A 70255-nucleotide genomic window follows, 5' to 3' on the forward strand; every position below is an offset into this window, starting at 1 on the left:
CTTCCAGCAAGACAAGCCACGGTATTCCCATTACAGCTGAAACCAGATCCAAGTGCTTCTGAAAGTTTCAGTCCTCTCATCTGGGATTGGAAGAGTATCTCAGTTGTGCCAAAAACTCCAGCTGAGAAAACCAAGTCTAGATTTAGTAGAATATATCAAATCAAAATTATCAGAAGGTATCTGCTTCTTCTGTTTTATTACCTGATAGGATTACAAAATCAGAAGTTATATAGTCAATCTCATCAAAGTAAACACGCCATCTTCTATTTATTTTGCCAATATTTCTTTCACATGGGGAATTTACATACATATTCCTCACTATATACTTCACTTGACATTCTGTTTTAACAATGCATCCTCCCTGTTTCAGAAGAAGTACAAATTTTAGATCAGAATTTAAGATGAAGTGAAACTTATGAAAACCGTATTTCATACAAAATGCAGAAATCTGAAAGCTATTTCATCAGGCTTTTAAATAATTGCTACACGATTATACACAATTGACAAACAGATGTTTCAACTCTGAACAATTACAGTTAGTCATGTTCAGTATTTACATGGGCCTTATGAGTCTCAAAAGAAATTTGATATCCGAAAATCTAATCTCTGGAACATTCTCAAGAGAAAAAAAATTTAGTGACTTGTGAAGAAAACAAAGTTTGGTTTAAACCATTAATATATTAGATAACATAACAATAAGATATACCTGGATTGCTGAAAGTATATAGTTTTTGTCTGTAGAAGTTTTGGCATTATAAGGACATCCAGAGAGACAGTTCCCACATGCTAAGCAGCTACTCAACTGTGGAGGCTTTATACCCTTGGTTATTGGTTCTTCAATATCAAAATTCACACTCAGCTTCACTGACGTTTCAAGAGTTTCTCCAAGCTCCCCATATGCAACATCTCCTAAGATTTTCGCAGAAGGAAACTTGACAGGCACACTTTGTATTTTCAGCATGGCAGCTGCAGAAGCTTCACAATTGTCCCAATTCCTTTCCCATTCCTTTGGCCATCGTGGATGCCGTCTAGCCCGGACTGGTGTTGGTATCATAACTCCTGCATTAACTAATGAGCCTCCACCAAGCCCACAAGAAACAGCTGCTAGAGAATCATTTTGCTCGTATACCTACATGCATTATAATCAATGATGCACATCAGCTTTCGACATATAGCTTGGTTTAAATCTACACTTGTGTAGGTCAGGTTTCAACTCCAGTTGACTGATTCCAGGTGACCTAACCAAAGGTCATACAATTTGACCACAAAAAATTATCTCAAATTGTACGGTCAAAAGATTATTCCTTATCCTGAACTTGAGTTGTTCATGGGATGGCGGGGCCTGAAAACTCCCTAATCCAAACACACAATTGCATATAGATTTGGTGAAAATGTCATATGTTTTTTGTACAACTACTGGTATATATACACAGTAAGAAAGTTCTGTTGATATCAACATAAGAATCACATAATGTAAAAGGAATGTCCCTTAATTAGTTTAAAGTAATACAAGCAAGAAAGTAAAATATGGTGGCGGATACTGCTCAACAGTTTCGACTGCAGTCTTTGTATAGAAGGAGACAACAACCTGATAAGTAAGAGAGAAATGAGAAAACCTGGAATAAAGCATCTTTTGGTCCAAAGCTAAAGCCTAAGTTCTGGTTCTCCATTCTAAAAGCCGACAACATTTTGGAGACATCAGTTGGAAAATCCTGAGACTCCCATTTCCGGCCCTTCTCAATCAGACATACTCTTACGCCTGCCAAAGACAAGCGGCAAGCAGCAACAGAACCACCATATCCAGACCCCACAACAACAGCATCATAATCATTTTCTAGTCCATCACCGAAACATCCTTCTACAGCTGCTTGTTTCTCCATTTTCTTTGAAACCCCAGATAAACCATGCTCAGCTAATTTCTCATTTATAGTCCAAACCGTACAAGGACGAAATGAAGGGCATATGAATATAAAATTGAAGAATTTCAGTTTGAGATTCAAGATATCTTAATAGCTGGGCATACTGCCAAATCAAAACATACAGGATATTTTCTTTTGTATCCTTGTGTCAGTTGTGTGATGTTCTATTATAGGGCTGAATATAAAATGGCTGCATTGTTTAGCTTGAATCCACCAATGATTCTACTTAAGAGTTAAGACAAATTTTACAACCATAACATTGAACTATGCTCCTAGAATTTATAACCAGAGTCGCTTCAAAATCATCATCGAAGATCTAAGAACAGAAAATGTAAAGTATAGATTAACAGCAAGATAGGCAAGGTTAATATTGTTCTTGTAGTTGTTGTCTATCATGTGGAAAAGCATCTATGGCCAATCCCAGTTTATCTTATTATGTGCATTGACTATTCCAGATACTAAGATAGCTAAAACAAGAGCATTTGGCTGGTTCTGTATCAACAAAGGGAATTGTCTGTATTCTCATCTCTGAAAGTGAAACCATACTCCATTCAGAGTCCAGAATGAACTTTATTCGATTTTGATTAACTAAAAGAATAACAAATGTGCATACAGAAGAAAAAGTACATAATCATAACTGGGGTGTATGACTAACTTGTTTACATCCAGCGATGTCTGAAGGGTCTGCAATTGGCTTCTCATGATATTGTTCTTATCGGCAGGAGCCCTGATTAAGAACCTCAATCTCTCCGTACCCAATTGACTATATAGCTCTGTGATATATACTAACAATTGGGTATTGACAGAGAGAGGCGTCGAGGGCTGTCATGAAATGTGGGTCTGAGGGTTTAGGAGGGAGAGGAAGAGCAGCCATTTTTGTAACCAAGGCTGTCAACCGAAACGCTGATAAGAGGCTTTTTGGTGGGTGGGCGTCTATAAAAACAACCATTTCTAACTATTCTAAGCTTGTTATTAATAATATTATCATGACAGATTATAAATACACATTTAAAATCTCTTAAATACAAACACATATTTAATACACAACCTATTTCAATTCTCATTCCAATATTTTTACTAAATACACCACATAAAAACCTAAAATACCCTTGAATTAAAAAAATCACAAAATATGTCATTATTAAATATACAAGCTACTTTTTACAGTAATTAGTATATTGATATATATATATATATATATTAGCATCGTATATATGTTCATATTGATTCTTATTTGTTCTTACGAATCATTATAGATTGCAATTGTTTTTTTTTCAAATTCTTTAACCATAAAAATGATAAACAATATGAAGAATATATATATATATATATATATATAAGAGAAAGGGATGAATTGATTGTTTGAAGAAGATGGACATTTCTTTGTTAAGAATATATGAAGATGAAATTTTTAATGAATGATGAAAAATCATAATTATTTTTCATAAATTACCTTGTTTGGGACTCTAAAAATAGAAATGATCTTTTTCGGTGAAAATTAAGAAATGAATTGATTGTTTGAATCTCCCACTTAATTTTCCATCAAAATATATATTAATTTAAATTTTCCTGTAAATTTTCTTATTTTAATTGTTTCTAAAAATAAATTCTTAGTTTTGATAATTTAATTTGTTTTAAATTTTCTGAACTATTACATGTACCTATTTTGGTCATTCAACATACATGCAAAATGTTATTTGAATTATTGAATGATAAGGGTGTGTATCAAGAGTTTATAGGTGTGTATTTAAAACTTCTCTACTATTATATCCGAAACAAGTTTTTCAACGGAGAGCACTTTGAAAATACATTAATAGTCCTAAATATTAGGTTAAATAAAAATAAATTTTCATATATGAAAAATATAGTCGTGAAAGTCAAATTAATAAATAATTAAAAATTTAAAAAGAAATTGATCAGGAAATTATCTTGCATATCTAACTTCTTTCTACAATAACTATATTTTACAGTTAATTTTTCAAAAAACAGGTTTTCCACACATGTTTGTGTATGGGCGATGCTAGTATTGTATAACTCAAACACATTTATGTATGTTAAATAAGACCTCAACGTTATCGGTTAAACTACTAAACTAACTTGATTACAGTTAATTGGTAATGTTATAAACGTATTACATTTTGAGGATTGCATAAGAGTCTTGATTAACAATCTTATGGAGGAGTTTGAGGTTGTTCCATGAACTCAATTCTAAGTTTAGACTTTGCATCCGTCTTGGACAAGGTATTTGAAAGTAAATAGTACATGTGATTTCTTTTTTGGGAGATTTCACCTTTTTAGATTTATCTATACTATTAATAACTCAAATAAGTTTTGTTAATAAAAACGCATGTGAAAATACATTAACACATTTTTCACCACATATTATTTGAAAATGAAATTATATAATTAAGGATAAAAAAGTGTTGATTTTTCATTTTTATCGGATTTATGATTTTTTGGGTTTTGGATGTTGAACCCTGACAACTCTAGTTTTTTTAATCATTTGCATTGGCTGGGTTCCCTCTAATTGATTGTTTTTGCACCCTATTTATTCCATCTATTACATATGATAATACTGTAGCATTGTAAAATTGTTTTTCAGGTCTACTTTGGGCAGTATCTTAGTTTGCAAAGACTGGCGGTAAAACCATTTTTATGGTCAAAGATAGTGGCTTGATGGTTGTAATCTTGTAGATAAGCTACAGCAACAACTTACCTTGTTGTCAAGTTTCTTAGGTAACAAGAATGGTGGCTTATTGGTATATGGGAGCTGCAATTATGCAGCTATTTTATGTATGAGGTCGAAGAAAGAAGACAAGAAGACGAGAGGTCATCGTACTCGAATAGAAAAAGAAATTTCTTCTCTTTTTATTTTAATTACATCCTTTGTTCTTATTTGTCTTTTCTAATAGTTGAGAAAGTCAAATCAAAATAGAAAAGTTGTGGAGGTATAACAACAATTTAAGAGGTGTAAATAGAAACCCCCTTCTTCTTCTTCTAAAACAAAAAAAAAAACTTTTCTGCTAAATTTTTATTCTTCCAATGTAACAGAGATCCTAAGTTCCTTACTGTGAGTCTGTGATAGAGAAAAGGAGAAAGATCTAACCGGTATCAGAGGAAGCCACATTTTGAATGTGGACATAGCATTGAGCTTGAAGAACATTGACGAGTTGGTGCATGATAGAGAAGCTATATGAGTTGCAGAGACATGACCTCCCATGATTGCTATGTGTATTGCTGAGCCTCCAACACAGTGTGCAACTACATGCACCTTTGTGCTTGGTCCATGGATTTCACGGATCTTATTAATTGCTGCACATGAAAATCAGAGAGAAGAAAAATAAATTTATGTGAAATTGGATCAGAAAAATTGAAATACAATGTCAGTGATAGAGCGTTTTGTTAGAACGTCTATAAAATATCCTGTAAAACATCATCGTTAGTATAGAATAAGCAGGGATCGTTCAGTCCGGGGAATCAAAAGGGTCTCAACACTTATCATGTTATTGGGGGATTTGATTTGGATTCTAAAACTACAACTTAAAATAAATCCTAAATTAATTATATACAATTGATCAACCACTCATCACATAAGCAAAACACGAATTCTACTCAAGAAACATGTATGACACGCATAGAACAACATATAGGCAGCGACTTATTTCGATTATATCTAAGTCCATTTCAATTCCAATTCTAATTAGAGTCCGAAGCGGTTCATCTAATCGTTAAGACTTCTTAATTATTTAGAATCAACGAAGCGTTCAATCCTAAACATATGCTAAAAAGAGTCTAACTTCACGAAGCGTATTAGTTAAACACAAAGAAGCACATAAACACATTAAGTCGAATTGGAGACATATAAACACGCATGGCGTCACTCATCATGTTTAAACATGCAAATTCCTAGAACTATCACAGCCCTATATAAGTATCCATAATTGAAACACGAAGCGCATATTCAATCAATGAACACTTTGGTGAATGAAATCGCAACCCTAGGAGAACCATGGCCTTGACTTCCTCAAGCATTGATTTAGATGCACAAATTCAATGAATTAATTGAAATAAAACCTAAATTAATTTCGAAACCCTACTGCCCTAAGTCATTATACACAGCAAACATACAAATCTCATGAGTTCATACAATCAAAACATAAAACCAAAGAAGTCTGAATTTATGTTCTTCATATATAAAATCGAAAATCACATCCAAGAATTCATACAATGAAATCGAAAATTGCAGAAAACATAAATAAAAATTACAAGCCATGGATGAATCACACATTAGAAACCTTGAAGGATGGAGCAAGATGAATTCGGATTTGGAGAGGCAAGAGGGGGAGCACTGCTTGGTGGTGATGGATGGAGGTTTTTTTTTGCTTGAATTTTCTGGATGGATTTAGGCAGCAATTCGGCTAGCTTTGTGAGAGAATGGAGATGCCAAATATGAAGGGAGGCCGAGCTATATATAGAGGAAGGAGGAGAGGAGGCTGCTAGGGTTTTGGTGGGCTGATCCATGTATGCACGGCTGTGATGTTGCTGCCATCATGGGATCGAATGGCTCTCCTTTTTCCTTGGATTAATTCAGCTCTTATCCCCTTGTTTCTCTAGGGTTACACATGGCTGGACTCCTTTTTCTTTGCTGAATTGATAAGGCACGGCATCTCCTAGTTATTCTCTTAAAGCTTCACACGAATTAGACTTCTTCTCCTTAATGAATATGGACGGCATGAAAGCTTCCTTGTTGCACACAACCTCCTTGTTTTCCTCAAGCCGTGAGTTTTATCTTCAGCTGATTGTATATGCACGGCATGGCCTCTCCTTTCTCTTGTGTAACTCGGATTTGAACTCCTTCTTTATCTCTTTGAATTATCTCTTCAATCTGAAAATAAGAAAAGAAAATCAATAGTAAGAGATAATGTATTTCGAAGATCATGTCATAATCTAGACATTAGTTGTCTTAAAAAGACATATGTAATAGATGAGCTCAACTAGATTAGGAAAGTTTCTAATTTGCAAAAAGGAAACTTACTAGAATAAGTAAGTTACTAGAACATGAAAGTTCATTTAGGAAAGTTTCGTAATAAGAGTTTGACTTCAAGTAGGACTTTCCAAAATGGTACGTTTCCTAGTCTAATAAGGATTCCTAATGCAAACATGACTCTCAAGATATCGCCAATGCGACCAAAACGTAGAAAGATGAAGACTCCTAATTCAACTAGGTTTCCTAGTCCTATAAGGATTCCTACTCAAACTAGGACTCTAGACCAATTCTTCGTTTTTAACTCGTTTAAGCACAAAAACACATCAATAACCATCCAAGACTCCTATTGTGACTCAATGACTCTATATTACAACAAAATAAGGGTTAAGCAAAGTACAAATGGAGGTAAAAACATATTAAGAACGTAGCACAAAGTGCTCGTATCAGTCAGACAATCTATGACAAAACTTACCGGCAGGAATATCAAATTTTCCAACATCTTCAATCGTAAAATCGTTAGAAGGATTCAGAGTGTGCAATCTCGAATTTAATAACCATGTTTCATGCCCTTCCTCAATTAAAGATCTGACCAAGTCATTTGGCTCAGTTGGCAGCCAGAAACTCTCAATAGCATATGCATTAAGGAGAACCGGATTCAGTTTTGAATCTCCTTCAAGTTTGGACTTCTATTGTCTGCAACTGATAGTGAATCCATCTTCTGTATGATATGGGGGAAGGACATCGAATAAGGCACAAATAGCAGGAAAAATGAAAAGCCAAAGAAATAGCTGTGTTCTAAAATCAGGTTCTTCATCAATCATTAAGTCAAATATCAATTCAAGTACTATACTGATAATGCTGTAGCTAACTAGCTATGATATAATGTAATCCAACATATAACCTAACTCAGCTACACGTAAGGTGAAAATTCAAAATTCTGAATCAATCATATTTTATGCATGCAGGATCTCTTATTGTGTTTAGAAGCTAGCTAGCCAAATGATCATGGACTTCAAGATTGTTCAATGCTGAGATATTGAATAATTAGCATCACCTGCTTTTATTTCATGGAGAGTTCTGCTAGGATAAGATTTATCTTCTGACAGAATTAAATCCCCCTGAATCCCTCGAGGTATTGGCAAGAAATAAGTTCTTAAGAATGACCCTGATAGGAGCCACATAAACCTTCCGCTATTATTCCCTTGAAGGGTTATGATGCTCTTAAGAAGCTCTGCTATTGAAATATGAAGCTCGCCTTTAAGAACCACCTTCTGATCCTTTGAGTCTTCCTTAGAAACTTTTTCGAATGTAACATGCAGTGTTGTCATCTCCCTCCAAGCATATAATGGAAAGAAATAAGGATTCAGTATCTTTCTTCCCTTGAGAATATATCGGCATCAAGTTTGTGGATATTTAGTTCTGAGTATTCTGGAAAACCAACCAATAAACATCTATATAATTATCAATTTATCACATACCTTGAACCAGTAGAAGCTGCAAGAAGAAGATCATACTTTCATATACTGTGTGTAAGGAGTTCTGTCTTCTACATCGCACAAATTTACGTTCCTATCTATGATATGTAAATCGTCCTTCTCAAACGCTCTAATTTCCACATGCCCTCCAACTTTACCTTTAAGTAGGGGATGTGATTTTCCTGTTTCCAACTTTGCATCAGAGCAAGTCTGGTCCTGAGAATTCATCCTCATTTTTAAATAAGCAGTGCATGGCATACCGCCAACATAACCTCTCATGGTTTCTTTAACCATGACCATTGAACTCTGACTGTTAATATCATTTTTTCCAATGAAGGATTTTTGACCTTGGGTAGCAGTTTTGACAACACATTCAACACCATTGCTGTTCTTGTACTTGAGAGCTTCTTGCACAAGGTTCTTACTTATGTGCTCAGCTGCAGCTGTGATGGTAAGAGACGGATTAATCCCAACAGAACATGGAATCAAAGAAGCATCACACACGTAGAGGCCAGGATGCACACTTATGGACGAGTCTGGTTCAAAAACCTGTCCATTGGGGTTGAAACAACACCTGAAGGATCTGATGACACATTACACCCACCTAACAGATGAACTGCTGTGCTTCGATACTTTGACATGAAGAGAAGTCCTCCTAGTTTCTTCCTGAGCTTCTGAAAGGCTGTAATCTTTCGGGAGAGAAGCAGATCCTGAGGCGGAGTACAGCAGATTTTGTTGGTGCCTTTCTCCAACATGATCTTACCATCACTTTCATCATGTCCTACGGCAATAAGAATTATTGCTTGGCTTGCTTTGGAACTTACAATGTGTGCTATCTTGTCTATAATTCCATGGAGGAACCAGTAACCAGCAGGCCATCCGTATGTTGTGATTCCTTTAAACAACAGGTACGGATAAGCTATTGGAAGTACAGCACTCTGTGATAATAGAAACTACATTACAATCTGGACAAAAATCTGATTTACATTGTACCAAAAGTACTTTTGCTTTTGCATGTACAGATTGGTTTACATAAGTAGTTACACAGGTGTATGCTATGCCCCTGTATTTAAAAACCCAAATTAGTTGCTTGACCATAGCAGCCACCTCAAGTTCTAGCCGATTTTGTATATTACTATAGTGAGAATTGACCTGACTTAAATATTATCTGAATCTACACAGCTAGTTCTAGACTTCTGTATGGTGCATCATTTGAAATTAATGAAGGAAACTGAACTCAATCAAGGCAAGATTAGTCTGTGAAGATGATGAAATTGATGGCCCTGGCCTTTCTTCGAAAGGAGTTGTGAACACCTGCTTTCTGTCTAATCCATAACCATTGACTGGTGCTGGTGTTCCAGCAAGATAAGCTACAGTGTTGTCATTACAGCTGAATCCAGATCCGAGTGCTTCTGAAATTTTCAGTCCCCTCATTCGTGACTGGAAGAGTATCTCAGTTGTGCCAAAAACTCCCGCTGAGGAAACAAAACTCTAGAACTTGTTAACAACTTGGTGATCATCAGAATATATTAAAATATACCAACTTTGATTTTTTGTTACCTGATAGGACCACAAAATCACAGTTTAAATAGTCAATCTCATTCAAGTAAACGAGCCATCTCCTGCCATTTTTTCCTTTATGTTGGAAACATGCATGTTAATTTCCAACTACATACTGCGCTTGACATTCTGTTTTGACAATACATCCAGCCTGTTTCACAAGAAGCACTAGTTTTAACAAAAGCAGTTTAAATGAAGAATTAAATAAGAACAACTCAGACATGTATAAATGGATGCTATTCGATATTATGTCCTAGAATGCTACAAATTTTTGAAACAGAAATCCCAACTCTGATTCATATTATTTAGGTTTTATCATCTAAAGTTTTAAAAATGGTATGTAGCATCTGAGTCACTAATTGTAATACCCCGAATTTTCGGGTTTAAGTCGTATGATTCTTGTAATTACTAAACTTGGTAAATTTAGTAAAAATCGCATTTTTATGCCTACTCGTCGATGTCTTGCAAAACGACACTGACTTCGGAAATTTAAGATGGAAAACGTTACGTTTTCAGTGACTTGAGAGTCGACTTTTATGCCGTCGCTTGTCTCTGAAAATTTTCTTCACAGAAGTTGTAGAGCTCGTCGATACGAGTTTGTGGACATGCGGCACACCTTAATCGGATGTCGTATGTGAAAGTTATTATCGACGGAAGTTCGTTTCTGATTTTGGAAGACTTATAAGGATTTTTTTTTTGGAAACTTTCTAAAAAAATCAGAAAAATCCCCCGGTTTCTCTCTCCTCTCCCTCGACTCTCTCTCCCATCGCCGATCCCTTCACCGACGATCTCCTTCCTCCGGCCACCGCGCACGACACCTCCGGTGTCATTGGGACCGCACGGACGAGCCACGTCGATCTGTGGCAAGGGCGGACCACCCCGCGCCGTGACGCGTCGCCACCGAGGGAGGGCTGCTGCTGCATCGACGAAATTAGCGTCGCCGGCGACGCTAGAGCTCAGGGTCACGACGGCAAGTCCTCTTTCTTCCTCCTAGGCACGATTCCATTGGCGGTAGGGCTCGAATCGAGCCGCAACCACTCCGATCTCCAAATCCCAATCCGGGATCTTACGGCGGCTATTTCGACGGTTTTCGGCCAATTTGGGATGAACTGAAGGTATGGTTGTGTCTCTCTCCTTGTGATCTACATTTTTCATGTTGGAAGTTTGTTGATTTGAGGAGTTTTGGGCGGAGGTGGTGGTGGAGCGCGTGCCACTGTCTGTGGCGGCACGTGGGAGCGAGTGAGGGTGGCAAGGGATCGGTTAACAATCTAGCAAGTGAAATTGCAGAGTTTTGGGGGATGCGTGTGAGGTCACACGCGCTTGTTTGGACCGCTCTTGAAGGCTGCATAAATGCAGACAAGGCCCGAGAAATGGCACGACAGCGGTTCCACACCCCGGATACACGGGCACTGGTGCAACAGAAACGCTCGCGGCCCCACGACGTTCCGGGCCATAACCCAAAACGGTGCAGATCACCCAACCTCTGTTCAAAGCTCTATTGAATGCACCCTCCCCCCCCCCCCCCCCCGGGCACCACAATATGTAGACCAGGACACGAGGAACCCAAGGATGGACCAAGACGGCCCGGAGGTCCCGGTGGGCCCGCCCACACAAGATCTCCAGACTCAGCTACTACTGCGCATGAGTGATACTTTGGAACGGCTGACCACCAGGGTCGATGGAATTGAGGCAAAGGGCACGCCTCACTGGTTGCACGGGGGATATGGCGGCCGAGCCGGCCCGTTCACCCAGTTGGTGCAAGTGGAACGACACCCGTCGGGAGATAAACCGCTCAAGGTCACCAAATACAACAGGCGTTCTGACATGTACACCCATTTGGAAAATTTCAAGTCGACCTTATCCAGCATGCAGTACACGAACGCTTAGTCGTGTTATGCCTTCCAGGAAACACTTACTGATGAGGCCTTGGGTTGGTTCCTCAGTCTCCCCTCGAACTTGATGGATAGTTGCAGTGAACTTACGGGAAAATTCCTCAACAGTTTCATCTTGCAAGACAACACCCACCATGATACTAGCTCCCTATTTCGAATAAAGCAGCGGAACGATGAGAAACTCCAGAACTTTGTATCTCGGTGACATGATCTGAATTACGTTCTTGTCGTGGCAGCATTCCGGCAAGCACTTAGGCCGGGAGATTTTCTCCACAAGATCAATGAGAATCCTCCCAAAACTTATGAAGAGATGATAGAAACGGCGACACGGAGGGCGGAGGCCGAGTACCAACCTTATGGAATCTCAATGGAGCATGCTCTTCGACGGTGGTCGCCGGTCCGCATGGGACAGGTTAGACCAACCCCAGGGAACTAACAGGCAAGATACCCGAGACGGCGAGGGAAGACGAGGTCGAACCAACCCGTATTCCACCTAGGGTCGTGATCCCCCAGTAGGGTACATGCAGCAAGAGACTCCCCAGAACGAGGTCTTTACGAGCCTCACCGTGTCTTACGCCGACAGATACGAGCGTCACAAAAATCTCCTGCCAAGGCCTCCCAAGCAACGGTATGACAAACGGCCGATGAGGAATACGGACAAATACTGCGCTTACCACGATGACTCATGACATGACACGGATATCTGCTATATGTTGAAGTACGTCATCGAGGAACTGGTCAGGGCCGGCATGTTGGACCGATACAATAACAATATCATTTTCATTGGTAGCCTCTGTGGACTCATAATGGCAGCAAAAAGACTCGAGACATGCCTGGATTGCTGAGACTAGAGAATTTTTGTCAGTCGAACTTTTGGCGTTATAAGGACATCCAGAAAGACAGTTCCCACAGGCTAAGCAGCTACCCATCTGTGGACGCTTTGTTCCATTCATTATTGGTTCTTCAATGTCAAAATTTACACTAAGCTTTATTGAAGTGTCAAAAGTTTTACCATCAGCAGCTTCTTCCAAAAATTTTGCAGAAGGAAACTTGACTGGAATACTTTGTATTCTCAGCATGTCTGCTGCAGAAGCTTCACAACTACCCCAATTCCTTTCCCATTCCTTTGGCCATTTTGGATTTCGTCTAACACGAACTGGTGTTGGCATCATAACTCCTGCATTCACTAGTGAACCTCCACCAAGACCACAAGCCACTGCTGCTAGAGAATCAATTTGCTCGTACATCTAAAGTTTCATGAAAACAGATGCATATTATCAATTCATTTTAACATTTGAATCACAAAGTGTAAGTAATACTATCTAGCATATTTACAATTGTCAGCATTCAGCAACTAAGATAAGCATTAAAAATGGACACAGTGAAATACAATATCGAGTTAGATATATGCCAAGAACTATGGCTTAAAGAAATACAGGAAGAGAGATTAACCTGAAACAAAGCATGTTTTGGTCCATAGCTAACACTTAGGTTCTGGTTCTCAATCCTCACAGTCGATAAGATTTTGAAGCTGTCAGTTGGGAAGTCCTTAGCTTCCCATTTCCGGCCTTTCTCAAGGAGACACATCCTTCCTCCTGCCATAGCCAGCCGGCAAGCAGCCACAGAACCGCCATAACCAGAACCCATAACAACTGCATCATAACTTTCATGTCCAAAAATTTCTTCTACCTCCATACTTAAAAACCACAGATCAAGAATTCTTGTCTGATTTTGTAGTTGTATTTACTTAAAAGCTTACAATGGAGGGAATTATATATAGTGAGGACATAGTAAATAAATAAAGAACGGAGAAATAAGCATTGACAGACTTTCACTTGTAGTTTCAACTTTCAAGACAACTTAGGACAGTATACTTCATGAAAAAAAATATGCATAATTTCCCTTCTGAATATGTCAATGTGTTCTTTATAGGCCCCAAAGAAGCTTCTTCGCAGATTAATTTGAAAAAAATGCATGAGCTAAGTAAGACGGTAATCACCAAAATGAAAAAATGTATATATTATTATCATATATACGAACACGAATATATGATAATAATATCAGCAGAAGAAAATGTGTCATCCAGAAGCTTATGCAACTATGCAAGCTAACAGTGCCTAGTCGAAGGTTGAATTGACACAACGCGTATGCTTTCTCTGATTTGTATTTTTGCATAATCAACTAGTTGACCAACAATCCCAACCACTAGATAAATTACAATTAACTAATAATAACTCTGCTGGAGTCATAAACACTAGCAAACGATTGCTGCAGACTTGATACTTGGTCAGCGTCCAGCAACGAGGACCATATGACACGTTTTCCTTCAGCCAACTTTAATAATAATTTGGTTTATTGGAGCTAATTAATAACCAAGTTAAACGAATATATGTGTGTTACAGACTTACAGATGAGTGTGAAAGTGAATATAACAAGAGTGATTATAATGGACAAACTTGAGTAATTACACTCTAGCGATTTGAACTGACTTCAGGAGAGCCTGCATAAGATTTCTCATGATTCTGGGCTCACCCGGGAGGACCTGATCCTTCAACCGTCCGTTTCTAACTGCTCGGAAAATGGGACCGGAACCACCTTCAGGAGGGAAAACCAAGCAATCTATGTACCCGATGACCTCTGTCTCCCCATCCCCAATTGTTATGAATCCCAATCTAGTCCCACCTGCTATTTTGTCTACCTGTTCCATTGTCACAATATGCATGTTACTGCAACAAAAATGATGAACATCCATCCATCCTTCACAATTACACTAGTTTAGGGTTTCATTTCCTCTCAACGTAACGTATAACATAAAACAATGATGAATACCCAAAATTACTAGAGGTGTACATAAATGGAATAGTATGTACCTTCAAAGGCATATCAAGCGGTAGATTCGCTCCTTGGCAGAGACTGTTAGCCCACTGTTAAAAAAAAACACAAAGTTTGATGTTCATTGTTACATAGATATACATGTAACAAATAGAGGACGCTAGAAGGAGGGTTCGAACCTCCGACCTTGTGGTTAACAGCCACACGCTCTAACCAACTGAGCTATTCCAGCTTTGATGGTAGAGTTCACAATTTTAAGGAAACGTGCGAAAGTACAAAGAGATTGGTAGTTTGGTACCTGAAAGAGCAAGATTTGGAATCTGGGAAAGTCTGTATCGGAGGGCAACTTCATGGTACCAAGCAAGACTCCATCTTCGGCGTCGTCGGAGGGCACGAGGCTGTCCTTGTCCAGCGTCGCTTTGGCCACCGCCGTTGGATTTGAGTAAGATGATGAGTAGCCGGAATAGTGTAAAGTGAGGTTGTTAGGGAAAGCATGGCTGGTGGTGGTGGATTTAGTTAGAAGTGGGGAGAGCAATGGCGGGGGAGGATTGGAACGTGGGGAGTGGAAGTGGAGTAGCTTCATATTCACAGCAGTACTGGTGGCCATGGCTGATGATTGAGCTTACTGGTGGTGAATGACGGTGAAGAGGTTTAGATAGGATCATACACTGTTCTACGAGGCGGGAATGATTGGCGAGAAGGGGTTGATCCCCAGCTAATCACTTCGTGCCATGTAAGCAATAGTGGACCCGCTAACGTAACAACTTCACGAGACCATTTGATCGAAATAAGAAAACATTCACCGTTGGTTGGTGAAAGTTTTTTTTTTTTTTCATTTTTGTAAAATATTGTGTTTTTTTCTTTTTGGTAAAACATTGTGGGTGAAATGAGTTCATATATAAATGTTGAGTTTGGCCGGGCCTCGTTTGCTACTTTGGTTCACAGAAGTGCACGTTTGGTTCACGGAAATACAATTCAGGTGTGGAAAAGAAGAGAAATGAGTTTGCCCAAGCCTCGAATTCACGGAATTGCACGTTTGCTTCACGGAAACACAGGTGCGAAATTGAACAGAGAAATGAATTGAATTTCTTGAGAACTTTCCTGTTATTGTGTTTGGTAATGAAAAACATCTACCAAGAGCAATGAAACCTTTATACAGTAATACAAATGTTTTATTGTTTGAAAGCGTTCAAATTTGAACATATCATGCATGAGTTAGACATGAAATTAGAACTTTTTTCAATTAGCTCTGAATTTGTACAAGTAATTAGTTAAAAAGAAATAGTTTTTATCAAACAACCACCACAACTCATACAACACCAGAATAGCGGAATAAACTCCTCAAGGTCCACAGGTTTTACAAGTGAAGTATACTGCTCTGGTCATTATGTTCATTCACTGAGCTGGTGAACAACTTTCGAGTTTAGGCAGGAGACTTCGCCAAGCATCTGCAATGCCATTTGCCAGGCGTGCCTGCCCTTTGGCAAATTCGTGGAATGCAACTCCCATATCTATTGTCTTTTGTTCTTGAAAGCGGACAATCTCTTCATTCATCAATCGCACAATTGTTTCAAATCTTCTGGTCGCTTCCTCACTATCAGCCTTCAACTGCATCACAAAAATAACTCTAGTCAGATAAAAATGATCCATAACGTGCACACATTATGATTGCATGCGACAAGTGACTTGCCTCCTTATACTCATGTTCAGCTTCTCCCACCCTGTCTGATCTGGTTAGCATGAGTTTGTCACTGCATACCAAATAAGGAATGGGATTAAACAACTACCAGGCCGAACAAAAACACATCAAAATTGCCTGTATCAAATTATCAACATAGTCACGAAAGTCCAACTCCAGTTAAATCAAATGGTTGTCATCTACAGTATTTTGCAACTCTTTTTTTGGTTCTTTTTTTCTTAACAATTTTGTATAATTTTACCAACCAAATACAGATGACTACATCCTCTACTTGTCTATTCTTCACATACAAATACACCAGTCTATGAGCATTTTCAGACAGCAAATAAATATAACAAAATTGGCCAGATGCATACAGATTTATCTCCTTCAACTTCATTGTCTCAGCAAGTTCACACTGTTGCCTGAAGGCATTTGCTCTCTCAGCTATGGTGGCCTGTTGAAAACAAAAAAGCAACTAGTTCAGCCACTATATTCTACAGAAAATAACAATCAACCTTTTTGTTGCCATTAAATACAGATTCTCAGGTGGCCAAAGGGTTGGAGTGGGGAACTGGGGATTAATAACAATTAATCCATATAGCAAATCTAACTTACCCACATGTATGAAAGTATCAAAATTATACGATACATCTAATTTCATATTCAATGGTCGCAATTCAAGTCATACTCACCTTAATAGATTGAACAGCCCGAACATAATCTTTCAAGGGTTCTTCAAAATTCATCAACAGTTGATGGGCCTAAATAAGAACATAAAGATCAGAGTCCTATAATGGGACAAGATAAGCTCTTTGAGAACTAAAAGAAGGAAACATAGCACAACCAATTTGGGAACAAGTAAACACATCATACACGATAAGCCAATGAACAGCTCACTCTTCAATTGAGCCTACCTCTTTTTGCAGCTTAAAAGATAATGCCTCTGACTTTGCCCCAAGCTCTGAAAACGCCTTCCCAAGAGCATCACCTTCACAAGCTCCAAGAAGCTTGGCTGCTTTCCCAAAATCTGCTAGAGACTGTCCCAGCTCTGCAAAATTACAGTAAAATGAATCGAAGTTTACCCATAACCATTTTCTGAACTGTGTATGACGGGGGAACACCTCATAACAACACAATAACAACAGTAAAAAAACTAAGGAGATCATTGTTACCTCGGTGCCTCTTTACAAGACGATATGCATGCTTCTGGGCTTCAGCCAAATGGTTTTCAAGCTCAAAAATGTAGTGTTTCAACTTCTCATATTCAGGATTTGACTCTTCAACTGGCTTTTCCTTCCCAAGGACAACATCACTCACTTTGGATTGTACGTCCTGTCAGATAATAAGCAAATTAGTACTCAATCAGAGTATCCCTCCCTAACAGTAATAAAAAATAAAAGTAGCCAATTCAGCCAATGTAAGTTAGGAAAAATGGTGAAAGAGGTTATAGAACTTAGATCTGTCATGAGCAGAACCCACTTTCACGCAAATCTACAAATATAAATGGGTACATTCCTTTGTCAGAAGACAGGCATGATAGGGAACTCTTTGTTCTGAGTGGGATAACAGAACTCAAAAATACAGTGTACAATGTGCCACTACAAAATGAATATTTTTCTACAGAATTTGAGTACATCCCTTGTATCTTTTAAAATCTACTAATCAATTTTGGTTATAAGAGAAGTGGTGTCTAGCAGATCATACAGAATAAGAAGAAACCTAAAAGTTCTAGAAGGCTCACAAATATCTCAATGAAACTATATTTAATTACAACTACAGCTACTGTTTTACAGGCAGGGTGCACAATATTTTACCTTGAATATTTGCATCAAATCTGATGGCTTCTTCTTGAAGATGCCAGTTTCGTGAAACCGTAACCTCTCCATTGTCTGGATAGGTAATATGAAGAAGTAAAATATAGTCAAGCCTGGGCACGCACTACAATATTTAATACAATGCATAAGTTTAAAATAAAAATAAAAACATCACCTCTTCATCAGCCTGTAGGAATGTTTTAAGATCTTCACTTTGCTGAAGCTCATGGTGCGAAGCTATACGATTGACAAACACATCCAACGCTTGACGTCTCATCTCAATGAACTCAGCACTGAAACGGAATTTTTCTGCATTATAAGAAACTGGAGTTAGTGCACGTGCTATTATATATAGTTTAAATCTTCCTTGATTCTCCAGTCTAATGAGCACCAATACCAAATCAAGAACTCAGCATACACACTAACCACAGAGATTTTGTTTTAAAAAAATCTGTCAGAAAAATTCATGTATACCAAATTGCATATTTCTATGGAAAAGATTATGAGCACCATTAAAACATCATCTTTGCATTATTCCACACTAAATACTTTTGTCCGGTCAATAACAAAAATGTACAAATGCACCTACACAGGCAGGCTTGGACAGAAGTGTTTTGCTGAATTTCAACTCTTCTGGCCTCTAAACTGTCTTTGAAGTGGTAAAAAATTGTGTAGTTATGGTAAAACATCATAAGTTCATAACTCAAACTCACTCCCATCATGGGATAAACCTACAAGATTAATGTGAGCTTACCACCTGACATGACCTCAATGACTTCTTGAAGAATTTAAACCATAACAGAGACATACAAAAGGGGATTTTGAGGCATACTTAAGGATGCAACCAATTTTGAACCTTATAGAGTACGGCAAACAAACAGTTGTGAGAAAAAAGGGCCAGAGCTAGGTTGTTACCTACAGCACTCTTTTCTGGGATAGGAGGAATAAAAATTCCTTTGTACTTTTCAAAAAGACGATCTCGCAGCCAAACAAAATCACTATAACGTCGGATGACAATCTTCTCAGGCCCTTGGTACTCTGGAAAGTTTGTCTGCGAAAACAAAAGGATCCCATCATTCAAGAAGTGTTAACAAACATAGCAGATGTCAAAGCTTGATAGTACATCAAGTGTATAGGCAACAAAGTTGGCCCATATAATTCTACAGAAATAAGAATTATATGACGATAATACAAAATAAACTACAGAATGCATGCTAAGTCGACCATATTTCAATCACTTTGTTAATCACGGTATAGCTGCATGCTCAGGTTCCATAACTCCCAGAAAAAGCACAGCTCATTTAATCATATACCGTACAGCAAGCCTTGACCCTAAATCCCTCTTTCAGCCTGGTTAAGGCCAAATCATAGATAGAAAGCTATCGTCCGCATTGATCTCTTAACTAGAAAAGAACTCTAGGTAGAGCTACGACTTATAGAGCTTTGTTCAACTTCCACCGTATCTTACACGATCATGTAAATACAAATTCTCATTCTTTCTTTCCTTCCATGCTAAATTTCTTCCTGTTTTAGTGAACTTTCCCTACATTAACCGAAAACTAATCTCGAAATTTAAACCTACTCGCTAACTGAGTACTTGTAATAAAAAAAAAATGCACCAGATTCTCTACAGAAAACTCAATTCCAAAAACGCAAAATGGCACAAAAGATGCAAACTTCACAGTATAAGCTAGCAATCAGCTAAGAGAGAACCAAATCGAGCCAATAAAATCCACAATGAAAAGCGAAATGCGATAACGAAATCAAGTGAAATTAACCTTGGTGATGACTCGGTAGGAGATGTAGGCCTGGACGCCATTGCCCAATTTGACAGGATCAGTGACCGAGACCGAGAGGAACGGCTGCGACGACGGCGATCTAGGGCTCTGCGACGACCCCGATATACTCCTCTGCTGCTCCATTCAACCCAATTACAATTCAGATCAGCACGTAATTCAAAAATTACAAACGAATTCATAAATTCAAGGCCGAATTGGGGGAAGAGAGCAGTGGCAGATTCGTAATTACCGTGGCAAGCATGGCGACTCTGGGGAGGTGTGTTCAATCGATGAGGAATTGGAATTGGAATTGGTAGAAGTGAAGAGGTGTGGTGGTGCTGAAAGTGTGCAGGGGACACTGTTCCAGTGGAGCAAAAGTCGTCACCGGGGCGAATGGAGTTGATCCAACCAAAGCTGCTGCTGCTTCGTACGCAACTGAACTGTCTGACCAAAATAGGAGTCGAAACCAAGTAATGTTGAATATTGGTTGGATTTCTTTTTCTTTTTGCTATTAAGATTGAATTTTATTCATTTTCTTTTCGGTACAAACGAGGCCTTTGGCTTAAGAAAGAAAAAGAGCACCATAAACTAGCCAGCATTGGTATTACTAGCGCACACACTGTGTAATTTTATTTTATTTTTAATAAAAATTATGGAAAAACAAAATAAAACTTATGTGGCTTTCTCTTTCTTCTTTTTTTCTTTTTTTTCATCTTTATATATTATAAATTACAATTATATCCTTCCAATCATAATCAGATATATTTTAAAGTTTAATAAACTTTAGGCATTTTGATTAGTTTAAAAATTTAACTATCTCAATATTTTTCTTACTTTATTAATAAAATATTATTCTTTAAATAAATTCATCGCTGAAATTAATAAATTATCTTGTCACCCAAAAATAAATTAAAATTAATAAGCTAATCGACAAAAATTACATATTTTACTCCTACTAGAACCATTCGTTACTAAAAAAATAAAAATAAACTAATATTTAACATATTAGTCTTAAGAATGGCAACATATTGCAACAAATTAGAATCTAACCATATTTTATGAATGTGTATTCTCATTCACCTCGGAGCTAGCACAAGTCAAATTCAGTATTACACGAGAATGACGAGATTGTCAAATTGGAAATCAAGGGGATGCAATCACTTTTGAACCACATTACAAATACAAGTAAAAACTCACCCTTATTTAGAGTTGGTAAGCTGATATATATTATACAGTGTTGTCGCTAACATTTTCATTTACCATGCGATATGATTGTTTTATATAATATAGTAAAGTATTAATAAAATGTAAAACATCTACCAGCAACCATTATAATGCTCATAAAATGAGTTTGCAGAAATTTTAACTTCTTAAGTCACGATATGGTCCGTAAGTTCATAACAAGTGTCACAAGTTTTTGAAATTTCAGTCTGAACATAGAATTTCTTAAGGGTGATGTTATTAAGACACGTTTTTTTTGTTATTAATACACCCTTTTCACATACAATTTAATACCATGACATCAATTTTTTTAAATCATGTGAAGAAAGATGCGTTAATAGAAAAAAAAAGGTGTGTTTTTCTTAAGTACAATACTTTTCAAAACAGTATCTACATCACAATGAAGGTAGACAAAAACTATTGCATCAATATAATCATAAATTACATTAGTCTTCTATAGCCATTGAACCAACCTCATAATTCACCACATCCCAATCAATACAAAAATCGATTCTTATGCAACTTAGTTCATAAGAGTGCCTCTCACTCCTTTGCTTGGAAAAGTATTATAGATTTTAGACTTCATCATCGCTGGTATGAGTTGGATTTTTGGTAATGGAAAAAACATTAAGTTTAGGACCTTTATTGGGTTTTTGATTCTCCTCTCCTTGAAGTTCTTTTGCCTTCTTCATTTCAAATGATTAATGTGAATGATTTTGTTACTGATTTCATTATAATAGTCAATGGAATGTAGATAAACTCAATGTTTTGTTGGATAAAGATATTGTAGAGGAGATTACGGCAATTAGTATTCCTTTAAATGATTATGAGAATGAATTTGTTTGGGGTCATGCTCCTAATGGAGTTTTCTCTATTAAATCTGCTACTAATATGCAATATGATGATCCTTCTCATTCGAAGACTTGTCATTTGAAAAGGATTTAGAAACTGAATATTCCCCTTAAGACTAAATTTTTTGCATGGCTTCTTATTAGGGGAAGATTGAAAACTCGAGCCTTTCTTGCTCGTTTTATGAATATTGATAACTCATGTGCTCTTTGTGATTCAGGGATTGAAGACTTGGACCATCTCTTCTGTTCTTGCACCATTTCCTCAGTGGTGTGGAATAACATCAGTCATTTCCCAAAGCCTGTCTCTTTTACTACATTGGAGGATTGGTTGGATGATGTCATCAACTCAAACCAAAGTTACATTGTTGAAGAGTGTATCCTTCTTTGTTGGCAGATATGGAAAGTAAGGAACGATGCTGTTTTTTGATCTGTTACCCCTACTCCTCCATCTATTGTCATTTCCGCTACTGTTCTAGGTTTGGCTTACCGTCTTGCGAACAAGAAAGAGAAGTTGTGTGCCTCGAAGAATCAGCACGTCTTTAAGTGGATTCCTCCTAGCCCCAATTGGCTCAAGTTCAACTTTGACGGCTCAGTTTCGTCAAATTTTGCTGCTACTGGTTTTGTTCTTAGAGATCACAATGGTTCTCCGATAGTTTCCAGTGCTCGTAAGCTTGCTTCGACCTTAGTTCCTAAAGTTGAATATTCTGCTTCACAGGATGGTTTGGTTGCAACTTTGTCCACCGATTGCCGTTTTCTGGAAGTGGAGGGAGATTCTTCCCTCATAATTACATGTGTCAATGACTCTTATGTTGTTCCTTAGAAGCTCAAGTCCTTGGTGAAAGATGTAAAAGCGCTCACGGAGTCGTTCGATGAGATCTCCTTCAAACATGTCTTTAGAGAAGCCAAATTTTTACCTGATTTGTTGCTTATGTGGGTCAGTTCCTTAGTTCTCCCACCTATTGGAGCAATATAGTTCCTCCTCAAGCCAATATGACTATTTTGTCTGATACTTTGTTTTATGAGCGTCTAAGAGGCGGTTCGTTGGAATTTTATTTTTCTCTTTAAAAAAAAACTTAGTTCATCAGGCCGAAGTCACATTTCCAAATTCCAAACAGAGGGAGGACTGACTGGAGGAGGATTCAACTCGCAAGCAAACACAGGATTTGGACTCCAACGCGACTTGGTCATTTACAAATTACAATACACCTCTGCGGGGTCCCCCAAAGAGCCCAAAAAACGCATACAACGACGTCCTCCTTCCCATGTAGGCCCCACTCCCCACAACAAAATTCTCAGGGGGGCGGTCTCCCACACACTCACCGCGCCTGTCCGCCACACCAAAACGTTTTCGGTTCTCCTCTCTCCTTTTCTTTTCTCAATGGACTCCGCCACCTTATGCCACCGCCGATCGCCGTCCTCCGACCGCTTCCTCGGCCTCTTCTCCTTCTCCCCTCCCTCCTCCTCCTCCCCCATCTCCGTTGGCGAGGAGCTCAACGAAGCCGAGGTCTTCTGGACCACCGACGACCACACCGATCCCGATGACTCCACCACCGCCACCAACCACGGCCTCCCTCTCACCCAGAAATCCGGAATCCTCGCCGTCCTACCCGACCCCGACCGCCCGGCCCACCTCCTCTACCGCAAGCCCTCGCTCTCCTCCCCCTCCAAGCCCATCCCCTCGATTCCGCGGCCGTCTCTGCAGAGTCAACCCTCCAACGACGGCGGTCAAGGTCATCACACCCAGTCGGTGCCTTCGAGAAGGTTCCAGCAGCACTCGGCGCCGATGAAGGTTCCCGTGCTGTCCAAGGCGATGATGATGGAGCGGCGCAGGAACCACGGCGGCCTTGATGACGTGGTGGATGAGGAGGAGGAGGAGGATGGGGAGATGCTGCCGCCGCATGAGCTGGTGGCGAGGGGGTCGGGGGTGTCGGCGAGGACCACGTTTTCGGTGCTGGAAGGCGTCGGGAGGACTCTCAAGGGTAGGGACTTGCGTCAGGTCAGGAACGCTATTTGGCGCAGGACTGGCTTTCTCGACTAGTCGACGACTTTGCTTCTCTCTTTTTTTTTTTGCAGCAGAAGAACATAAGAGCAATAATCTGAGAGGTCTTAGGTATAACCGTTTTTAGTTTTGTCTGCTTTATTTTCAGTCTGAGTTCATACAAATTGGGGGTTCCCGAACAGTATGGGAATTGGTTATGTTCTATGTTCCATTTTGATGATAGCAAGTTTAATATAATGCAAGGCTATGTTAGTTGAAATGCTTTTATTCAACAACTGCTGCATATTTGAAATGCTCAAACTGTGATTGCAGCATAGTATCACTAGTATGTAACCAATACTAATAGCTGTAGTCCACGCAAGGGCATTGGGCATTACCTGAGATGTTCAATACTTTTCAAATTGAACTACCTCTCGAACTGGTGTGAAAGTGTAAATGATATTGTAACTCAAAAGATATAAAGAAGTAGAAAGGAGTGTTCGAATATAATTTCATTGGCAAAAGCTTTACAATATCAAAGATACATCATAATATCTCCCTGTCTTTCGATAATGTTAGTTTCAGGAAAACAAGCAATTGGTGCACCATCAATAATAACTCTAAATGCTGGTTGGCAAAAGAGCAAGTGATCTTCGTATTCAATTCCAGTAGCTGACAACCATTAAGGCAGTTCTCAGCTTGTGCGCAATCCTTTGCCGGATCTGGTTGCTGACACTGCAAAGGCCAGTGATAATTTACTATCAGGATACGCAGAATATCATAACTTTAAAAATCTCTTCAATTTCTACAAATCAAAGTCAGGATTGCGCAGTGATCAAGCTAAAACACTTTTACCTGTGACTATTGATGGTGTATCGGCAGCACAATAACAATAACATACTAACACGGCTTGAAACACAGTTAGTATCAAACACCAATTCATGAACCTACACAAGCTCTTTTTCCTCCGGAATTTGAAGTTAACCTATGATTGGCCATAATCTTAAGAGCACTACTACATCAATAGTCACAGGTAAAAGTTACGATACCAGGCAAGTCAGACATGTTATGCCTCAAACAATTGAGTTCAAAAAAAAAAGGATTACCCTTTTTCACACATCTAATTGAATCATCACTCTTGCCAAACACAATTCAAACATCACCCCGATATTGTTTCCCAGAAAAAAAATAAAGCAGCCATTCTACAACCATGACAAGCAACTAAGAGAACTACATCAATAGTCACAGGTAAAAGTTACGATACCAGGCAAGTCAGACATGTTATGCCTCAAACAATTGAGTTCAAAAAAAAGGATTACCCTTTTTCACACATCTAATTGAATCATCACTCTTGCCAAACACAATTCAAACATCACCCCGATATTGTTTCCCAGAAAAAAAATAAAGCATCCATTCTACAACCATGACAAGCAACTAAGAGAACTACATCGATAGTCACAGGTAAAAGTTACGATACCAGGCAAGTCAGACATGTTATGCCTCAAACAATTGAGTTCAAAAAAAAGGATTACCCTTTTTCACACATCTAATTGAATCATCACTCTTGCCAAACACAATTCAAACATCACCCCGATATTGTTTCCCAGAAAAAAATAAAGCATCCATTCTACAACCATGACAAGCAACTAAGAGAACTAAATGAAGATAAAGTATCACCGTAGGCAAGTCAGACTAATGAATGCCTCAAACAATTAAGTTCATGAAAAGGATTTCCCTTTTCACACATCTAATTGAATCATCATTCCTGCCAGACACAACCAATTTACATTGTCTAAAGAATACATTTCCCATGCACATTTCAGAGACAACAAAATTCGCCTAGACTGAGATGACTGAAATTTAAATGGACTGTGAAGGCGCGTAAGTCAGAAAAATTATGCCTCAACAAAGTAAGTTCACAAAAAAGGTTTCCCTTTTCGTACATCTAATTGATTCATCACACTTGCCAAGACCATTAAAACACAACCAGTTCGTACAGTACATGAGCTCACTAACATTTCAATTCAAACTAAACATTTACACACAAAATTAACCAAAAATATTAAAAAGGCTAAATAGCAGGCAAGTCATACATGTTATGCCTCAAACAATTAAGTTCACGAAAAAAGATATCCTCCTTTCACACATCTAATTGAATCATCACTCTTGCCAAGACCATTTGAAATATAACCAAGCTACACAAAAATCAAAATTAATAAAAAGCCAAACAAATGGGGTGTATAACACTAAAGATGTTGCCCAACCAAGTATGAGACACTCACAAGGTTCCAATAAGAAAAGGGGAGTTCCTCATTATCCTGAAACACCCAGAATCAAGTAGCTTGAAAACTATCTGCCTTAGGGTTCCAAATAATGAGAAAATGAGCCCCAAATACCCAAGTGAAAAGGAGAAACGCCTCAATAGGAAAACCCAGGTGGGAGAAGAGCAAGGTTCAGAAGGAAACCCTAAAGAGACCTCCTCAATATGGTGTTTTGCTGTTGCGCAGCTATGACTCGAAACGCTTCCATGGTTGTAAGGGAAGGCGATCTTAAGGGCCACGCGTAAAACAATGTAAACGAAAGAAACAAGCAGTAGCAGAGAGAGAGAGAGAGAGAGAGAGAGAGGGAGGGCCAAACCCTAGACTGATGAATGGACATTGGAGGCGGGTGGAGGATGGGTTGCCTATATAGCTGCTCTGTGCTTTTCTCAGTGACGGATTTACCCTTCTTTCCGATTATTCATCGTTGATTTTGGGCTTTGGGGCCGCTACACTTTTCTTTGGGCTGCTACTTACATGAGGCTCTGAATGATGAACCTGCTACTTACTTGAGAGCCATTTCAATTCTTTTTTTATTATATATATATATACCTAAAAGACTAAAACCATACATAAATTGAAAACCTACCAAAGGGTATATGTAGCTTCTCAGATGTTGTCATACCTACACATATATACCTTCCCAACCTTGCTCTACTACCTGATAAATCATTAAATCATACACAACCATATTGCTAATTTCATTGAAGAAGAGAAAAAGAGCAAGAGGACATGCAATAAGCTTCCAATGCTTCACAGGAATGTTCAGTACGCGCGGGAAGTGAAGTCAAGAAGATGAAGAGATCTATGGCTAAGAAAAAAATTCTGGGCATGCTTTGATCGAGCGACATTAATACGTATCTAAGCTCGAACTCTCTTGCAAATAAGATTCTCAATCTATAAGTTCATACTACTAAACAAAATTTCCATCAATAATCAAGAAACATACGCTGATTAGCTGATATGTCCGTATGCATGCTAAACCTCAATGCGTACATTTAATTCTTTGAAGTTTGTTGAGATGGATAAATATCAACTATAATATGTGTTCAATAACAAAAACTCTGAAAATCATGTAGACACTGCCTCAAATCGAGAGGTGCAATTATTCGTGATTATGTAAATTTAAAGTCCTTGGCAAGTTTTCCATCTCCTTCATTAGCATCTGTACACCCGCATCCTCACTTAAGTAGACCATGTAAAGGAATCCGTCTTCATCCGCGTTTGCTGCATAAATTTCAGACATCAGGGTAGAACTGCTGTGTGGATAATTGATGTTGTTGACGTAGAGAGACATAAACTCGTCTTCGAATTCTTGGACTCCTTGGAGGTGGATCATCTTCTTTCGAATAACTTGCTTAAATTGCCCGAGAGTAATATCGGGAGGGCTAAGGTTAGAGGCTCTTGCTAATTTTCGCTATGTCAGAAGATATAGCGCGCCTTCTCCACTATAACAGGTATTCTGTCGGGAAATTTCTCCCTGACAAGCGCTGTTTCGGCTCGCCTTGCCTCCAGAGAATATTGGCGCTTGTAGGATCCCCTGACATGCAGGCCATCGCCGGTGACGGAAGTTTCAACGGGAGAGTCGCCAGAGGCAGTGGTACTCAAAGGGAACATATTCAAACGTGAAGAGATGATCGATCGATTAGGGTTTTGAGGATTGGAGTGACCAGCCAGCTAGTAGCAATCAGCAAGGATCGATCATTTGTATAAATGCTTGGAGGAGAGACTTAGTTTTCTATTCAAATACGGAAATACCCAATCACAATCAAATACAGAATCCTTCTTTAATTATATGTCGAATGCGTATTATGGTTACCCTCTTTTGTCTTTGAAAGACCACTTTCGCAATGTTTCATGGCGCTCCATGTTTCATTTGGTTTTTAACGTTCTTGCTTTAGGTACTTTTCTTGGCAAACGGCGAAAACTAAAAGGAAAAGAAACAATTGGGGCGGGAGGGAGCAAGGGGCACACATATTCTTCATATCTTACGTGAGTGACAACAAACGTGTATTCATCTGTACGTGAACCATTCATTGTAATATTTGTATTGGATGCATTATATATATCCAAAAAAAAAAGTATGATATCACGGATGCGGAATATATACCAATTTACATTATGATCGAGTATGATGATGATGGTACTAAATCTTAGTGTGACCTGCAGCTAGCTAGAAGAGTTCGATCTTGCATGGATGTGCAGATGTACTCTGAAAGCTTGCATATAATTTTCGATCTTGACTGAAAAAAAAAAACAAGAAGGACTAATATAAACTTGTTGGCTAGTTACAGCCATCAATGGTCAAGAGTCAACTATTTTTAGTCTATCATAGTTTTTTTGTTATGACAAACATACTGTGTTTTATAAATTTTATGTGGTATGATTGTATGAATAACCATTACATACTCTTCCGGTCTCCACTGTGATAAAACACAGACAAGAGGTCATAAGTAAAAACTCAAAGCTAACATGCGACATATAACCATTCTTTAATATTAAGCTCAATTATTCCTAACTTTTGCCTATTGTACGACTTAGACGAGCATAGTAATAGGCAACAAACCAATTAAACTGAAAAATTGGGTTTAGGCACAAATCCGAAAACCAAAGTCCAAAACCCATCTTGTGAAACTTTAGGCAAGAATTTTAGCTTAGCCGTCTTCAACCCTAGCCACTCCGAACCATCACTCATCGCCACCCAAGGAAAACTGGCATCGGTTATGGCTCTTATGCTTCGTTTGAATTGATTTCCATCATACCTCAGCAGATCTAGATGTGTCCTGAGAGGTAGATTGTTGTCAAGAAGTGCAATGGTATTCTTCAATCTGAGCTCACCACCACCACCACCATTGAACAACCTAGGATCGAGCAATCCAGGATCTTCCTTCATGGTAGCATCAAGAATCAACTTTGGGTCGAAGGAAGGGATGAGGAATTGGCCGGAAAAGAAGAGAGATAGAAGTGCAAATGGTTTGATTCATAGTATTGATCATATAGAGAGAGATAGAAGGAGCATTAGACACTCCAATAAAAAAACTAGGGTTTCTCATAATAGGGAGACAGAGCAATAATAGGGTTTTTTTGGCTAGTATTCTCATTTTACATACTTTGATCATAATGTGTTTAGTTAACACGAGAGAAGATTGACTAATGCATACAGAAATTAATAGACAGTACGGAAATAAATAAAAACTGCGAGAGAAGAGAATTGTCGGCATGATTTTTTAATTTTTTTTTTTCATGAGTTGATTCACTGCTGTCCATTTTGCGAAGACATTTCAACGTATTCTCCAGGAAATAGGATTTTTAATTTTTAATGAGATTCTTTCAGACCGATCAGCTTGTTTTACGCGTGATGTAAATACTAACTAGTTTCAAGTTTTATGCTGACTTGATGATGACTAATTGTTGACTATATTCTTCTCTTGTAAATTTCCTGACCTTTTCTTACGATTCAACAAGCGATCTATCAACCTTGGGATGTATTATAAATTGGTCAATTGGAATGTAGTTTAGGACCGCGTAAACTCCTTCAAGTTGTCTCAATCTATTTTGAAACAACTAGTCCCTGATAGAAATGATTGATCGACATGCATATTATTGATGTCTGAAGCAGTCCATGAACACCATGTGTATATGAAATTCAAGGCACATTCAATATATGTGCGTATATAGTAATATAGACAAGCAATAAGATCGAAGATATTAATGGTTTCATATTGGTATTCTTTTTTTTCTTCTACTCTTGACCAACATTCTCGAGAGTCTTTTATTTAGTGGCACAAGCAATTCTTTTCAAAGTAAGATCGATGTGAGTCATCCGCGAATCGTATTCAAGACATTAAACTGTTTCCACTTACAAAATGAAACTAATCGATGGCCCAAAATTTTCATTGGCCTATACAGTATATGCTATAATATTTTTACGACGTAATATGCATGTATTCTTATGGTGTGTTTGGATGAAAAAGAGAGAATTTAATTGAAAGTGAAGATTTTATAATTCTAAAATACAATTATCTTGTTTGGCAACCATAATTTGGAAATTTTAAAATTATGTGGAAAATAAAAAGAATGAATTTATTGTTCAAATTCCCCACTTAAATTCTCCACAAAATAGGTGTTATTGTTGAAGGGAAAACACCATTAGTGTGTCTTCGTTAATGCAAATAAAGGAAAAAGTTAATGACGTTTATGGTCAACGGATGTAACGGATCAATCACCAGTATGTAGTCTTAATTACCATTGTAATTACCATTTATTTCTATTGTAATATTGACCCCTATATAAAGGGGATTATCAATGAGATGAGTAGATCATTCTATTTTCTCTACAACACGTTATTAGCACGTGGCTTTAACCATTGAGTTTTTCAAAGAAAATGAGAGAGAGATCAAAACCCTAGCAACCTGCACAACCTTTATTCTGACACATTATATTCATCCAAGCTAGAGTGGGGGCAACGAGATTGATACCTAAGCAACAAGACTTGGGAGCTCAAACCGTAGCCGCATGAGCGAATGGGGGCATCACAAATTTCCAAACAATAAGAAAATTCTTATGCTCTTTTACTGCTTGAAGTTCTTATATATAATTGAATATTGACGACTTGTTAAATATTTATCCCAAGTATATAGCTAGGGCACAACGTGATCAAGCTATTAAACCATAATTCACATGATGACGAGATCCATCGGCGCCGCATGCTACCCTCCTTCTCACTGCGTTGATCCCACCCACGCACTCGACCCGGATCTGTCGATCCCACCCATGTGCTCGACTCGGATCTACTCAATCCGATCCACACAAAAAAAAATGAATTTTTTTTTTTGGGAAATCAGAATTTACTAAAGTGGTAAACTAAAAGGTAATTAAAAAAATTATCACATAGTGATTTTTAATTCACTATTTCATTATTTATGTTTTACCAAAATATTATACGGTAATTATGCAATTTACCATTAATTATTTCCTGTTTTGTTGTCAACTTACCACTTATTGTTATGGTAAGTTAAATATATATATATATGATTAAATGTGACATAATCATATAATTCTAATTGTTTTGTATGTAACGTATCACTTACACTACGACGATTAATGCGAGAAATGCGATGATCCAATCGACAATGAAGCAACATGGAATTATGAGATCAAGAATCGCTTAATATGCGGTTTATATGGAAAACTCACATGCAAGTAAGATCTCAATTATATTTCTTGCTTATAGCATTTCATTCATATAAATGAAATTATATATGTTATATGAGCACATTACTCTCTAAATATTATTCATGTTATATGCTATGCTTTTTATCAAAATTTAATTACTTAGCATGTCATTAAATCGTGATGCTATGATTTAAATTTTTAAGCATTATATATTTATACATGGTCATTGGCATGTATCATGAATACGATAAATGCCTAAATCTTGCTAAATTACTTAACCATGTTAAATGATATGCTCTATTTGTTGCATATGCTATGTTTATATAATTTATATAATTATGTTATTTAGCATATGCTATGAGCATTGTCATGATAATGAAATTTCATGATAATTTAATAATTCCAAAACAAAGAGAGGACAAACATATTCTTGTGATAAAGTATTTTCATGAATCATCGAAAAATAAGACCATTTCAATTCTTGGTCTTGCAATCCGATTTGAATTTCTTGGAAATTAATTAAATTGTATATCTTTACTGTGATAAAACAACTTCATAAAGCTCTAAAGTGACCATAATATATTTTGGTATGTTTAATTTTCGTGTAAGTCTATTTAGACTTTTAGACTGCGAAACTAATAAGTCTCATACTCTATTTACAGTTGGTTAAACCAACACAACATATATTGGACTCTAAAGAATTTGAGTACCAACCTTCCCTACAAGCCAACCAAGGCTCAACCATGATCAAATTATTCCAACATGTTTTCCTACACGTAACTTGGAAGCATATTTAAAATCTTGTATGACAAAGAAATGTCTCTCAAGACAAAGAAATGTTTTTCAGAAAAAAAAAAAGAGAGAAAAAAAATTCTCAAAACAAACTCTAGATAATAATGAAGAAATAATCCTAAAGCAAAGGGAAACTATTATGAACATGTAGGTTCATACAAACGGATCAATGGCAATTGATAACAATGTACTGTTTAAAAAATGCATTGGGGATATGATATGAGCAATGGAATGCCCTCTTACAAAAAGAGTATAGAATAATGAGAGTAATGACGTTTATGGTCAACGAATGTAACAGATCAATCACCATTATGTAGCCTTAATTACCATTGTAATTACCATTTATTTCTATTGTAATATTGACCCATATATAAAGGGGATTATCAATGAGTTGAGTAGATCATTCTATTTTCTCTACAACAGTTATTTGCAAATTCATTTCATTACTCAATTGTCTTTCTAAAACAATCTCTTTTAATATTTTATCTTTTTAATTTGTTTTAAACTATCTTAATCTATTACGCATTTCAAATCTCACTTAAATATATACAAACCCTTGAAATTGCAATTGACGGATTTTAGATTGATGGATTTTAAGATGCCATTATTTATAAACTCCATAGAATTTAGAATTTCTTCATCCAAACACACTATTAATGTTTGTACATTTCCAAAAAAAAAAAATCTTAATGTTTGTACCTTGTCCAAAAAGAGGGGAACACAATTGTCATTTTCATCACGTGCATGTTAATTATACCATGACGTAATATATTTGTCTAACTAATGACATTTAACTCCACGGAAAACAATCGAAGCATCTACATATTGAGAAGTTAGATTATGTTAGATTATTTGACAATTTTGTTTTAAAAGTTTGTGGAATATATATGTGTGTGTGTGATCATATGTTGTGCCTGCTCCTTGATCCTTACTCTTTTATACAAGCAACATACCCTCGAGGGCATTGAACTAATATCCCACCCATATGTATTGGAACCAATAGAACCATTAGAACGTATCGAGAAATTGCAATCAATTTGCTTTTTCAGTACGTTTAGATATAATTTACAGGTTCAGATCAACCATCCTCTGTGTCTAAACATTAAGCACAGAAAGACTGATTTGTCGCGCGAACGCTGACCGTATAATATCCACGAGTCACTAGACTTGAAATTTAATCCAGATGTAGTAATTAGTATTTGTCAATTGGTCAATCAGTAATTTGTTATATAGCAATGATATAACAAATTAAAGATGTTGGACAGCAGCGATATATAAAATTATCTGATAAACTGCAAAGCAAAGGCTAGCTTCCAAAATCCAAATTAACGAGCTTCACTGCATTCGAAGTTTAAAGACCTGTGCACTGACCTCTAATTTCGCAGTACACGGTGAAGTGACCGAGATCGACCATATACAGAATAGCTGTCATATATATGGAGTAGAGCTCGATCAAGACTAAGTCTTATCCAGATGGATAAGTTCGCCATAGAAGGGAATATGATCATGCATGATTTTGGACATTTTGATAGTTACGTGTTTATGTGACTTTTATTGTGTTGATTATTTATTTTATTTAACTATTTTGTTATATTTTTAATTAATTTTATTTGATTTTAGGTATTTTTAAAGTGGAATAAAAAAGAAAAGAGAAAAAAATATAGGGAGATTAAATTCATAACTCGAATATCTTGACAAAAAGAGAAAAATGTGAAATTCCGGCAATTTTCCAAACACCACCACTTTTAGCGGTGCTATTATGGCGGAGCACCACAACTTTTGGTGGTGCAATGTATTTTCCGGCTAATTTTATGGAGGAGTAATACATTATTCGATCACAACTAGATCTCATCTTTTTAGTTGAGATTTAACTACACCACTTTTCTCTCTTTCTCACAAAATCACGGCTCCCCATTGTCTAAAAATCCACAGCTATATTATGCAAAAATCTGATTTGATTTTGGGTGTAATCATCACATCTAGATCCATCATTACCTAACCATCATCTACTTCTTCCATGATCACACACTTTGTTCTTTATCACTTCTTATATGATCATTCTGTCATAACCCCATTTTTTCTCCCCCTTTCTCCGCACCCGCGCCTTTAGAGGCAAAAATTTTCTTTCAAACCGACCCGACTTTTCCGGCCGACTCCGTCGATTTCAGGTGACCGGGCCAACTCAGATAGCTTCGTCTCCTCCTTGTGCACCTCCCTGTGGTGGTGGATCGTGGATAGCACGCCGGTTTCCACGCATCAAAGCCCAGAAGTCGACCCGGATACCCGTCGGTGACCCGGTTATGTTCTTCAATTTTCCGGCGATCTCCGGCGAGTTTATGATTCACCACTGGTCTCAAACTCCTTGCCTCAACATCGTCAACAACCCCTGCAAAGGTTTTGAGCTAAATCGAAAGGTAAGAACTTGAATCAAGAAATTTCAATCTAGGGTTCATGATTTGAGATTTTTCGAAAATTCTGAAATTGGAGGTTTTAAGCTTTGATTTAGACTTTATTGTGAACTAGAAAGTTGTTAGGAATGTCATTTAGATTGTGGTGGTGAAATTTGGTGGTCATTAGTGGCGGTCGGTGAACAGTTGCGTCGCAAGAACAGTGTTCATGAATAGTATTGTAAACAGTGGCCATAAACAGTAAATATGAACAGTGTTTATAAACAGCAAATGTGAATAGTGTTTACTAAGCTGTAAACTTGAACAGTGTTTAGTAAAAATAGTAAAACATAAACATTGTTATGTGAATAATGTTTTATGAACAACATTTAGCTGTACTGAAAATTGTCACCTGATATTTTACATATCATTTTAAAGCATTTTACCATGCTATTAGGTGACTGACGAAACGAGTGAGGAAATTACTTTCACTGTCGTGGAAGTTGCACGCATGAAATAATGTGAGTAAACCTCACAATGATCATCATGATCGAAGCAGTATTGTAATTATTGAATTTAGTTTGAGTTGTCACCATAGTCGTTGCATCACTAGTTTATAAAAATTATTTAAAAAATATGTTTTGGTTTAAATTACATGAATTTGATCGTCTACGGTTCATGGGTAAGTGAAACAGTATTTTAATAAATGATTTTGAAAAGGTTTTTGTGATTATGGACTATGGTGAATGTGAGTAATTCTCACTACGATGAGTCTACCCTTGGTGGTGATTCATATTTACGTTTTATTTTAAAAGAACTATGATATGTATATGGTATAGTGTGTTGTGTATGTGTATAAATGGTAAAATCGATACATATATATAAGTTGCTATATTATATATTATCACATTGCTATTTCCAACTGAGTTTATTTGTTGCGCTGATATTGTTTATTTAAACATGAATAACTTGTCTTTTTGTACAATATCATGTGATGATTGTTTTGTACATGGTTTTAACTTGAGTTATGTTAAAACGTTTTTGTTGTCTTCGGACGTGTTGGCATGTCGGAACCTAGCCTTGGCCGGGCGATAGTTACGATACAGTTAGAGCTCGTCTGTCTACTGGTGTACTGGCACAAGAGGTAACAGATGAGTTACCGGCTTATGAGTACCCATATTTTTGGGATTATTGGGTGACAGATGGGTTGCCCAATGCCCGACGGTGTACTGCATGAGGGGTAACAGATGAGTACCAGGGTCTCATAAGTACCCGTATTATAAATGTAATTGGGTAAACATATGGGTTGCTTGATTTCTCATGAGCACTTATATTTTCAGATATTATTGGACAACCATGAGTACATTTATAATTGGATGTTTCAATATTTACTCTCGTATTACTATACATGTTATTTTGCTCGTTTACTCATACGAGCTGCAAAGCTTACCGGGTTTGTGTTTACAATCCCGGTGCACCTATTCGATGGTGTAGGGGATAGTTCTGCAGATGTGGATTTGCAGAATTAGAGGGCTTTCGCTGAAGATTGTCGAAGATTTTTTTTCTGCAGTTTGTGGTGAGGATTGAGTGGATTATACATTCCCATTAGTTGTGTATTATTCAAGTCGACTGAGTCATGATGTGGACTCAGTTTCGATACACTGTTATGATAAAATGATTTCAATATACTTGTGATTGTTTTAGAGTTTTCATGGCTTCGATTTTCGAGTCTCATACTTGAAATTTCGGGGTCGTGACACATTCAATTTCTTTATGATCATTCACTACCTCCATGATCACCTACTTCTTCCATGATCATTCACTTCCTCCATGATCACCTACTTCTACTATGATCATTCACTTCCTCTATGATAACTCACTTCCTCCTTTATCACCCACTTCCTCCTTTATCACCCACTTCCTTCCATGGTCACTCACTTCCTCCATGATCACCCACTTCTTTCTATGATCACCAACTTCCTCTTTTATCACACACCATTTTCCACAACCAACCAATAGAAAGAGAGGTAGAGGGGAAGAAAAAATAGAGAGATAGGAGAAGAAAAAATATAGAGAAGAAGAGAAGAGAATGGGAGAAGACGGATATGCAGAGCCGAAGCAAAGTCATCTTCAATTAACTCATGCTACAACCCACATCTCCCCAAGGTGCTAAAATCTCATCAAGTCTCCACAAGAAAAATGAAGTTCGGTCTCTTCTCCTTTAATTCATCTCTCATGTATTATTTGATGCTTTTATTCAAGATTATATGTAACTAAATTCCTTGATAGTTAGGAGCTAATCAAAGCTCTAGATATGTCTTCGATTTCAAACTCCAATTGATTTATATAATTTTAGATGAGAATTTTTTCACTGATTGTTCATTGATAATTCTATTGCATGTCTCATTGGGTCCATACTTTGATGCATATTTTAGGGTTTTATTATCTTGAATATGTATATGACCGACGTATTGTTGCATATTCTGTGAGAAATAACAAGTTCTTTGCAGATACTTGTGTGAAGTGATTCCTTAGTAATCTAAGGCTACCAGCATTAACCTTAGATTCTTTGTTGTTACTCAAATGTTCTTAGAACTTCATGGTTTTAATTATTTTGGTCTAGATACCGAAATTTCATAGATTAATTATTTAAGAATATAGTTAAGGCGATACCGACATTTCGCTTAACATGACAAGTAAGAGAACGTAATACGGTTAATGACCTAACGACATTGACTTAATTATGAGTGCATTCATCTATAATGATTGACATTTTTTGGGGTGATTGAAGCATATCTAGTAGTGGAGAGAAGTTCCTAGCTATTTGTTTTCTCATATTTACATTCATATTTACTTTTTTCATATTATGTTTTTAGCAGTACTTCTGTCTTATTTATTTTTTTTCACCCATCAAACCAATTCGTAATACCCTCAACATTGGTGTGGTAGTCCGCAACTGTGTCTAGTTAGTGTTTATTTAATTTCGTAAATTTTGGTGGAGCCTAGATTAGTTAATTAATTAGGTTTCCGCTCCTAGGTCGAGTCTGTCAGATTTATGGTTTACACTTCTGTTTGTGTTTTTAAGTTTTAGTTTCACCAATTCTCTACGGATAATGACTCATATTTGCCATTTTCTATATTGATATAATTAATTTGATAATAGAGTATCTTTGTAGGGGATTTTGCGCCTATCAAATTTTGGCGCCGTGCCACCGGGGATTGTTTAATTCTAAGTCTTAAAAGATTTTTTTTAGTTTTGCTTTATTTACTTTATTTTTCTGTTGAGTCTTACATTATTTACTGTGTGCAAAAGCTTTTTGTATGCATACTTGACATTTTACAAGCTTTGAACCACTGTTATTTGATCCAGAGATTGAGAAAGCAGGAAAGCTTAACAAGAAACAACAGAGACTACATGTAAACACGAGTGACAGTGTTGGGAGGATTCTAAGCCTAAACACCATTATAATTCAAAGACTGAGTTTGAGGAAGAGTATCATGTTTCAACGCCTCCACCATCAACACGACCAATGGCTGCAAAACTTAAAAAGGAGTCTTTTATTCCAGGCACAAGTGCAGCATATTCACCAGTTGTTCTACCAGAAAATTTGGGGCTTACTCAATTCCCCCATCTCTGATTTCGAATCTACCACACTTTAGAGGCACTCATTCTGAAGATCCACAAGATCATCTTAATGAGTTTACAACACTGTGCAGAATACAGAAGTCAAAAACGGTGGATGAGAATGTTGTGAAACTTATTCTTTTTCCTTGAAAGAGCAAGCAAAGACATGGTATAATTCACTGGTTCCCAATCTATTGACTCATGGGACAATATGTGTGCTGCATTCATGAATGAATTCTATTCAGCCTCTCGCACCAAGAATTTAAAGAAGCAGATCAGTACATTCAGGCATAGAGATAGAGATGAATTACATGAAGCGTGGAGTTAATTCAATGGTCTACTACGTCAATGCCTCCATCACAAGTTTGATCTCAACATTAAAATGGAGTACTTCTATGAAGGACTTGATTCATTCAACATGCAAATACATGACTCGGCTTGTAGAGGAAATTGGTGGAATCAGACTGGAGCTTAAGCTTAGAAAATTGTGGAGAATCAAGCAGAGAATTCAAGACAGTTTCAGTCCAGAGACAGACATATGGGTGTCAGCATAAGATCCATGAATGCTATTACCATAGATGGAGCCATCGAGAAGAGATTGAGTTCTATGGAGAATGACATTGCCTTAATTGCTAGTGCTATGAAGGTGAATAAGAAAGCAACCGTTGCCACATTCCAAGTGGTGTGTACTATTTGTTCAGCTAAGAACCACCTCGCAGAAGATTGTCCTAAGTGCAGAGCAGTTGAGAAAGAGACTCAAGAGGAGGATGTGAATTTTCTTTATAGGCAACCTAACACATATAATGGAAATAGAGACCATCCCTTCCTTAGCTACCGAAGCAATAATGTGCTCAATCCTCCAACTACTCCACCTGATTCCAACAAAGACAACATGTATGGGATATGCAGCAATTTGGCCAAAGATGTGTGCCTCAACAACAACAGGCTCCAGGTCAGACATCAACATGAACTTTAACTTTGGAAGCTATGATGCAACAAATGATGTTTGATAGCAAAAAGAAAAGAGAGGAAAGCATGTCTTTTGCCAAGAGATAAAGTCTACCACTCAGCAACAAGGGAAGACAATTGACTTGTTAGAGCGCCAAGTGAGCCAAATCAAACAAACTCTTGCACAAGTCAACCCAGGACCTTCCCAGCAACACTCTTCTTAATCATAAGGGTCATCATGAAGTTAATGCAATGGTTTTAAAAAGCGGGAAGGTGGTGGATGCAGCTTCAGTGGTTAAGAACCCAAGAAGAAAGTGGGAAGAACCTGTATTAGAGCAGATTGTGCCTGAGGAACCATCAAAAGTCAGTCTGGGCACCCCAACTCAATCTGTTGACGAATTCTCTCAACCTGTTGAGAATGCACCTGGAACAAACATTGAGTCAAGACCGAAACCAGCCATGGTATGTCCCTTAATCTCACCTTTGATTATCACTAATGTGTCTTTTCCTAACAGGTTACAGAAACAAGTGATGGAGGAAAGAGACAAGGAGATCCTAGACGTCTTCAAGAAGGTTGGGGTGGATATTCCATTGCTGGATGTGAACAAGCAAATTCCTCAGTATGTAAAATTCTTCAAGGACTTGTGTACTTCAAAAAGAAAATTCAAAGGAACAAAAACAATTGTCTTGAGTGAGAGGGTGTCCGCTGTGCTACAAATAAAGTTACCACCAAAGTTAGGTGATCCGAACGTTTCACTATTCCATGCACTATGTGATCACAAGTTTATTGGTGCTCTTCTTGATTTAGGTGCTTCCATAAATTTAATGGCATATGCTGTGTATGATAGAATGAATATGGGAGAACTTTTGCCTACTGGGATAACCATTAAACTTGCGGATCGATCTAACTGTTACCCAAGAGGTATTATAGAAGATGTACTAGTGCAGGTTGGTGATTTGATTTTTCTAGCGGATTTCTTTGTATTAGAGATGGAAGGTGAACAAGTACCCTCTGAGATACCATTGATTCTTGGTAGACCATTATTGAGAATAGCTCGCACTAAAATTGATTGTTATGAAGGTTCACTTAGCATGGAAGTAGCTTGAGAAAAGATCAAATTCAACATCTTTGAATCCCTTAAACACCCAAATACTGATGATATATACTTTTGTTGTTCTATTGATGTTTTTGAGAGTTTTGTGCAGGAGTTCATTCTTATTGTTCTAGTATTGAGTCATTTAGTTGAGTTAGGAGTCTATGGTAACATTGGTTGCATTTTGGTGTTAAAACTGGTTGAAAACACAGAAATTGTCGAGAGTCATATTTTGAGTATGATTCCTTGTGTAACTAGGAAACCTAGTTAAATTAGGATTCTTCATTAATCAGCATTTCTATAACATTTTTGATATATTGAGAATCCTATTTGCATTAGGAATCATTTTTAAACTAGGAAACTTACTATTTGGGAAAATCCTACCTGAACTAAAACTCTTATTCCATAACTTTCATTATCGTACTTTCCTACTTTATAACTTACTTGCATGTATTCTTGTCTTTTATTATTTTCAGATTTTAAAGATGAGATTGTTTAGCTAGAATGAAGAAAAAAAATAGAGGAAAAGAAGCAAATGAGGAAAATAAAGAAAGAATGAGACACCTAAAAAGGAGAAAAAAAGAAGGAATTTATCAAATGAGATTGCACCCACCAATGACAAAAATTAGTGAAAGAAAAAGGAAGAGATAAAGGAGGGATTAAGTAAATAAAAAGAGATAATCCAAGAGAGAAAGAATGAGACACCTAAAAAGGAGAAAAAAAAGGAATTTATCAAAAGAGATTTCACCCACCAATAACAAAAATAAGTGAACGAAAAAGAGAGAAAGAAAAAAGAAGAGTTAAATGAGGGATTAAGTAAATAAAAAGAGATAATGCAAGAGAGAAAGAAGGAGATAACCAAATTAAAGGAGAAAAATAAGGAATTGATCAAAGGAGATTGTACCCACTAATGACAAAAATAAGTGAAAGAAATTGAGGAGAAAATGTCCAAGCAATAATATTCAAGGAGTCAAAACTCTTCTATAAATAACATATCATTCACAAAGAAAAATGATCACTTCTCCTTAGCATTCAAGAGTCAAAACTCTACCAAAACACCATCATAAACTTTCCTCACAAATCAGTCAAGCCATCCACCCCAAAACATCATCATCTCCACCAAGTTTCACCTATTGCAGCCGTACCTCTAAGGTTCCTACAACGTGTGATCCTCGTAACTCATCTCTATGGCTTTGTTTATTTGTGCTAATTTACAATTCTTTGTCTATGAAGATTATAAGTTGTTGTTTATGTGGAAGTATTGGTTGTGTATTTGTTTTAGAATTTTCATATTTTATTTGATATGTTTTTGAGACTATGTCGAATCTATGTTCTTATAATTATTGAAGTTTGTATTTCTATTGTTGTGTTCTACTCTTCTTTTACTTGCTCTTAGATAATTTTCAGATATGTGTATATGAATTTAGTGCTTGAATGCATTCCCTAAGATTGTATTTGAGTGCTATCTTCATCATCCATATTGACACAAATCGAATCATGCCCTAAGTAGGTTTGGTTTATATTAATTAATGTGGGAAATTCTGGAAATTTACATGTACCCCATGGTGAGTGATGTCACCATGAAGCATGTCTCCAACAAAGATTTGATACTTAAATGTAATCTTGTTGGATTTCTACCATAAGCGTTGTTAAACTTGATTGTATGCAATTTAGGTGAGGCCCTAAGTCAACCTAAACGTCAATAGAAATCTTGCATGATTATATGTCCCCCTAAGGCTCTAATTGTATTGGTGTATAAAAGTATGTAATCAGATGAATTAGAATGCATGATATAACCAAACTTGTAATTATATGGTGCATTGGTGAATTTGGTTTAGTTTGGTAAAAAGAAGTCGATCATGTAAATAGTAATTTAGGGTTTATTTTAGTAATTAATAATCAATCTCAAACCCCCCATTATTTGTTAACACTAAAAGTTTAGAGTTCCATTCAATTTCCCGGACTGAACGATCCATGTTTATTCTATACTAATAATGACATTTTATAGGGTTAATTGTGAGACGTTTTAGAATGCTCTATCAGGTTTATCAAGGACTTTTCCAAGATAGCCCGACTATTATGTGCACTTCTCCATAAAGATGTAGCCTTCAACTTCACAGATGAGTGCTTGAAGGCATTCAACAAGCTCAAGGAACTTTTGACGACCACACCCATCATACAGCACCTGATTGGAACTTACCTTTTGAATTAATGTGTGATGCTTCTGATTATGCGGTTAGTGCTGTGTTGGGTCAACGTCCAACTAAGTTTCCCCATGTCATCTATTATGCTTCCAAGAATTTAAATGATGCACAGTTAAATTACTCAACTACAGAAAATGAATTCTTAGTTGTGACCTTTGCTTTAGAAAAACTAAAGTCATTGTTTTCTCTGACCATGCTGCTTTGAGATACTTGATGACCAAATAGAATGCAAAACCCAGGTTGATTAAATGGATGTTGCTACTTCAAGAGTTTGATATTGAGATCAAAGATAAGAAAGACACTGAGAATGTGGTGGCAGACCACCTGAGCAGGATCACGCATGGATCTAACGCAGAGGATGACTCATTGCCTCTGCGTGATAACTTCTCGGATGAGCAATTTTTTTCTCTCAACGTTTCTGAGCCTTAGTATGTAGATATTGTTAACTATATTGTGTCAGGCAGAATACCAAGCGACTACAATAGAGCTCAGAAGGACAAGTTGGTGAAGACAGCTAAGCACTATGTGTGGAATGAGCCTTATTTATGGAAACATTGTCCAGATTTGTTGATACGAAGTTGCGTTCCTGAAACTGAATTTCAATCTATTCTTACTTTGTGTCACTCACATGTAGAGGGAGGTCACTTTGCTGGAAACAAGATTATAATGAAGGTTCTTGAAAGTGGCTTCTTCTGGCAAACTTTGTTCAAAGATGCGCATGAGTTCTATAAATCATGTGCCAGATGTCAGCTCACAGGTAACGTAGGTCCTAGAGATCATATGCCCCAACACTCAATTTTTTTTGTTGAGATTTTTGATGTGTGGGGTATTGACTTTATGGGTCTTTTCCTAGCTCTCAATAAAATATTTATATTCTACTTGCAGTCGATTATGTTTCAAAATGGGTGGAGGCAGTAGCCACTCGTACTAACGATGCTGCTGTTGTTTTGAAATTTTTGAAATCACTGTTTGTTAGATTTGGTACTCCCATGTACATTATCAGTGATGGAGGTTTCCATTTTTGTAACAAGTCTTTGCATCTTTGCTTAGGACATTCAATGTTCATCATAACGTGACAACTCCTTATCATCCTCAGACGAGCGGCAGATAAAGGTATCCAATAGGGAGATCAAACAAATTTTGGAGAAGATTGTTGGATCAACCCGGAAATATTGGAGTCAACGCTTATATGAGGCATTGTGGGCATACATGACAAGATACAAGATACCGATTGGGATGTCTCCTTATCGAATGGTCTATGGAAAAGGCTGCTATCTTCCGGTAGAGCTTAAACACAATGCATATTGGGCTATTAAGTAGTTTAACTTTGATATTGATGATGCAGGTGTTCATAGGAAGTTACAACTGAATGAGTTAGATGAGATTCAAAACAATGCTTATGAATCCAATCGAATCTACAAGGAGAAAACCAAGATGTTTCATGATAAGATGATTAAAAGAAAATCTTTTGTTGTTGGGAAAAACGTCTTGCTTTTCAATTCGCGTCTATGTTTATTCCCAGGTAAACTCCCTTCTAGATGGAGTGGGCCTTTTGTTATACTTAATGTGTTTGTTCATGGTGTAGTAGAGGTCAAAATCCGAACAATGGGAACACGTTCAAAGTGAACGGACATAGGCTCAAACCGTTTTATGAGTATGTAGCGGTGAGAGATGTGGAAGAAGTACATCTCTGCGATCCCGTGCCAGTGGAGCAATGATTAAAAGTATCGTCTAGCTGCTGACGCTAAACTTAGCGCTACTTGGGAGGCAACCCATGTTGATGGAGAAGCTTGGATTCCAGATTTGCATTCTTCATTCTTTCTCCTTTGTTATTTTTCATGTTTAGTATGTTATGTGATGTCATAGGTCTTCTGCTTCATATTTGTTTGATGTATTGCATGCTTTAGTTTTGTTTTACATTGAGGACAATGCAAATTTCAAGTGTGAGGTAGGGTTTATATGATATCTTTGGCGTCTATGTTTAGATTTGTGATTTTGAGCCTTTTAGGTATGCTTTTTGAGTTAAAAACAAAAAAATTTGTTTCTAGTCTTGTTTGAGTCTTAGAGCCCTTAACTAGTCTAAAATGTGTTTATATCTTCTGAAAATTGTGACTAAGAGTGCAACATGTGCCTATGTTAGTTGAGTTTCTTTGGTTAATATTGATCTATGGTGCATGTGTTAATATGTAGTGGATGTAGAAACGAGTTAATATTGTACAGATTCATCAGCATGCTTAAACATAGTTGAGATTCATTAACCTGTGAGCGATTGAGTCTAAATGTGATTATACATGTTTTCTTTGTTGTGTGTCAATTGTTTGCCGCATTTTAAGTTATTGGACTCTAAAGATTACTATAACTTACTCTTGTGCTTGTCAAACCTTATAGTCATTATATATCTTAATTGGGGAAGTGATAAAGGCACTTAAGATCCACCACCATTGTCATATGTAGCCTATGATCCATATTTTGTGTACACAAGATGTGCAACTCTTAGGTAACCACTTTGAGTTTACATTATAGTCTTTTTTGTCATCACCCACATAACCTTACCCTTGAACCTTAAAATAGTTATATATCTACCTTTGTTCTAGGCCTTAGTAGTGTTGTACATGAGACATATACATGAAGACTAAGGCAGAGACTATGAAGATGAAGCAAATAAATAAGTATGAGATATTAAGCAACTTGTGTTGTAAAAATATATATATGTATGTTCTTTTGTGATATTTAGCTTGTACCACAGGTTAACTCTAGATGAAAAGAATGAAATGAAGGCAAAACAAGATGAAATTCAGGCACAATGGTGATATATTTGGAAGAATTCAATAGTAAAGATGCTTTAAGGGTTGTAAAGTTCGAAAAAGTCTTTTTATTGATGCTATACTAGGTTTTAGAACTTGTTTGAATTTCATATCCTTTTTATTCTATAAACATATGAGCTTAAACTCATTACAACCTTATAAAGTTCTTTTTAATCCTAAAGATAAGCAGCATTTGATCTGTGGAGATAAGTCACAAAAGTTAAGCATATAGTTCGGTCCATTTGGCAAGTAATTGAGGTGAGTGAAAACCTTAGACATATATTGAGAGAAACACTTATAGTGCACCCATTTGAGGTTTAATCTTAACTTGTTTATTGCATGCTATAGCTTTACATTCACTATGATTATGTCTTCATCCTACATGTTGCATGTGTGTCATGAATTGACATTAACCTTCGAAATTCCGTGGATTAAACTGAAATATCATGTGATATTGATATTGCAATGTTAGGAGATTGCTGAGACAAAGTGTTAAAGGCGTTAAAGTTTTGGAGTTTGTGTTATTGTTAAGTCTTTCCAGAGTCTTTGTAGTGTTTTACTCGAGGATTAGCGAAAGCTAAGTGTGAGGTATTTTGATAATTAGCTATTTTATTGTGTTGATTATTCCTTTTACTTGGCTATTTTGTTATTTTTTATATTTTTAATTAACTTTATTTGTTTTTAGGTATTTTGAAGTAGAATAAAGAAGAAGAGAGAAGAAAGATTAGAAAATCCAATTCCTAACTCAAATATCTTGAAAAGAAGAGAAAAAGTTGAAATTCTAGCAATTTTTCACGCACCACCATTTTTAACGGTACTATTATGGCGGGGTACCACCATTTTTGGTGGTGCCATGCATTTTCCCGCTAATTTTATGGAGGAGCAAGGAGTAATACATTGTTGTATCACAATTAGATCCCATTTTTTTAGTTGAGATTTAACTACACCACTTTTTTCTCTTTCCCACAAAATCATGGCTCCCCATTTTCTAAAAATCCACACATTTATTATGCAAAAATCTAATTTGATTTTCCATCATTACCTAACAATCACCCACTTTCACCCACTTCCTTCTTTATCACCCACTTCTTCCATAATGATTCACTTTCTCCATGATCACTCACTTCCTCCATGATCACCCACTTCTTCCATGATCATTCACTTCCTCCATGATCACCAATTTCCTCCTTTATCACCCACTTCCTTCCATGATCACTCACTTCCTCCATGATCACCCACTTTCTTCCATGATCACTAACTTTCTTCTTTATTACCCACTTCTTCCATGATCATTCACTTTCTCCATGATCACACACTTCTTCCATGATCACACACTTCTTCCATGATCATTCACTTCCTCCATGATCACCCACTTCCTCATTTATCACTCACTTCCTCCTTTATCACTCCCTTCCTTCTATGGTCATCCACTTCTTTCCAGGATCACCCACTTCCTCCTTTATCACACACCATTTTCCACAACTAACCAAGAGAAAGAGAGGGAGAGGGGAAGAAAAAGTAAAGAGAAGAAAGAGAGAGAGAGAGATGAGAAGAAAAAATAGAGAGAAGAAGAGAAGAGAAATGAGAAAAGACGGACATGCAGAGCCGAAGCGAAGTCATCTTCAATCTCCTCAAGCTACAACCCACATCTCCTCAAGGTGCTAAAATCTCATCAAGCATCCACAAGAAAAAGTAAGTTTGGTCTCTTCTCCTTTAATTCATCTCTCATGTATTTTTTGATGCTTTAATTCAAGATTATGTGTAACTAAATTCCTTGATAGTTAGGGGCTAATCAAAGCTCTAGATATGTCTTCGATTTCAAACTCCAATTGATTTATATAATTTTAGATGAGAATTTCTTCATTGATTGTTCATTGATAATTCTATTGCATGTTTCATTGGGTCGATACTTTGATGCATGTTTTAGGGTTTTATTATCTTGAATATGTATATGACCGACATATCGTTACATATTCTGTGAGAGATAACAAGTTCTTTGCATGTACTTGTATGAAGTGATTCATTAGTAATCTAAGGCTACCGGCATTGACCTTAGATTCTTTGTTGTTACTCAAACGTTCTTAGAACTTCATGATTTTAATTATTTTGGTCTAGATACCAACATTTCATAGATCAATTAATTGAGAATATAATTAAGTCGATACCGACATTTCGCTTAACATGACAAGTAAGAGAACGTAATACGGTTAATGACCTAACGGCATTGGCTTAACTGTGAGTGCATTCATCTATAATTATTGGCATTTTTGGGGTGATTGAAGCATATCTAGTGGTGGAGAGAAGTTCCTAGCTATTGTTTTTCTCATATTTACATCCATATTTAGTTTTTAATATTCTGTTTTTAGTAGTACTTCTGTCTTATGTATTTTTGTTCACCAATCAAACCAATTCCTAATACCCTCAAAATTTGTATGGTAGTCCGAAACTGTGTCTAGTTAGTGTCTATTTAATTTTGTAAGTTTTGGTTGACTCTAGATTAGCTAATTAATTAGGTTTCCGTTCCTAGGTCGAGTCTGACATATTTCTGGTTTACACGTCTGTTTGTGTTTTTAAGTCTTAGTTTCACCAATCCTCTACGGGTAATGACTCTATTTTTCATTTACTACATTGATATAATTGATTTGATAATATGGTATCTTTGTAAGTGCTTTTGCGCCTATCACATTTAACTCTGGTTTGTTCGGTACGATTGAATTGACGTTGTGCTCATCTTCGTTCTGTAAATTAAAGGAAGCTAGGGTCGAGGAGGGGAATTGCAGATGATCCCACTATTATACAACTAACAGTCTAACACGTACATATTACCATCATATATGCTAATTCTACAATGCAGATCGAGACGTCCTTTTGGTATTTTTTTGTTCAGAAAGAAAAACATTTCTTGCAGCCCGCAAGGGGCTTGGTTTAATTTGTTATTCGAGATACAACTTCACTGATACTTTATGTGGTGTATCCAGTCAATTATATTATGTCATAATATAATTAATATAAGTAATTATTTTGTGTACCCGCCACACCACGTGACACTGTCATGTGGTGCACCCAGCCAATCATATTAGGTCATAATATAATTAACATGCACGTGGTGAAAGAGAAATTATTATATATATCTGCTACATATCTCACGTGGTGTACCCCTTTAATGTTATTGGTCCATTACTGTGATTGTTTCTGATTGGTTCTTATATGTAAATACACTTTTACCATTTGCACCGCGTGCATGTTAATTATATTATGACGTAATATGATTGGCTGGGTACACCACATGACAGTGCCACGTGGTGTGGCGGGTACACAGAATAATTACTCCGTGGTGAAAATGACAAAAGTTTATTTACATATAAGTAACCAATCAGAAACAAACACAGTAAAAAATGGACCAATAACATTAAATGAGTACGCAACGTGAGATATGTAGCGGGTATATATAATAATTTCTCTAATTAACATGCACATGATGAAAATGACAAAGTTTATTTACATATAAGAAACAATAAGAAACAATAAGAAACAACCACAGTAAAAAAATAAACTAATAACATTAAGGAGATACGCCACGTGAGATATGTATCGGGTATATATAATAATTTCTCCAACTAATAAATTAAGAATTCCCTCCGGTCTTTGTCATTTCACCATGGTCAGGAGAGAAAATTGATCATATCATGCATTATTTGTTTATAAGTTTTACCGATTGTTGGCTTTTCTTGCATGTTAAGATTTTTACAAGTAATTACTTATTTTGTAGTGCCACATAAAGTAACAGTAATGTGTCACTCAACTGCATATGCAGAATTGTCACCCTTAATTAACTGAAGTGGGAAGAGTAGCTAGGCAGGGTTCCTAATGGTTACCACCTCTCTTCTTATTTCTCTCTGATTATCATTTGATCTTCTTCTTCTTCTTCTTCTTCTTCTCCTACGTGGTTATGAAGGTATTAATTGACTGGACATGGTTACACACAGTTAAGTAATTTACGACTTTTGTTTTCACCAACACCTGAACTATTTTTGGGATCGGTTATATTAACTCATCAAATATAATGGCATGCATGTGAGAGCAGAGCAACAGCCGTGGAGTTGCATAAAATGCCAAATATTGACTGGGAGCGAGGTTCCGAGAGGGTCAATAATAAAGCTGGCAATTTCTTCCTAAACCGCGTGCCTGGAAGTTTCAAAGCAACTTAAATCCTTTTCTCTCCTTTTCACTCGGATGCTCTCAACATCTTTGCTCGCTTGCCTAACTTCACAGTTTCTTGTCAAACCATTTCTCTATATATAGTGGGATCGGAGAACGTAAGCGAGAAACATAATATATACTTGTTTACTACATTCACCAGCAAACTAAGAAACTCCATCAAGTCTTCAACTAGGTCGGAGTTGAATACTGGTAGAGTTTCCTAGATTTAAAATAGTTTTCCTGGTGCTATTTCCATAGCTCTAGAAAGGGATAGAACTCAGAAGATCGAGAGCTAGCTAGATAGGGAAGTAATGGAAGATCTTCCACCTGGGTATAGATTCTACCCTACAGAGGAAGAACTAGTTTCATTTTATTTGCCCCACAAACTAGATGGAAGGAACATGGACATGAACCGGGTTATAAATCGGATCATACCTGAGCTTGACATATATGAGCATAATCCTTGTGATCTCCCACGTAATAATACATCTCTCTGCTCTTTCTGTCATAGTACTATATGTCTATATCTATATTTATCTTTTATATTGCGTTTACAGTACATATAATGATGTGTGCATGTGTGGTGTATATGTGCTTCTCCAGTTTCTTAATGTGCATGTTCTTCATTATAATGTGGATCTTGTCCGTTAAGAAATTCTAATATGTTCATAACATGTGTGTATATATATATATCTATATAAATACAAGAAATTTGTTTAACCATAAATTTCTTATGTAAATGTTCAAGTTCCATTCAATTAATCTTCAATTAATCTTTATATTATATTTCTATGATCTAAAGCTAGCAAGATATCAAGCAAATTCAAGAACCCATTTTTCATTTTGATACATGCAGCAGCGCGCTCAAGCATGCATCTGGCTTGAAGTTAAATCAGTTTTCCTAATACTTAATGTACTCTTCCTTTGGTTGTAACTAATTAGGATATTCAGGAGAAGTCTGCCATGGAGATCAAGAGCAGTGGTTCTTCTTCGTCCCAATACAAGAGAGTGAAGCACGGGGAGGGAGACCTAGAAGACTTACTACTACTGGATATTGGAAGGCAACTGGTTCTCCAAGTTGGGTTTTCTCTTCCAGTTCCGAAACTAATCATGGTGCCATCGGCATCAAAAGAACCATGGTCTTCTACACTGGTAGAGCTCCCAATGGAAGCAAAACCGAGTGGAAGATGAATGAATACAAAGTCATGGAAGAAGACAATCAACTTCATGCGCCATGTTCATCATCAAACGCTGCTTCTGCTCCTACGGTACTAATTAACTTAGATCTATTAATTACATAAGTATGAAAACCTAGCCTAAGCTTAACTTCATCTGACTAACTTACTAGCTAGTTAATCTTCTAAAAACATACTTATCAACATGGATATATTATATAGGCATGCATTCTATACATTATTTCCTCTGCTAGAATCATTTCTGCAAATAATGAGCAAATCCAGAAAATTCTATATTTGATCATTTGACTATGGTAATTAATTCTCTTCACCAACACGTAAATGTATAAGTGTTCCACAACATATTTTTATTGTTACATCATATGCATGTGTACATACGAGATACTTAATTTACACTTGAGATTTGGCAACTTTATTAACGATGACATAATTTAGTTGTAGCAAGTTTAATTAGTGTCAAAACAATCACACTAATATACATGTTGGTATATATGCATGCATGCAGTTAAGGAAAGAATTCAGTTTATGCCGAGTGTACAAGAAATCGAAATGCTTAAGGGCATTCGACAGACGACCTCCAGGGAACGGGGATATCATACCCAGACCTACAGTTACAGTCCCCTTACCAGCTGCGCTGCAGTTAGGTACAGATCATCGGGAGGGTTCTACTAATCCAACGGTGATATATCATGCTCAGAACAGCATCGCAGCTGTGCCAAATATATATGATGTGGAAGTGGGGAGACGAAATACTTTAAGCTCGTCTGGGAGTTCATCCTCAGAAGCCTCTCAATCAATACAAAGCACCGGAAGCGTGTCAATGGTCTTTGACAATGGTGAACCTATGTGGGAACTGGATCAATTCGATTGGTCTTTCGGACAAGATTGAAGATTTTTTGTTTGAAAAGGATCGGTCGAGGAAATTAAGAACAAGGGGAATAGTTGTTCAGTAATTAGAGTGTCAACAATTAATGCATGTGAATTTCTAATTAAGACAACTTATTAATTAAGAGAGTACGTTCGTTTGTGCTAATTATAATTTAGGAAAAGTTACTATATATGCATACGGTGTTTGGGTTCCCATTCCATCAATAAATCCAATAAATAGTTAAGCATTTGGTACTTTAATGATTGTCGCATGGTTTAAGTTGTAATAAGGTATCCATTTTAAAGACCTTATCATCGTATGTCCGATGAGATCAAATATGTTTCTGTACTGATCGCTAAAAAGTTATATCTCCTTTAATTTTATATATAACGTTTTGCAAAAGTTAATTATGCCAGAATAAAATTAAAGCTGATATAATGTTTGCGCGTGTCGGCGTGTGAAATGGCCTTACACGAGCTTATGTATGGGCGTGCGAAATATCCTTGCTCGAGCGTATATATGGCTTAATTAATTAATAAAAACTATCATGATGAATTGATGACTGATTGAAGATTTAAAAGTAGAAATAGAAAATAAAATTATGCATTTCTGCGTGCAGATGCGAGCATAATTTCTTCATTACTTATAATATTGTACATCATCTCATCGATTAGCTTTTGACGAGAAATTTATGCTCAATTTCAATTATATTTATATGAATATTGGTGAAAGTAAAACAGGTGATCCTAAGATGGCAAAACTTTTAGTTGGTTTTGAAAATAATTTTAGTTGATTTAATTTTTGGGAAAATGTCTACACATGCAGTATGCCAATGCTAGAATGTTGCAAATGATTTTCTAGCGTATGTCGGAGTGAGAAATGCGCCACATATGCAAGAAATAGTACGTGTATCCTGGAAAATCTGGCAGTCATCAGAAGAACAGAGACTGTTCTGGTTTAGGGTTCATAGGTTTCTGAAATTCTCTGCAGCATGACCTAATTCCAAACAAGATTTAAATATGAACATCATACTTCCATCCAGTCAATCTACCTTATTAACGTTTTCAAGTACTTCAACTTTAGTAATATATAGCCACATTGTACAAATGACTCTTGAAGATTAAAGAATTCAAATTCTGGACCTTGACTTCAATTAGGGTTTAGCAAGAAGAAGAATCAGCTTTAGTCCAAACCATCATCATTTCAAAAGAATTGAAAATCAAGTTCAGTTCACATTGACAGCATACGCCAGGACTTTGAACCTCGCATCTTAAACTCACCATTATTCAACAAATCAAGAGCTGTTAATATTCTTCCAGTGTATGACCCTCGGGACTTCTAGCCAGTTGTAAACCCCAAACTCATAGTCATGATCACTGAATCAATGAGGTGTTGAATTCCATAGTCATACTTATACACCGGTCTATAGTTTCCAGCTGGTAAAATCGAAACTCTTGATCAGAAAACAAACAAAACTCCTTGTATTTTCACCGGAGACAGGCCACCGCTTTACAAAGTCCGCATGACCACCCTATAGCAAGAATCTCAAGATTGGAAGGCCCTTTGATTTCATTAAACACAGGCCATAACCAAAATTTCCTGCAGTTTGAGTTTTATTTTTCCTTTAATTTAGACTTAATGTTATAACTTCTAAATAGATATACATAATGCCTGGTTCTATTCAAAGAGGAAGAACAAAATCATAATGCTTAGTAAGTTATATTATGTATATGCCCAAATCTATATACTATGATACACAAAGAATCCCACAGCAAGCAAGTACCTAATGCTGTTACCAAATAAAGAAGAAACTGGTCAAAATGCCTTTTGAACATATACACAACAGATTTACAAAAGGGTAATTCTATCGTTGTCCGATTGTATGCATCTCATACTTCTTGCAGTTGTTAGGCTACATCACTGTTGGCCCCAATTATTGCGAGCCAGTGTTTTAACTTAACGTCTGTATGTCATCACCACTCATCTTCGAGGCTGGCGCGGTGGAAACACATGACGGTGCACACAAATATAAAGAATGAAAAGAACTCGATCCACATAGCAGATGTTTCAATCATATGAGCGTGCCTAAGAATTATGGGAATGGCTAGGCTCCCCACAGTTGATGCCCCAGTCAAAAACTTAGCAGCATTTATCCACCTATAAGGAAGTAATTTATTATTAGGATACTATCACCCGAAAACAGGGGGAAAAAATAAACAGCAACAAGGTTACTACAGAAACTTGGCAAATGAATATTTTTTGTAATCAGAGCTCATGAATTACAATAGTTGTAACAACTCATGGTCTGCATACTACCACATTCTCTCTTCCCATATGTTAATTGTGCCGTAAGATAATTCTAAAATATAACAGCACATTTGATCTTAAAAGTTTTGTCTACTGTCCAGCAAGTCATACAAATTTTAAACTCATAATGTACTGACTGGCCCAAAATATATGTCAAATGGAAGAAAGAAGTTTTGATGCTTTCAGTCGTAAAATAAAATAAAAAGCTGCAATTGACTGCATCTTAACCTCAAGCCAATTCAACCAATAGCCACACAATGCCAGCAGCATATCCCACCGTGGCAGTGCGAATAACTTTTATATAATTAGTTGTAAGGTTGACAGAAGGTCTAACAAATTATAAGCGGTTGATGTAAGAACATAAAGAAAACACGAAGTAAGAACATAGGTGTGTGAGTAAGGAAGAAATGTTATGCGTATAATGCTCAGAAAGACTCACCCATCACTCTCCCTCGTAAATAAAATATGAGTAGAACCACCACCAAAGAATAAACAAGGCATAGGTACCAGAACATACATGAGAGCTACAACAACAAGCAGATAGTCACTTTTTTTTTGTCTCAATGCAACTGTAGCATGTAGGTCCCGAGTACAAAAAACTAAAATTATCCACTCACCAGACAACATAGGCCACCAGTTGTTGTATAGTGCACAAGCCTGCATCACATTGAAAAAAATGAAATACATACACACAGTAAATGAGTAAGCACACAAGTTATTTGAATGACCTGCAGTAGGTTTTTATGGAAAATTAAAAATGAGCCAAATTATAAAAAAAATCCCCTTTCAAATGAAGGAGATATGTATGAGTAGAATTCTAGCCTTTCTATTAGTAATAACTAAAAAGTTACCCTCCCCATTCATATACATGACGTCTCACTTGTTTCAGCATTATGTTTCCCTAGAACAAATGCATTATGCGATAGCACCCAAAAGTTTCATGCCTAATACAATTTGGGAGCTCAACTGAAAGCAAAGTCATACATCAGAGAGATGGATGGGCACAGTACCTCAATGATTATTAGTTGTGAGTACTCATTGATGATATATATATTGCAGAAGTCAATCTTGCACTCCTATTAAAATTTAAGAAACATCTTCCATTATATTGAGCTTTCCAAGAGCTTTTTCCAAAAGAATTTATGCCCCCTGTCTGAATTCATCAAGGGTGGTGCAGTTTTTTTAGGGTTCTGTAAAATTTTGAAAAGGGTGACTTGGAGGAAGAAGTAATTATGTTACCATCTATCAGTTTACTTCTCCTAAGTTACTGATATGGAATACATCTGTGCCCATGCTCTCAGCCTTAGCTTATGTCAGTTCTACTAATTGGAAAGCAGCTGCAGTTTTATTTTAGGAGGTGGACAATAATAGTTCTAAACTTCTGATCATGATGTGTTTGAAAGGTCACCTCTGAAGCAAGAGATCCATGATTCATAATATAGGGTTTAAAGTTTAAACAATCACTCCCTTCAGGCAAGCGAAATAACTAAACTTGTGCTCAACATCCTTGGGCTGTAGAACAGATTCAACAACACTCAAGTTGGTGGTACAAAGTCCAGAATTATCTGGTTCTTGCTAGCTTTCCCGCAACGCATGTAGCACTAGATACTAGGAATTTCTTACAGTGAAGTAACTTCTATATGGGTCAACCATTTTAACTTATGAGGAAGAGGAATAAAGGCAAGCAGCCCAACACCAAGAGTAAAGAGGTATATGAAGACGGTGTGCGCTAACACCCACTGTTGAAAAAAACTGACTCTCTAATCACTTGTATTAAAGGTGATAGGTCACACTGCAGACCACAAAGAAAAATAATTTGTGGGAAGAAGGAGAGCATCAAATCCTTTTGCCTTAAAATGTTTTACATGGGAATCAGGTTATTCCTAACATAAGTGATCTCAATTCCTATCGGACAAGTCACCATCAGTATACTCATTCAGACGGAAGCCTAACTTTATGGCAGTCTCAACTTCAATCTTAACTTATAATCTAAAATGAAAGTTTAACAACAAAATAATTATCATTGCTCCAAGAATTCTACTGTTCAAAAGCCTAATGAGAACGTAAAATACTAAAGTACGGAATAATCATATGAAATGCCTAGTTTCATCACATTGAGCACCTTTTGATTAATGTTTTTTAGTTGAACAAACTTGTTAAAGAAAGAAATGCAGGACTAAGTAATTGCAACTAAGAAATATATGCAAACATTAACTGGCGATAACTACAATTGAAAGCCTGAAGCTAGCAAATAAATATATCCATATTGCATCTCCTATACATTATCGATATCAATAGTACCAAATACCAACAAAAGGTAACATATAAAAGTATGAATACAAGTATACATCTGCCCTCTCCCACAAAAAAAAACAATGGGAATGGTATATGGCACACGTTGTTGTTTTACATAACCTTAACAGTTTACTCACCAGGACCTGCAGCAAGATGCTAGCCGAGAACATAAATGCGAGTCCTGCAAGCCTGCACAATAAGAAAATAACTTCAGTAGAATGCTACAGAAAAAACTGAATAACAGCCAAACTCACAGAACTAAATTCTCAATTTCTCACTTACACTGCAAGGAGCACGAAACGTCAGCAATTTGCGTAGCAACATTGCACCAAAACAGAAAATAGTTAGTAACCAATGTCATCAAAATACGACTAAAGATTGGATAACAACACAACTACTAATAATTCTCTAATATCACACATATAAACTCTACAACAGTTTACATAAAAGTCGAAACTTTAATGAAAAAAAGAGGCATTTTTTAGCTTAAATGTTTGCAAGAACCAAAAAGGCAAGACTACCCAAATACAACAAAGAAATTAGATGAAACCCCAAACCAAGACCCATCCTTTGACGCTCAAATTGATCCCAATTCGGAAAATTCAGCACAATTCATACAGTTATTACAGTTCCCCAACGGAAATCGATGAAACATGATAGCTTAATTCAACCCGTGACTGTAATTCAAACGAGCTGGGGAAACTGCCGTCATCCAGCCGCTGTCAATTACGAATAAAAATGATCGAGGTGAAATCGAAGATGAAGACACAGAGAGTATAAAGAATCGTACCTTCTATGGTCATCGCCATGGGGAGAGAAGAGAGGGGGAGGTCTCTTTGTTGCTTAGTTACAGAGGAGAAGCAAAAGCGAAGAAGAAGGTTCGAGAGTTGGACAAGTTTCGGAAGGGAAAGTAGTCTTCGGTTCTTGAGGTTAAAAACGGATATCAGAATATTCAGGGGTGTTTCTGTTATTTTGTCACCGAGTTTAGTAGCACTTGGAAGTTGGAACTCTTTAATCAAGGACTAGTAGAGCGCATGTCACATCCCCAACATGGCCAGTATAGTAGGATAGAGTTATTATGTTTCGCTCATATAGTCAAGTGAATAAAATGTATCGACCAGACAAATTCGTTCATGAAATAAAATGATAATATTTTATATTTCCGTAAAAATAAATAAATTTATACAACAAGAAATGCGGAAAGTAGCGTTAATGTCACCAGCCGAATACTTTAATATATTTGACAATCCAAAACTAAGTAAAATGTGGAAAAATACTAAGGGGAGACCTCAGAGAAACTTTACTCGAAAACATTGGTAACAAATATAGGAAAGAAATGCATGAAGGTGCACACACAAATGCTAGCTCTCAAATGAGACTCCCAGCTACAAAAATCGCAATCAAACTTGCAAAGAAACTAAAGTAGGGGTGAGCGTCATCCTCGTTTGCCCAGTATGGGCCATCTCGCCCATGAGGTTTGAAAATCAGGTAGGGATAAAAAGAATATCATAAAACATTGAGGGTAGGTTTTGGATCGATCTAGAGAAAACCATATATAAAACAATGCAAGTTTGGGATACAATCATGCTAAAATAATTTGTGGAGTTCCAAAGGTAGGGTAAGAAAAATTCAACTTCAAGCAATGCTCGACTTATCCTAACGACTAATAGTCGAGGCCAACTACACATATGTTACAATAACAGAGTAGCAAGAGTGTCCATTTAAATGGAATGCCCTCAATAGTATAGAAAGAATGGATCTAATATAAAATAGGGCATTGATCCTCTAGAGGTTCACGGTCATCGACACCATAGGATCACCTAGAATGCTAGGGTCTCGTCACTCTTAGGTCAACACACGCGAGGATTCACTACTAATCATATCTTGAAAATTGTGTATAGTCTCGGGTTTTCACAATATTTAATGCATCATAAATCATTCAACCGAGAACTAGACTATGCATTATTATTGGCCAAATACAACATAGGAGGGTTAGCTCCGCTACTTGGAATGACGTGCAAAATCCCAATTGATATCCAAATCCAATGTATAGATGTTGTTGCTGCTACTCCAAGTCTCCGAAAGATCCTCATAACATCAACTCTGAGTTCATGAGGTATAAAAAAGTCAACATTAAAGTCTAATATCGAAAATAAGTTGACTCAAATCATTTTCCCTAGTTTGACCAGGAAAGTCAAAGGTTGACTTCCCATTGACCAAGTCTTTCCTGGGTTGATCAGGAGTTGATTAAGTTGACTAACTAATTTCTGACTAATTCTCAAATGACTCGAAAATAGTCCAACTATAATTATCGAACGATAATAAACATGCTTTAGAGTTAAACATACCCTAAATCGTAAAGATAATATTTAATAATTTACCGACAATTTTCTAAGTTACACGAATTCTCGAACCAGGTGAGAATTGGAACTACTAAATAGTCGTAACTAAATCTTACATTTTAGTCGTCGCCATTTTAAATACGATTGGTTTGCACTAAGTTATTTTAGGTAAAAGTAAAACGGTTAAAATCATTCAGTAAAAGAAAAAATGTAACTTACTGTAAAACCGTAAAAGTCAAAGTCAAACAGTAAATCTGTCATGAGCATTTTAGTAATTTCATCATGTGGTAAATAATAAATTGGTAAAAGTAAAATGGTAAAAACTAACATTTTCACCCTTATCTCTCCGATCCTATTTCCAGCCTCCCAAACCACCTCCAATCAAATTAACTTCAATCCACAAACAACAAGACCAACAAACATCAACAATGAGATAATTACATAGGTAACAAGAAGATTAAATTCTACCTCTAATGACTAAAATGCAGAGGTAAAGGCAATGACTCTCTTAGCCTCGATCCGGAGCTGCTGCCTTGCCCATACTTGTTGCTTATGTCCCAAATGCCTTCACCAAGCTCGCCGGAGTTTGGGTTTATTGGCAGAAGCAAATCAGAGAAAGAGGAACAAAGAGATTAAGTTCTAATCTCAATAAATCAAGAATAAAGAAGGTCAGAAGTTTAAGAGGAAGACTAGGCTTACCAAATAAATGTGTACGGACTCGCCGATGTTCTTGGAATCGCCAAAAGGAGGAAGCTCGAAGGCGGAGCACGATGACAATGAAGAATATGGAAAGAAAGCCTAAGTTAGTCCCTGAATTTGAGAAACTAAAGAAACAAACTGAGTTGGGTATTTAAGGAATCGATTAAGCTTACCAAAGAGAGGATTAGGAGACCGATCAAAGTTGAAGGAATCACCGGAAATTCACCGAAGGCATCTCACTGCCTCTATTTCAATCTCATCAAAATCATGGGTGAATGAGTAATTAAGAGACATAGCTTGGAAGAGAAAGATAAGATGAAGATGGTGGTGGGATTGCTTGTCGAATCTTGGCCGGAATGGCGATGCTGGATAGAGGAGAGAGTGAGTGGTGCGCTGCGTCGGTGATGACAGATAGAATAAGAGCTCTCTCTGTGCATTGTCGCACAAATGAGGGAGGAAAGAGAGAGAGGTGAAAAGTAAAAGGAAAAAGACTTGGGCCCATGTCTTGCGGGGTGGGTCTTGGGCTAAGAAAAGAGGCTGGGCTGATTTCTCAAACCCTAAAAATAAAATCCAACTGAAAACTATTTTTCAGAAGATTATTTTAAAACAAATTCGTAAAAACAAAACCGAGCGTAGGAAAAATATTCTAATAACACATTTGTGCTCGTGGCGACATGTAATTTAATAACGACATATTAAACTACGTTTTTTGATATTTAAGATAAATGTCGGTTTATTAATCCCAATGTATCGGTAATTCGAGATTAAAATTATCGGGTCTTATAGCTCAACAAGGAAATTCAGCCAAATACTTCAAGTTTTTATAACAAAAAAAAACAGCATTAGTATCAAGGGCGGATCTAGCCAATTTAAGGGTGACTCAAGCATTTCCAAGCTCAAGACATGGAAAAAAAATGAAGTTTTAAATCTTTTATTTTTTGGGATTCTCCTAAGCTAAACATCCTAAAATAATTAACGTTACTCATTTGTTTCCCTTCCAAATTTTACTCTTCTTCCTCAATAGCGTGTCCTCAGCTAAGTATCTCTTCTTCTTCTAGAATGCTAGCTAGGTTAGTTACTAGCTAGTACATTGTTTATTTATTCAATTGTGTATTTGTGTTAGATTTTGACTATGTACACCGTTTTGTTTGATATATATGGGTATTCTTTTTCAATGCTTATAGGTGTCTATTAGACTAAAATGACAAATTTGATTCCAAACCAAAGCATTTGAAAAAAAAATTGCTTCACGTTTCAATGAAATGTCCCGTCTACAAGTCCAAATCTAAATTATATTCATTTCTTATCTTTCCTAAGCTTTATTGATCAACCACGATCTTTAATTCAGTTTCTATTGGTCATTTCTTAACCTTTCGAACCGCTAATAGAATGCTCTTGTAAATGATTTTGGATTATGATGTGCTACATGGATAGTTACTTAGTTAGTTTATTTTATTTGTATATATGCTTTAGAAGAGTAAGTCTCATTACATTCACTAACTAGGTAGATCGATTTTGATTTCAAATAGTAAAATTCTTTCGCACCGTCGAGATTCTCCATTATCTTTTTATAGTTAAGTTCAAACATCCCCAATGATCCAATCCTGAATCCACCACTGATCAGTATGTAATCTGAGCTAGGTAACTGACTGCATCGACATCCTCATCATCTTTTACTTGACTATACCGAACTAAATCTCATCACCTTTTGCATTCTTTTAGTTCATTGGGTTCACCTTCTTCTTTTGTACTCTGCATGTCAATTATGTGATCGTTCAAATGTTTATAAAAGATTTATATAGGAAAATAAACTTATAGAAAGGAGCCTCTAGGGCATTAAGTGTTTGCAAAATCAAGCAGTAAGGCTCTAGAAGCCTCATTTGATATCCTATCATTCTAATAAAAAGTAGAAGTGCTAGAATGACTTAAGTCCAAATGTTTATAGTTGTAGCCACTTAAACTTGGTATCATATATTCAGACTCGCAATTTTAGTAGTGTCTACTCAATGATCAAAGTCGTCATTTTGGGTAGTGTATTAATTCGACTTGAAAATTGGTTCAACTCACCTAAAAATTGCATCCTCTCCATTTATAGTTGTTTTAAAGTTTTCATAATCACTTTTTAATCCTCCATTCATCATGATGATACTGTACTATTGTCTGCTAAGCTCTATACTCACTAGTGGAGAACAACGCTTAAGAGACAGACAACTTTCGTCTCTTAAGAATCACAATCCGTCTCATAAGTACTTAAGAGGGGAACAATTCGTCGTTTAAGATTCGTCGCGTAGGCCTTGTCACATAGGTGTTATCAAGGTGACACACGTCGTTCGTCGCTTAAGTGAAGCTCTTACGCGGCAAAAGATTCTTTTCGTTGTAACATCTTATGCGGCGAATGTAGTAACGTAAATGACGAACAATCCGTCTCCTTTTTGCTTAAACGACAAGTGTCGTTTCGTCGCTTCAGTGGTTAGTTAGGGCGGCGAAGCCAATTGTTCTTAAATGGCTGGTTTTTCGTCGTTTTGTACTTAAACCTCAACTCATTTTCGTCTCTTAAGTGGCTTGTGATCTTAGACGGCAAAATTTTTATATACTTAAGAGGCGCCATGTTTCATCTGATTATCCCAACGAATCCATTTGTCGATTAGTTCTATATAATACTCATATTAATTATTTTTAATCACACTTTAATATATATATATATATTTATTTATTTATTTTTTTATATACTTAATAATTAGAGTAATAGACATATTTTGGAAAAAAAAAGCAACTTAATATGAAATAAGCAACATTGTTCACACAAGTACCAGCAAAAAAACCATGGAATTGACATCAATTTGTCCATGCAAAAACAAACTTCTACAAACCTAAATGAGCCTAGCTCGAGATGTTCGTGTCCATGTTGACATTTTCTCCATAATGTTCACTAGAATATTGAGACATAAGAAACTCAAGTTGAGTCCTCATTCTCTGAACCTCTTCATCAAGCTCTTTAGTCTTTGCTTCGGCACTTTCAGCCCTTCCCTCAGCCTTTTCATCCCTCTCAATGACCTCATGTAGTCTCTCCTCCATATTCGGTCGAGAACGTGAAGTGGAAGAGGTGGAAAATTGGCTCTTATCTTTGATGTTTGCATGTCCAAGACCACGCAGCTCCCCCCCCCCCCCCCTTTTCTTGTTCCAAGTCCAAATTCAAGCAGTCCATACTGAGCCTCTAGACCAAAAGGTGGGATCTGATCATTAGGGGTGTCAGGATTTTTACTTATAAAATCATTCTTCAATCTTGCGGCCTCATCCCTCATCTTCTTATGTAAGTGTAAGACGACAAGCATTCAACATTGTTTACAATTTTGTTTCACATCAGTCTAAACATTCAATAAACAATAAACAAAAATAAACACAAAAATTTTACTGCTTTTTTTGTCACCATAAATAATGTAGGACATGCACTAAATAGTTGTTAAGAAAACATGTCATTCATCTACTAACAAAAATTATTTGTAAGTTTTCAACCATACCAACAATACCATAACAATATTAGTGTTATTTTTGGTTTACCGGAAATTCCGACGGTCAAACGAGGTCCGAATTGGATGAAATTTTAAAATGGTCACTAAATATATATACTGATCACATCGGATGGTGTCGATCAATTCCGATAAGTTTCCTTCATATAGTCGCTTCATAATGTGATAGTTTTATTATAACCCTAATATAAAGGTTATGATACATTAGTTGACACTTCGGCGATCGACAACTCCAGTTTGAAATATGGTCGATCGACACCAGTAGATGAGATCGGTATATATATTTAGGGAACCTGTACAAATTTCGTCCGTTTTGAACATGGTTTGACCGTCCGTACCAACGGTCAACCAAAAAACATGCGTTTTCACATAATAAAACCCCCATTGACCGGGACTTTGCCAAATGAGTTTCCTTGTTTCGACCACGCACGATCGATGAAAAAAATTATGTGATTTCAAATATGTAAACAAATTTTCTCATTCGCATCTTGGTAATGGGTCATCCCTTAGGGTATATTAGTGTTGTTTTTGGTTTACCGGAAATTCCGACGGTCAAACGAGGTCCGAATTGGATGAAATTTTAAAATGATGACTAAATATATATACTGATCCCATCGGTTGGTGTCGATCAATTCCAAGAAGTTTCCTTCATATAGTCACTTCATAATGTGATAGTTTTATTATAACCCTAATATAAAGGTTATGATACATTAGTGAACACTTCGGCGATCGACAACTCCAGTTTGAAAATGGTTGATCGACACCAGTAGATGTGATATGTATATATGTTTAGGGACCCCGTAAAAATTTCGTCCGTTTTGGAAATGATTTGACCGTTCGCACCAACGGTAAACTAAAAAAGATGCGTTTTGACATATTAAAATCCTCATTGACCGGGGCTTTGCCAAATGGGTTTCTTTGGTGTGACCGCATACAATTGGTGACAAAAATTAGGTGATTTCAGATATGCAAACGACTTTTGGTGTTCGTATTTTGGTAATGTGTCTTCCCTTATGACATATTAGTATTTTTTTTCGGTTTACCGGAAATTCCGACGGTTGAACGAGGTCCGAATTGGATGAAATTTTTACAAGGTGACTATATATATATCAATCATATCGACTGGTGTCGATCGATCTCGAGAAGTTTCCTTCATATAGTTGCTTCATATTGAGGCGGATTTAGTAATTACACATCCGCTTGTATATATATATATATGTTTGTTTTAGCAAACTTATTTGAAACATACATATATAGACATACATATAAACATAGATGATTATATATACATATATAACACTACAAAAGAGAAACATATAATTATATATAATATAAACCTAAAATCACATTAATCAAATCAAATATTCGGTAAGATAAACGTAAAACGACATTATTTTATAAATAGTTCGGTTTTTCGGTTCGGTTCGGTTTCTTATGTGCCCAAACTGAAACCAAACCGATTAATTCGGTTCGGTTCGGTTTTTCTTGTGTTCGGTTCGTTTTTTTTTTGTTCGGTTTTCGGTTTTTTCGGTCTTAAGTGCCACCCCTAGCAGCTTCCTCCTCCTTGGAGGCATCATAAGACTCCTCATAACCTGAAATGACAAAAAGTTCATCACCTTTGTCTCTAAATGCAACCATCCTGTAGACAATCGGTTTCCGCCCTACATGGTGTTCCATTTTCCTCTTTCTACGGTTGTTCATGTTAGCGACTGAGCGTCTCTGTTATACACAACCATCAACATTAATCACAAACAAAAATAAGAAGATATGACTATGACTTATACAACTTTGTTATGATATATACGACTGATGCTTAATTACATTGACTTAATCAGTTCTATTTTAATTCATAGAGGCAAACCACTTATACGTTTACATTTTACCTTAAAAATTGGTGACTCAAAGTGTTTAGAAAGCCACACCCACTCATCTTGCTTGTGACAAAGCTCCAAAGGGAGCTCTTTACTCCCATAAGTCTTATAGTGGGTGGCAAAATCCCCTTTCCAGTCCGCAAATATTTTTCTCGCCTTTTTTTGGATCCACGCCCACATGTCGTCATTCTCATAATCAATAACAAAGAACAACTGTAACATTATCACGACAACAATCATTATACTAATTAGTTTTAATAATTTACAAATAAACTATAAGAAAATAGGACCTCTATAACTTACCGAGAGACAATCTGTCACCTTTGTCTTCTCATCCAGATGACATTCTTCCCAATTTGTTGTCTTCATCACAACTTTTGCCCGTATGCAGCTGCCAATACAACTGACCAAGAGACTGTTACAATCCTGTGAGTCAGGTCCTATGATGAGTTCCTTCTCATAGACCAACTGGATCTTCCCTGGTGCTCTAATAATATCTCCAAGTTTTTTGTTGTTCACCAACCCCCGTTTGCGTTTTGGGGCAGGGTCTTCAGTCCCCTTTTTTTAGAGCCGAATACTAATCAAAGAAGGGTCATCCTCATATCGTTCTACTAGCATCTCACCAAATAGGTCGTCCTCATATGAGAGTGGGGGAGCCATTGCAACAACTGTTCCCATTGTGGTAGTCACAGTGGGCTGCGATGACTCCGTTGGAGAACCATTGTGTTGTCGTACAACCGCTACTCTAAAGAGGCCTTCAACATCTTTCCAAGCCTTTCTCTTCCTCCTGCCGGGCATGTTGTGAGTTGAAACAAGATAAAACCTCAAATCAGTGCAATCCAGATAAACAAATAGCTTAAGTAGATTGAAAGAAATAACTCTATATATAATTAAAGACTATATCTTGAGGGTTTCTAATCTATAACTTAATTAGTTATAATAATTATACTCTTGATTGTTACTCATCATCATAATGGAAAAGCCCCACTTCTCCAATCAGGAGCAAAAAAAAAACAAGAAACATAGGAAAAAATTAACATAACAAAGATAAAGAGTATGCTGTGTTCTAACTTGAGAGTGAGAGTTTGGACAATCCTACAAACATTGAGCAAATTAAACAAAAAGATGAAAATGTTAATACAACCACTTAAGACAAAACAACCTCCTGAACGACTATTGAAAACTGAGCAAACTAAGCATATTTCACAGCATACTCTTAAAAGTACAAAACAGATTTGGCTTTCACTATTAAATCCAATAAAGTAAAGAGCTCAAACTCATGATGCAATACCAGCATATACAAGCCACAAATTTGGAAATAGAACCCTAGATATGCAATGAAACAAACCATTATATAAAATGGAATAAGAGAATTTGGGGAAAGAGACGAACCTTGGGTTTTGTTTGTGGCCAAGACGGAGAGGGTTCTCTTATATACAATGGAATGAGAGCAATTAGGGATTAGATAATTTAGAGAGGAAATTTGAGTCTAATATCTAGGGATTTCAAGATTGAATAGGCTGGGTATGACTAACAGGGAGATTTGTGAGCTGATTGAGAGAGAAAATAATTGTGGGGATCTAGGGATGGAAAGAGCCAACTGGTGTCTAGAAATATCGGGCCTATACATATAATGACCACTTAAGCGGCAATTGTTTTGGCAGCATCAATTTTAATTTTGGGCTGAAAATAATGATGGGAAAGATACCGCACCACAAATGTTGTTATGCGGTCAAATCCTTTTCTCAAATGAAAAACATGATTTAGAATCTCTACATTTATTAATACACAATTATACATTATAAATATCATGAAATCATTGTTTCTTGATTCTTTTTAGTTTTTGATCTTCATTACGATACAATATTCGGGATTTCATGATTTCAGATTAATCTTGCATTATCATTAATTAATGTTGACTATGTGTTAAATGGTTTTTTTAGAAGTCACTTAAATGGTTAGAGTATATAGATCAATTTAAATAAAAACAAGTAGAATAGTTCATAACATTCTGGAATTCATACATGTTAACTAGAATTATATTACACGTAAAAGTTTAAACATGCATTAATTAGTACTCAATCATTTTCTTCATAATCCTCATCGGCGTCCTCATCCTCATCTTCATTTTCATCTTCATCATTAATGAAGTCTTCTTCTGTGCGGGGAATGTACAGTAGAGGATCGAAATCAAAACTCTATAGGAACGTATTCAGACGCTTGAAAGTGTATCTCGTTGTTGATGCAAATGTTGTTTGTGACAGGGATGGCTGAGGTAGAAGGCTCTTGATATAGTTCAATAGCCATATTATCAATATCTTGCTTTACACCCTGTGCAAGTGTGGTTGCATCAAAAATATTTCTGTGTGACATCATGTTTACCACTTTCCAACCGCGGCCCTATTTTGGATCATCAAGATAGATCACTTAGTTTTGCCATGGTTGCAAGAATAAATAGCTCATTTTCATACCAGCTTGTGTGTGTATTCACTGAAAATAGGTCATGATCCAATCGGGTACTCCTCCGAACACTTGGGTCAGTATTGAACCATCTACACTTAAACAAAACAACCGGCATACGAGATCCGTACAATAGTTCAATAACAGAAACAAGGACCCCATAGTATGGTGGTCCTCCATTCTTATCCTCTACCATGACGCCACAGTTTTGTGTCTTCTTCCCTTGATCTGAAAATTCTGTCAGAAACCTTACGCCGTTCACTACACAAGTCGCATATACATTATGTGATTATGGCATACTGGCCAAATGTTGCATCTGTGGGGAGTACAACTAACTGTTTTCTCGTTACAACTTTCTCATCTGAGAAAAATATCAATCACACATGTGGTTAGAAATGACTAGTCAAAAATTGTTGTTCTCTTTTTTTTTTTGACAAAATAAATATCAAAATTTTACGTACCCATTTCTTGAAATATTTAGGAAATGATCTCTTGTGCGACTCTTATGAGTTATCGTCCTCATTATCCTCAAGTTGTTTCAAATGATACTCCATAAAATCTTGAACTTCATCACAATATTGCAGTACGCTCCAATGGGCCTCAATCAATTCATATTCGCTAAGAGTTTATGATTGTGGTAAGTTACCATACATTCTTATATCTTTTGAAACAACTGGAAGGTTAAATGTAGGTTCATTGGAGGCAGCACGTGACTATGTGTCATCTATATCATGGAGATACATATTGCAGTAGACTACACACTCGTGTGCAATGTACGCAGTTGTAATGGAACCTTCTGGGTTCACTCGAAATTTGACATAGCCTTTATAATCCCCAAGTTGTCTTAAAACAAAAAACATAGTTAGAAAATTATACACTATATATAATTAAAAATATGATATGATAAACATACACATATATTTTACCTTTCTATGGGAAACATCCAGGTATAGTGTACTGGGCCAGTAAGCAGAACTTGGTCGAGAAGGTGGACCATGAGATGAACCATGATGTCAAAAAAGGCAGGGGGAAAAATCCTCTCTAATTTGCAAAGGATGTATACAATCTCTTCTTTCAATTTTAACAGATCTGACTTATTCACTTCTCTAGTGCATAACTTTTGCCACTGGCTGGACAAGGCTACTAATGGCTCTACTACATTAGAATGCAGATACGGTCTAATTACCACTAGAAGAAGTCGTTGCATTAAAATATGATTATCATGAGTCTTCAACCCAATTATCTTTTGTCCCTCCACCTTAACACATCGTGCTATATTTGCTGCATACCCTTGAGGATATTTAACACCATGAAACCACTTGAAAACCCAAAGTTTTAAAAACGGCTTCACCTCGTAAGGTGCAATAGGCACTTTCACTTTTGTCCCCGTCTTTTTTAACCACAAGTGTTCACACAAGCCCATCTTTTCCAAATCCACCCGAGCTTTGATATTATCCTTTGTCTTATCTTTAAGATCCAGAGTTGTTCCCACAACGCTGTCGCTTACATTCTTCTTTATGTGCATGATATCTAAACTGTTTCTATGTATCGATTTTGACTAGTAAGGCAATTCAAAGAATATACTCTTATGCTGCCAACACGCAAGATGCTTTGATCGTTTTGTTTTTATTTTATTTTTGGATTACCGCTAAGCGGTCCGAAATTAAAAGAGTTCATCTTGTCCAAAACTTCATCTCCAAACCACTAGTGCCAATGGGTACATCAAATTCCTCAGCTTGATCATATCTCGAAGCATATGGAAAATTATAAACTAGCATGTTTATAGTGGGGTCGATAGAAAGGCCGCCAATACCACTAGATGTCCTAGCCTGATGATTGCAACTTGCTCGAAATTCAACTGATGTAGGATAAGTAGCTACTTCACCATGGTCTGTCCATGTTGTATAACTCTGCCACATACCATAATGTGACAAGTCTTATACATAACTGAATCAGTTACATACTCGTTGCAGCAACACATTCTACACGGACACTTGTACCATTCAGCTCCATTACCCTGGTTTCTTACATAGTTCAAAATTATAGATTCCCATTATATAAAGAGGGTCCTCCCTCCCTAGCAACATCCAACTTGTATCCATGTTATTTGTATGCTGTCATAATAAAAACTAAATAATAAGCACAAAAAATGTACACATGTGTTTCTCCATCACCTTATGCCTCCGGTTAGGGTCCTAATCCCATTCAGGAAAAAATGACTTTGTTTCACAGTTTGTAGTTGTATTTTTGTTCTTGTTTGTGAGAAAATTTCGACAGCATCTCCCTACAGTTCCTCAAGTGCACAAATATTTATACCTAATATGCACTCGAAGAACAGTAGCGGGAGACCGTGCCAAAATATATCCCACTATCCAAAATGAAAACACTAGAACTGCAAACTATGAAACAAAGTCCTCTTTTCCCAAACTGTACAAAAATAGGACAATTCAGGAATCATGTATGATTCAGGAATCATATATGATTCCGGAATCATACATAATTCCCAAACGAGATTTCTGAGGCTAACTATCAAGAATGAAAGAATTAAGTGAATTGTCGGAATTCATCACTGGAAAAATAATTGAAAATATATTGAAATTATAGAGAATAATATCTTATACCAAGTTAGAATCTAGTGGGTGGACCAAATTAAGTATTTTATCATGCAAATAACATATTGACAAACAATATGAATCAATGACAAGAATCATTCACACAAACAATTATAGGGAAAACATGAGAAAATGGTAAAATGAGAGATTAAGTGATCATACCAAGCAATAAGCTACTAGGTAAAGGCCGTGGAGCAAGAGAAAGCTTTATAAGACCATTCTAGGCCACTTCCATAGGAGAAAATAGAAATCACCGCCTCCATTTGACAAGCAACTTCTGAGGTTTTTTTCCCGTATGTTTTAGATATGGGTTTAAAGTTGATACTATAGATGGGGTTTACTTAAGAGACGGAATAATTCGTCTCTTCGAACCCATAATTCGCCTCTTAAAGAAACTTAGGTGACAACAAATTTCCGTCGTGTCTGAGAATCACTCAAGTGACCAACATATAACGATGAAGACGTTTCGCCGTATAAGTACGCAGTTAAGCGACAAATATATCACTGTTGTCGCTAGGTGCATTTCTAAAAAGACGAACCAAG

General features: G+C 36.7%; 8 protein-coding genes and 7 non-coding genes across 18 annotated transcripts in view; 3 read left to right on the top strand and 12 right to left on the bottom strand.

Annotated features, from left to right (window-relative positions):
* LOC126798942 (uncharacterized) overlaps positions 1-2792 on the bottom strand; it is a 6722-nt gene extending 3930 nt beyond the window's left edge. For 2 of the 3 annotated variants that reach the window (XM_050526036.1, XM_050526038.1), the window contains exons 1-4: positions 1617-2036; positions 707-1129; positions 202-361; positions 1-121 (exon numbers count right to left, since the gene is read on the bottom strand). The exon at positions 1-121 is cut by the window's left edge and continues 121 nt beyond it. In XM_050526036.1, coding sequence (XP_050381993.1) covers positions 1-121; positions 202-361; positions 707-1129; positions 1617-1880 — 968 coding nt within the window. In that variant the 5' untranslated portion in view covers positions 1881-2036. Of the gene's footprint in view, positions 122-201; positions 362-706; positions 1130-1616; positions 2037-2574 lie in introns of those variants that run through there. The other variant, XM_050526037.1, reaches the window with a different exon arrangement.
* A 9724-nt stretch (positions 2793-12516) lies between these two features.
* LOC126796884 (uncharacterized) lies at positions 12517-13528 on the bottom strand. Its single transcript, XM_050523598.1, has 2 exons — positions 13286-13528; positions 12517-13080 (listed from the first exon to the last, which is right to left on the bottom strand). Exons 1-2 carry the CDS (start codon positions 13526-13528, stop codon positions 12517-12519), a joined length of 807 nt encoding a protein of 268 aa, XP_050379555.1.
* Positions 13529-14121: 593 nt separating this feature from the next.
* Positions 14122-15285, bottom strand: LOC126800042 (uncharacterized). Its single transcript, XM_050527328.1, has 3 exons — positions 14964-15285; positions 14704-14757; positions 14122-14531 (listed from the first exon to the last, which is right to left on the bottom strand). The coding sequence occupies exons 1-3, from the start codon at positions 15270-15272 to the stop codon at positions 14298-14300; spliced, it is 597 nt and encodes a 198-aa protein (XP_050383285.1). The 5' UTR covers positions 15273-15285; the 3' UTR covers positions 14122-14297.
* On the bottom strand, positions 14824-14897 carry TRNAN-GUU (transfer RNA asparagine (anticodon GUU)). The gene has a single exon. It is a non-coding gene; the product is annotated as a tRNA-Asn (tRNA).
* A 595-nt stretch (positions 15286-15880) lies between the features above and the next one.
* Positions 15881-20408, bottom strand: LOC126798708 (sorting nexin 1). Its single transcript, XM_050525747.1, has 11 exons — positions 20189-20408; positions 19939-20073; positions 19076-19211; positions 18336-18469; positions 18161-18235; positions 17519-17678; positions 17261-17394; positions 17039-17107; positions 16721-16800; positions 16356-16416; positions 15881-16273 (listed from the first exon to the last, which is right to left on the bottom strand). The coding sequence occupies exons 1-11, from the start codon at positions 20198-20200 to the stop codon at positions 16061-16063; spliced, it is 1209 nt and encodes a 402-aa protein (XP_050381704.1). The 5' UTR covers positions 20201-20408; the 3' UTR covers positions 15881-16060.
* A 2794-nt stretch (positions 20409-23202) lies between these two features.
* LOC126797862 (uncharacterized) lies at positions 23203-24857 on the top strand. Its single transcript, XM_050524603.1, has one exon. The coding sequence runs from the start codon at positions 23389-23391 to the stop codon at positions 24046-24048; it is 660 nt and encodes a 219-aa protein (XP_050380560.1). The 5' UTR covers positions 23203-23388; the 3' UTR covers positions 24049-24857.
* Positions 24858-25035: 178 nt separating this feature from the next.
* LOC126801354 (small nucleolar RNA Z266) lies at positions 25036-25135 on the bottom strand. Its single transcript, XR_007672844.1, has one exon. It is a non-coding gene; the product is annotated as a small nucleolar RNA Z266 (small nucleolar RNA).
* A 115-nt stretch (positions 25136-25250) lies between these two features.
* On the bottom strand, positions 25251-25348 carry LOC126801355 (small nucleolar RNA Z266). The gene has a single exon (XR_007672845.1). It is a non-coding gene; the product is annotated as a small nucleolar RNA Z266 (small nucleolar RNA).
* Positions 25349-25463: 115 nt separating this feature from the next.
* On the bottom strand, positions 25464-25561 carry LOC126801358 (small nucleolar RNA Z266). The gene has a single exon (XR_007672847.1). It is a non-coding gene; the product is annotated as a small nucleolar RNA Z266 (small nucleolar RNA).
* A 104-nt stretch (positions 25562-25665) lies between these two features.
* On the bottom strand, positions 25666-25763 carry LOC126801359 (small nucleolar RNA Z266). Its single transcript, XR_007672848.1, has one exon. It is a non-coding gene; the product is annotated as a small nucleolar RNA Z266 (small nucleolar RNA).
* A 101-nt stretch (positions 25764-25864) lies between these two features.
* LOC126801361 (small nucleolar RNA Z266) lies at positions 25865-25956 on the bottom strand. The gene has a single exon (XR_007672850.1). It is a non-coding gene; the product is annotated as a small nucleolar RNA Z266 (small nucleolar RNA).
* A 109-nt stretch (positions 25957-26065) lies between these two features.
* LOC126801360 (small nucleolar RNA Z266) lies at positions 26066-26163 on the bottom strand. Its single transcript, XR_007672849.1, has one exon. It is a non-coding gene; the product is annotated as a small nucleolar RNA Z266 (small nucleolar RNA).
* A 12660-nt stretch (positions 26164-38823) lies between these two features.
* Positions 38824-40340, top strand: LOC126796885 (uncharacterized). Its single transcript, XM_050523599.1, has 2 exons — positions 38824-39237; positions 39432-40340. Exons 1-2 carry the CDS (start codon positions 38824-38826, stop codon positions 40338-40340), a joined length of 1323 nt encoding a protein of 440 aa, XP_050379556.1.
* A 9334-nt stretch (positions 40341-49674) lies between these two features.
* LOC126798841 (NAC domain-containing protein 90-like) lies at positions 49675-51853 on the top strand. Its single transcript, XM_050525904.1, has 3 exons — positions 49675-50012; positions 50478-50803; positions 51237-51853. The coding sequence occupies exons 1-3, from the start codon at positions 49847-49849 to the stop codon at positions 51618-51620; spliced, it is 876 nt and encodes a 291-aa protein (XP_050381861.1). The 5' UTR covers positions 49675-49846; the 3' UTR covers positions 51621-51853.
* A 1403-nt stretch (positions 51854-53256) lies between these two features.
* Positions 53257-57116, bottom strand: LOC126797891 (vacuolar protein sorting-associated protein 55 homolog). Of its 2 annotated transcripts, XM_050524649.1 has the most exons (6): positions 56992-57116; positions 56484-56920; positions 56339-56390; positions 54524-54563; positions 54346-54430; positions 53257-53756 (listed from the first exon to the last, which is right to left on the bottom strand). In XM_050524649.1, exons 3-6 carry the CDS (start codon positions 56369-56371, stop codon positions 53573-53575), a joined length of 342 nt encoding a protein of 113 aa, XP_050380606.1. In that variant the 5' UTR covers positions 56372-56390; positions 56484-56920; positions 56992-57116; the 3' UTR covers positions 53257-53572. The 2 variants fall into 2 exon arrangements, with proteins under 2 accessions (XP_050380606.1, XP_050380605.1); XM_050524648.1 differs by having other exon boundaries at positions 56484-57111.
* Between the last annotated feature and the right edge of the window lie 13139 nt (positions 57117-70255).

The sequence above is a fragment of the Argentina anserina genome, chromosome 6 (genome assembly GCF_933775445.1).
Source record: "Argentina anserina chromosome 6, drPotAnse1.1, whole genome shotgun sequence".
Lineage (NCBI taxonomy): Eukaryota > Viridiplantae > Streptophyta > Magnoliopsida > Rosales > Rosaceae > Argentina > Argentina anserina.

Bases quoted from the DNA above. Each gene is read 5' to 3' on its own strand.
- LOC126796884 (XM_050523598.1), bottom strand. From the start codon at position 13,528: ATGGAGGTAGAAGAAATTTTTGGACATGAAAGTTATGATGCAGTTGTT. The intron at 13,081-13,285 runs GTTAATCTCTCT...ATGAAACTTTAG, and splicing joins CAAAACATGCTTTGTTTCAG to ATGTACGAGCAAATTGATTC.
- LOC126800042 (XM_050527328.1), bottom strand. From the start codon at position 15,272: ATGGCCACCAGTACTGCTGTGAATATGAAGCTACTCCACTTCCACTCC. The intron at 14,758-14,963 runs GTACCAAACTAC...TTTTTTTAACAG, and splicing joins TCCAAATCTTGCTCTTTCAG to TGGGCTAACAGTCTCTGCCA. The intron at 14,532-14,703 runs GTACATACTATT...ACAATGGAACAG, and splicing joins CGCTTGATATGCCTTTGAAG to GTAGACAAAATAGCAGGTGG.
- LOC126798708 (XM_050525747.1), bottom strand. The intron at 17,395-17,518 runs GTAACAATGATC...GTAATTTTGCAG, and splicing joins TCTTGTAAAGAGGCACCGAG to AGCTGGGACAGTCTCTAGCA. The intron at 16,801-17,038 runs GTGAGTATGACT...TGTTTTCAACAG, and splicing joins GGGCTGTTCAATCTATTAAG to GCCACCATAGCTGAGAGAGC.
- LOC126797862 (XM_050524603.1), top strand. From the start codon at position 23,389: ATGGACTCCGCCACCTTATGCCACCGCCGATCGCCGTCCTCCGACCGC.
- LOC126796885 (XM_050523599.1), top strand. From the start codon at position 38,824: ATGGGTGTCAGCATAAGATCCATGAATGCTATTACCATAGATGGAGCC. The intron at 39,238-39,431 runs GTCAGACATCAA...AAGTCAACCCAG, and splicing joins TCAACAACAACAGGCTCCAG to GACCTTCCCAGCAACACTCT.
- LOC126798841 (XM_050525904.1), top strand. From the start codon at position 49,847: ATGGAAGATCTTCCACCTGGGTATAGATTCTACCCTACAGAGGAAGAA. The intron at 50,013-50,477 runs GTAATAATACAT...GTAACTAATTAG, and splicing joins TAATCCTTGTGATCTCCCAC to GATATTCAGGAGAAGTCTGC. The intron at 50,804-51,236 runs GTACTAATTAAC...GCATGCATGCAG, and splicing joins ACGCTGCTTCTGCTCCTACG to TTAAGGAAAGAATTCAGTTT.
- LOC126797891 (XM_050524649.1), bottom strand. From the start codon at position 56,371: ATGTTCTCGGCTAGCATCTTGCTGCAGGTCCTG. The intron at 54,564-56,338 runs GTGAGTAAACTG...AATGTGATGCAG, and splicing joins GCATCTTGCTGCAGGTCCTG to GCTTGTGCACTATACAACAA. The intron at 53,757-54,345 runs GTGAGTCTTTCT...ACTTCCTTATAG, and splicing joins TTTACGAGGGAGAGTGATGG to GTGGATAAATGCTGCTAAGT.